Raw genomic sequence first — 60,948 nt, 5'->3', positions numbered from 1 at the left:
GAGTTCAACTTTTTAAACATTAAATATTAATTATTTGAATTCGTGCTTCATGACCTCATGGTTAAACTTTTGTTGTCGTTATTTTTAACAAAAACTTTAATTATGGTTGCTAATAACTAAATAATACAACGTGTCTTTTATTCAGTTTTTCGTTAACCTCGTGGTTGGGTTTTTTTTTGTAAGTGGTTAAAGTTTGATTTTATGTCAATTTCAAAAACCTAGTAAACACTTCTTTCATCAGGTGGTTTTTATTTTTAAAATACATGTAATTTTGGACAGTTTTAATCTGAAAAATGAAAATTAAGAAAAAAAAACCCAAATTTTTTGGTTCCCTTTAATAAAACAATAATGTATCATAAACTATTATAATACAAACATCAACATATTGCATGGAATTATACAAGTTTCAAAAACCTCAGTAAGGTATACACATATTTTATAGCCAAATTTAATCATGTTTTTGATTCCTTTCCCAGTATTAATTAATGACAAGCTGAATCCAAAGTACCGGTATATTCCAAAATAAAGCTATAGCTGAACAATAAAGCATTTATTCCATATTATTTTTGCAAATCATATCATAATCATACTTAGATGGTACTGATCATTTTTTTCATCATGAAAAAGTCTTCTTAAATTAGTTTTATCTGTACATGTACCAGTATTTACACATGGATAAAATTTTGTTTAAAAATTAGAGAGAATGTTCAGTGCATATAGCAATGTACGTCTTTATGAAATATAGTACAGACCAAAAGATAAACCTCCCAAAACATCACATGATTTATCTGCTGAATGATTTTTCTCTGTAGAATGTTACTTTATGGAGTATGTAGTCTCATGATCATCAATGTACACCATTCTTTTTTTTTTCAATGACCAACTTCCTGTTTACCCATGATGCATTACTTTCTTTCTCCCATAAGTCTCAGAAGATGGAGGAACAGGTTGAGGATATCCAGATAGAGGTTGACAGAGGCCACAATGTATTCCTCGGGAGACAGTTTGTGCATCATCATGCTTGTATCAAAGACGATGAAGAGCGAGAACAGGAGAGCACCCCCAGCTGCAATCATTCTGTCCATCAGGACAGTGGGGAAGAAAATCTGTTGAAATAGAATTTATTTATTTAATGGGGAAAAAAAAGTATATTTATTAAGTGCAACGTCCCTCTAAGAAAGACAACTCTTTGCATTCAGAATAAAATGAAAAAAAAAACCCAAAAGAAATGGGAAAAAAATATTGTAAAACAGATTATTTTTAATGCTGTGAATTTTTTACGAATTTGTAGGCAATTTAACTGTTTTAGACCTATATGTTAAGGTGCAGTGCTCATACATGTTAACTCTACTGATTTTCGTGGAATGTTTTGATTCAATTCCAGAAAAGACCACTCTAAGAAAAGCAAAGCTAGCTACAAAATCCTACACCAATGAACACAAATAAATCTTTCTTTGCATGTGTTAATAGTGTTATTGTTTCATTTATTGCATTCCTTCATATTCCTTATTGTAGCCATCAGCTTCACATGAAAATTGAAACCACCTCGCGCCGCGCGCAATGCTACCGCTTTTGAGTTCAAAGTCTACCTATTTTTCATTACTGGAGGTTAACATGTATGGCAGTGCTCCTCTAAGAAAGATAACTCTTTACAAAATAAAATGTTGTTAATGTTTCGGGGGAAGAATATAATAACTGATGTCATATGGTAAAGTAACAGATATTTTAAAGGTGTAACACCCCTCCAAGAAAAATAACTCTCCTAATTAAATAATAATATACAATTATCATAATCTGAAGGTAAACTGTCATAAAAAATTTGAAACAATTTTATCTGAATAAGGCCTCAATCAGCTTGATTTAATAGGTCCTTTTAGTTGATACTTATTATTGCCACCATGATTTTATTATCATGTGAATGTTTTAGATTTAAATGTTAAACTGCATTGAAAAATTGTATTTCTTTTTTCAAAAATCAACATAAAAGCCATTTTAAAGAAAAATTATATACTGATTTCAAACTAACCTGAAGAAAACTAGCCACCAACAGCACACACAGGCAGGCAAACAGTCTACAAATAAAACATACCAAATCAGTATTTCACAACAGTTATACTATACAAATATTGACTGGGGTTGAGGGCAACATTGATTATATTAGCCCCCGAGGGACGAAATATTGCCCGACGCGAAGCGGAGGCCAATATTTTCATCCCAAGGGGGCTAATATAATCAATGTTGCCCGAAAACACAGTCAACATTTGTTTTGTTATATGACGAAACAAACCAAAATTTAAGAAATTAATTGAAAACAGATCGCCGTAATTTTCTCAGCTCAACAAAGAATTCACGAATTCAATTTTGTGCAAAGTTCATTTCCAAAATATCCTCAGCATCAAACAGCCACTGGTGATATTCCGCCGACCGTAAGAATTAACATACAGATGTTCTACCTGATTTTACTTCACAGTAATTCGCAAATCCTTATATCCGTTATGATAGCAAATCGTCGCATTGCGTGTCCGTTTTTTACTTGCCTTGACTGACTGTCTATTATGACGTCACCTTGTTTTGTAGTCGCGAAGAGTAATTCGCGTCATCGTTTACGAATCAACAAATCAGAGGCGATTATTTGAAATAGAGGGAATGTTCTCTAGATATTATTCCTAGCCGGTCAGTATCAAAAAAATATTGACCGGTCAATATTTTTCGGACGAGCTAATATTACAATTATTGCCTATTCGTCTAAATAGAGATATATAGTGAGAAAATACCACTGAATATAACAAATGAACATATATGATTGTACATCCTGAGCATTTTTATACATCTTTTATGTAGTACAATTACTTATCCTGCAGTTCCCCAAATAGTCTTTTTTGTCCTGCAGTACTTACCCTGCCCCCCCCCCCCAATGGTGCTGAAATCTTTTTTGTCCTGCAGTACTTACCCTGCCCCCCAGGAGCTGAAGTCTTTCTTGCTCTGCAGAGTGTACATGGTCAGACTGACAGCCACCACCAGGGTCATCAGGAACGCCTCCAACACACTGTGTACCTTGTAGAAGGTCACTGTCAGGACACAGAAAATACAATATAGGTCAACAAGTCAAAATTATTCACGGATATCAACTACTCTAGCAGCTTCAGAGCAAAAACGATGATTGAGTCTCTAACGCTTGTGTAGGAAGTAAGTTTCAATCAACACAGAATTTCTTATTTTCAAGTTTAACTTTGCCCTGATGCTGCTGAGTTACAAAAGGTCATAAATACATGGAATATTACAACTGAGAAATACAAAAAAATTAATACTGCGTACCAACAGTTCCAACACAGTAGGCCTCAAACATTGTCTGCAATGGGAAAATGTAATTAGTTTTTATCAATTGATACACAGTATGATCTAAAATTCATTGTATTCCACAACAGCATTAAAGTCTTTAAAGAAAATTGACTAATAAAGCATCACTACAGTGCAATGCAAACTAATTTGAAGTATTTAATCAGTCCATAAAACATTAATTTGACTTTGCATGACAAGGTTTTCAGTTTTTTACTCCATCATATTGTAGTCCCTGAGAACTACGGAGAAAGATGGTCGTTACTCACAAAGAGACCGAGCAGGATGTAGTTGGTGGGGGTCTGGTTTTTGTAGATCATCAGGGCGATGACCAACCCAATGCTTCCTACCATAGCAACCAACAGCATCCAGTGACTGATGATAAAAAAGTAACAAATCCATAACATACATTACAGTGTTAACATTCATTTGATCAAGGGAATTAGATCATCAAAATGATCATTTTTAGAGTTTTATAGCATAAAATGGTGATATTTTATAAGAAAACAATAACTAGAGTCATGATGGTTCTACTTTTACATTTGTTTATGATCCACAATTGATTTTACAAATACCGCTCTTACTTTCATATTTGCAACATTTACTTTCACATTAGCCACACTTACTTCTACCTTAGTAACACTTTCAAATCAGTCAGATATACTCTCTACATTAGTCCCACTTACAGTAGCCACACATACTTTAACATTAGTTACATGTACATTAAGTTTAAGATTAGCCATTGTGATACATACTCTCTACATTAGCCACACTTACTTAAACATTAGCCACTCTTACTTAAACATTACCCACACTTACTTAAACATTAGTCACACTTACTTAAACATTAGCCACTCTTACTTTAACATTAGCCACACTTAGTTTAACATTAGCCACACTTACTTTAAACATTAGTCACAGTTACTTTTAAATTAACATTAGCCACACTTACTTTCACATTAGCCACACATACTATCTACATTAGCCACACTTACTTTAACATTAGTCACACTTTTTTCAACATTAGCCACACTTACTTTAACATTAGCCACACTTACTTTAACATTAGCCACACTTACTTTAACATTAGCCACACTTACTTTTGCTGTACATAGTTGGTGACTGTCTCACTGGACATGAACAGGAAGCCAGTGATGGTGGTCAGCAATAACTGGACAGACAAGATCCCGTACACCTTCCTCAGGAAGCCTTTAAAATGTACAAATTTTCTTTAACTGGACAAAGTAACTGAATTTAAAAATTCTGAATTTTCAAGGGGAATGGGGTAGATCCTATCCACTTTGGCATATTATTCCTTTACTAGGCAAAGCTTATTTTTAGAAGAAAATGGCAGCAAGTTTTCCAATTGCCAGCTAGCTGACCCCCTGACTTTCCCCCTCGGGATTTACACCTGGGTGTAATGTATATGTGTATTTACTGCTTCACTTACCCAATCTGATGTATACATGGGCTGTGGCCACATTACTTCCATACATGAAATCATCAACAATGGACTCCTTCCCAAAACTATCTTTACTTGTCGCCTTGGTCGCCATCTTTCTACAAGTATAAACAATGAACTTACTATACATGTATGTATATCAAAAATGTAATTGTACACGCTTGACTAGACTCAACCTACACTCTTTGTCAGCTAAAGCCTACAGTCGCATACCACATTTAAGTCGGCTGATATAACTTTTGATAGTACAGAATCAAGACTACACAACAGCATACATTTTCCTGCATTTCCTGTTTTCTATGATCTTCAAAAATAAAATCTATGTCTCTTTATACAATTATCAACATTTGAAAGGACATGAATCCATGACAAGTCAACATCTAGTAAAGTTTTCATAAAACCCAGAATTTAATTCTTACTCTTCTGTCTTAACCTTGTCCGCCATAAATCTATATCAGTGTACATGTATATGTAGTTTAGTGTATTGACTATTATAATCAAGGAATCTCCAGAAACAAGGCACTGATAAGAAAATAGACAAAGCTGTTACCTGTTAGAGGTGTGTGACAGTGACAGTCATTCATTCATACACACATGTATTATTAATATCATATACATTTATTGGGAATCATCGACTCAGCTACATGCTGGGGTTGGGGGATAATCGGAAGGGGGGAACAGGTGTGTTCTGGAATCCCCTCCCCTAAAAATTTCAAACTTATGATTTCACATATTTGATTGACCTTACTTTAAAAAGCCCCCCCCCCCCCCCCACCAACAAACACAATATATATCCCTTGGACTGCCATTGTTATATTTCCTGATTGACACAGGAAAGAAACCACATGCATACAATGAATGCAGTTGAAATCTACATGGCAAGCTAAGTACATGTACACTATATTTTATTGCACTAGATCATATATCAAATATTTAGCAACAGTTGTTCACTGTTTCTCAGCTGTTATTCTGATCATGCGCATTGTTTTCAGACTGCAAATTTTTCAAAATCACTACCAACCTATGATTGTAATTTTCTGTAAAATATCGAAATCAAATATGTGCCCAAGAATTAAAAGTATATAAGCATGCAGACATTTCTCTTTTTATCTATTGTTAGCCTTTCACACAGCTCCATCTGCTTACAAAATGTACATGAAATTTTTTCCCACAGCCAAAATAAAATTAAAGAGAAATCATGATAATGTAACATCTGATGCTCTCAATACATTCTAAAAAGCAGACAAATAAGTGTACATGTGTATTTAAAATAGCTCGTCCTAGTACATGTAGTAGTTCCCATTTCCTGATTATAATCATTCAGTTTTAAAATTTATACTCAGGTGTGAGGTTCATAAAGTTCCTTTGGTTTCTTTTTGCGAGTGTTTTCTATGCATTGTCATCTTTATAAAATCATTCTATTCTGTTAAGTTCAAATGATTAAAGCTGAGCATATCATAGGACTATATATCATAACCCTTTCAGCATGTTCAACACACCTAAATCTCATGGCTGACTTGAAGTATAACATTTTTGTGGTATTAAATTTTGTGCATCAATTCCTTGTTCTATGTGCTTTTTCTGTTTCTGCAAAATAATACACTGACCTGTATATTTGATGGTACTTTTCTCCTTGCTTTGAAAAAATGTGTGTGAGGGTCAGACCGGTTCGAATACCGGCACCAGATAGCTCAGTGTGTAGAGCACCTGACCAGAGATTCAGGGGGCCCGGGTTCGAATACCCAGTCTGGACCATCATTATTTCTCCCATCCCGTTACATTTGGTGCCGTTACCAACCCCTGGAACTGACAGATTAACTCCTGCCAGGGGAAGAGCTTGGGGCGATCTTCGAGAACGAAGATCACCCTTGGGTTCAAATTCCAGTCTGGACCGTCATTATCTCTCCCATCCCGTTACATATGTAAAACTTAATAATTTCTGAATCATTGGATTGAGTAACAAAGATTTAAAAATATGTAAATCCACAGAGGAGAAACCTTTACAGTGAATACTTGGAAATGTTATTTAATAAGAGGTCCTTGACTTTTATAGGACTTATATGCAATTGGATAGCAGCAATGAATTTTGAAAGAGAGAAATATGGCAAACAATGCCATTTAATAGACATGTTCAGCTTAAAATATCCTACTGACATCACACATTTTCATCAGACAAATGTAAATTTTGTATTTTTCTGATAGTCTGATCAACATTCTAAGCTTGTGGTTCATGGCACATCTAGGTTGTGGAATGTTTCAGTATTTATTTACTATATATGGCCAGAATTCACAGGGCCTCAAGTTTTTGGACATGCTATTGTTAAAATGTTTCACATGTCTTGGTGCCCAAGTCTGAATATAACATGACTTGTAAAATATATTGCTGGTGATATAAAAATTATGGTGAATGGTAAGATTAAAATTAGACGGGTAACTAGAATTACCGAAATACCCGTGATTTACCGAAATGCCCTTCAAAAACACCGAAATGCCTCATTTGAGCACAAATAATTAACATCATAGTTTAAATCTAAGTGTTTAAATGTATTTCCCAAATTTTCAGTTTGATAATGTAATTATTTTGACATAAATAGCGATTTTAACATGTGTAGACATTGGGTTAAGAACGATAACTCTTGCATGAATTGCTTTTCATTCGAATAGATGTGTGCAATTTTATTCCTAAGAATTAAAAATAACAGTTTATCAGCTTTTATTTTTAAATATCATATAATAACAATCAAAAATCCATATAGAGTGGAAGCAACTATAAAAATAGCCATTATTTTAAAGACGTAATTTCTATCAAAATTGCTCCTTTCTCTTGCACACATATATAACACAAGTTCAAGTATTATAATAAATATACATTTATTCCAAAAATTAACTTTATTTACAATAACTATCTATATAAAATACTAGACATACACTCTTTATGGCGTAATAATGGGCATTTTGGTGTTTTTGAAGGGTATTTCGGTGTTTTCACCGGGTATTAATTCTATGTACCGAAATTAGACATACAACTGGGGAATTAGTTTAATTTATTACAGATGCATGTAGATGTAAGTCACAATCGATCAGATATTTGAATACATTCTATTTGAATACGAAGAAAAATCTATTTGGAATTATCATTTTTCCAATTCCAACAACATGGTAGTATTCTTATTTTATTGACAACTTCGTTTTTCTTTTTGTTAGCCATAGCTGTCACGTCACTTTCCAAAAAGATCTGCGCAGTACATAATTGAAACAAACGCTTATTTAGACGATCCATTTCGAGAAAACTATGATATTACCGAGCGCAGCGAGAGGCGGGCGAAGCCCGCCTCGCGAAGCGAGGATTAATGGTAACACGTATATATATATAAGAAAATCAGTGAAAAATGAAAGTTGAATCAGGGGTACTAAGGCCAAAAAAAATTTCTTCCAGCCCTGGGCGCCGCCATATTGGCAGCCATTTTGTTTGTAAAAAGTTAGTTCGATCATTGATTGACTGGTACTTATCGATGTCTATTGTCCCTAAACTCGATGAAAATTTTTCAGTGTTTCAATAAAAGCTAATTTGAGTTAAAAGAAATAAAAGAGGACACCAGATAAGTTTCAATAGTGCTTCAATCAAGAAACACGACTAGTTCTATGTATGTCTTATCAAATTATCAGATGGAAAATAAAAACATTAAAATCAAGGAACTGATCTTTTAGATACTGAATAAAGTATTCAATTTTATTACCGCGGCATTTATATGAATTAAATTGATAAACAATGAAAGAAGAAATTTAAAAAAGTTCGGAATAACGTAATTCTCTTCGGCTATTTCCGAAGACAAAACGTGAACGTTTTACGTCTGAAATATGACGTCATAATGTAGACTCAGCACGCGACGTTTAGTTAAACTTTGGCTAATCATTTGAGTAGGCAACCAGGTGGATCCTACTGTGTGCGTTTCAAATAAATTTTGTTCTACAAAAATCAAACTGCATTGTGTTAAATCTGCGCTCGGTCCAACGGTCACACCGTTTACATATTATCATTAACAACAAAGACCCATAATACTTGGCACTATTACAACACAAAGTCATAGACTTACTCAGTTACTGTTTGTTGGAAGGAAAAAAATCCGGTGGAAATTACTTGGTTTCTATTTCTGGAGTGCCGAACAACTCCTATAGGCGGAAATTAAAACACCCAATATAGTGCGTAAAACATTCGTCAAACACATAATTTTCTTTGCAGTTTTCAATATTTTCATTTAACATATACAAAGGGTATTTTTAAAAATTAATTTTAGTATTACAGAGATAAATAGTTTAGGAAATGTATTTTATGAACATATCCGCGCAGTAATTTGATGTATTTCGATCCCGATGAATAAGGAGTCTTGGTAAAATGGGTAGGCAAACCCGGGCCGGGGCAGAATAAAAGCCGGGGCAGATCAAGATTTTTCAATTTACATCGTCAATAATTTACCAATCTCATTGAAATTTTCGAGTGTGCTGAAATTGACGTTATTCGACGGTGACATTAATGTGTTATGAAATGTTGTTACGAATACATGTATGAACAGTATTACATAAAATTTGTTCATTGTAAGTTTGAGATGTTTTTTCATATATTATAAATGCAGTTTCTTTTTTCTGCTAGTATATTTTCCAGACTTTTAAATGATATTCAATTGATAAGTAGGCATATAGTCAAATGGCACCATGCCTACTTTTTAAAAATCTAGCTAGTTGGCTGAACAATCTTTGGGGTCATCTGAGTCAAAACAGCCGTAAAGAGGGGTTTGTATCAGATTCATTTAATATCTACATGTAATTAAAATTAGATATTTCGCATCCATTTGCTTTTTAGGTAGTTATCCTAAATTTAATGTCAATTTTAATTGTGCTCTTTACAATATATTGGCATCATCATCATGCATGAATATTCTCCAAACTTGTACACTTCTAATTGTGCAAAATTTTACAACAATCAAAATATCCTCTCAAATACTAACAAACACAATTAAATAGAAATCATTTTATTTTTTTAAAAATGATCTTATATATCATATACACAAGCATGAACATCTATAGTTTTATCACTCCTGAAATACTGGAGTACTCTGTTGGTATACCAAAAGATGATAGTCATGCAAAGAAATTGAAAATTAATTCTGTTTAATTAAACAAATATGGCAACTGAAAATAAAATATATTAAAAAAACAAAAATTAAGCTTTGAACAAAAAACAATTAATGGGTTTTAAATAAGTTTTTAAGGTAAATATTGTGAGAATATCAACAGAGAGGAATCTTATGATATTATACAATGTTCCAAAGCATCTCAATTTTTCAGAAACAATCCAATCTTAAATTTACATAAGAATGTTTAGAAGACAATGAATGTGGTATTTAATTTAGAATTGATTCTTTAATTTTTTTTCCCTTACATACTGAAGATACAATATCAAAACAAAACAATAGGCCAGTTCAAAGCTGTTATAAAACAGGAAAAAAACACAGGACATTAAAGCCACAATGGATTATGACGATACAACAGGATGTGTTTTTCCAAATCATTCAAAATAAATTTCATTGGTGTAATAATCTGATCGAGTAGGAAACCAGTCTTTAATCTAATCATTGCGTCTTTCGCGTTCTCCACGGAGTTTCAACAAGCGCAGGAAGAGTGCGACCATGTCCATGTAGAGGATTGCGGGGGCGATAATGTATTCCTCTGGGGTCAAGCGCTCCATGATCAGTCCTGTGTCGTAGATGATATACATGCAGTAGAGCACTGCAAAGCCAACCGAAATCATGCGGCTCATTCCAGACATGGGAAAGAATATCTAATAAAAGAAAATAATAACCAAAAGGGTAAACTCAAAACATTTCTTGATAATGTGTTTGTTAAGGACAATGACATTTGATTGATGAAGTGAGACTTGACATTTCTTTTACTACATAAAATTTTCAGACAAGCAGAAAATGACGTACTAAAATAAAATTTCCATAAATATGATTAACAATTGTACTTGATTTCTTGGAATGAAATAAAAAAAAATTTAATTTTCAATATATACACTGAATCATATCGTACAAAAACTAAATGACTTGGATTAAAAGTAATATCCCTAACAAATAATGGTAATGAAAGACCCTATATAATTAATAATGAAAAACTCTATATAATGTACATTTATGTTAAGATACTAGCATATTACCTGAAGGAATAGGAAAGAGAACAAAATACTCATGAGGGAGAAGATCCTGTAACAAAAGCAGTATCAACAATGTTATTAACTATCGATACAATCATAATGATATCAATTGATAACAACATGAATTGAGATGAGGTGTTTATTACCGGATATCGATGAAAATCTGCTTAAATATGTTATTCTGACAAAAGATGGAAACGCTCCATATTTAATACAATTTTTAATTTATAAGACCAAATTATACATTAATAAACGATTTTTCGCTTTTGATTCTTGTTTCAAGATGTCTACTGACCCTGCATTGAATCGGTCGAAGTCCATCTTGGACTGGAAGGTGTAGGCGGTGAGGCAGACAGTGACGACCATGGTCAAGAGGAAGGCTTCGATAATACTCTCCACCCTGTAATAAGTCACTGAAAAAAAACAACAACACACAGTTTATTGACAGACCATTGCTGAACAGCATTGGTATAAAAAGCTTTGTCCCCTTCTGTCAGGAAAATTGTTTCTTTATCCCCCTGGAGACATTACTATTTTTTTTACCATGAACAAACAGAAAAATACTAACAAAATGATCCTGATTTTTCTATAAAAACAATTAGTACAAGATTTCAGGAAACAATTTGATACATATACTTAATTTTTTAAAAAAAGATGGTTGATTTAATAATTTAACATTAATCATGTTAATTGTGCATGTAAAATAAGGGAATACTAAGCGTTGCCATTGTGAATAAATAGTTTATTTGGTTCCAATTTCAACAGATAAAGAAAATATTTTAATCTATTAGCCATACACAGCAAGTGCTTTAATTGAGGAAGTTATTCTCCTATATTGAATCTAACTTCAGTGCCAGATATGAGGTCTATATTTTGAACTTTGTTCAATGCTTTTGAACTGTGAGGAAGAACCACACTACTTATTTAAAATGTCTAATAAACTGATCCCAATTTTTTTGGGGCCTCTAACTGAATGAAATGGAGCATAATTTAACAGGGTTGAATTGAGTTTCAAACTCACCTACTGTTCCTACCAAGCTGGCCTCAACCGCTGTCTACAAATGGAGAAATTTCAAATTTTGTTACAATAACCAATGATACATCCATAAATAAATTCAACTTTCTTCACACATTTAATATTTTGAAGAGACATACATGCATAATCAGAAGACAACATCAATATTATACCAATCAACAATAATGCTATGAATAATCAATGGTTTAATACTCAGATAATGGTAGTCGGTACATGACATTGTATTTTTATTCAATTAATTGCATACATTTTTGTACCATAAATCTGTTATCTTCACAAAAATTCAACATTTAAGCCAACATCTCTCGTTATCCAATGTAAATTTTTAAAACAAGAAAACTTACGAATCCTGCCAAGAGCATGTAGTTGGTGGGGTAGTCGTTCTTGTAGGTCTGGAGAGCGACACAGAGTCCAAGACTCCCGAGGATCCCTGCAAACACCAACCAATGGCTGAAAAGGAAGAGGGTGGATTAAATAGTTTTAAATCTCATTGCAGTTTTTTTAAATAGCAACAAACTGCATTTATCCATCAATCATGTTTCCAGTCTTTTAATTTAATTTTACGCTGCATTAATTGGGAATATTTTCTAACAACAAAATATCAAAAGAGCATGTGCAATAAAAAACTTAAGCTGTCAAAATGGACTAAACATGCAACCCCCTTCTCTTTGTGTGTTTATATTATTGATCCTGAGTTTGGTTAAAATCTTGGGTTAACATAATTTTAATGCCTTCTGAGTTCATATATCTTCCAAACCTTGTTTTTTTGAGAGTGTAATAGACAAAAATATAATTTGCATTTGCATTTCACTACCAACAAATGTAAACATTTTCAAAAGCTTTGTTGATTCATAATTTGTATAAAATTGAACAACTACTGACTTGGTCTGTACAATATATGTGATGACTGAGCTCCATTTGAATACTGAGGCGGTGAGAAAAGTGAAGAGAAGTTGAACAGACAGGATTCCATACACCTTTCTCAGAAAATCTGTAAAATGCAAAAAGAAAAGTTTAACATTTTAATTATGTGCAAAATAAAAGTTCCATGTTTAAATCATGTTCATATTTGAGACTTCGCTGTATTGTTAATCTTTACTGTGTGTCCTTAAAAGGAAATAATATTGCAAATTCTTAGATTGTGGTGAAGAGAGGACATTTTACCCAATCTTTTATCAATGCGGGCTCTGGCTACACTGTAGCTGTGCTTCACTTCATTCCCAAACATGTTCAGGAAACTATCCATGGTTTTTTCAAGTCTACAAAACAAAACAAAGAATACTTTTATGTGATAAGTGTTTAACATCTTTCCATAAAATGTCCCTGGTTTGCATGGTCTGGTCATATTCTCTTGTGAGAAATAGACAGGCATAGCCGAATGAAAGCTATGTCTTTCCACTTTTCAAAAGAGAATACATGTAAGTCTGATATCAGTGCACATATTTTAGCTGCAAATTGCATGTATATTCAAACATTTATTCTAAACTCCAACATGGAAACATAATGTATTTCCAAACCGGTATACTTCCAAGAACTTGTCACGGTTAAATGCCCAACATCCTGAACGAATATGATCTGATAAGATTGATAGAGATAACTCGGCCATTCAATTAGTTTCATACCCTTAGCTTCATCTAAAATCATTGCAGCTGACATGTTTAAAAGTGACAGTTACTCTTCGTCGTAAGCCTTACTTTTTAGTTGACGTTCCTTCCTTTCGTTTTACTTATCTAACTGCGTACCTGTGACAATTGACAGATTTTCTGGAAAATACGTAACCAAATTGCACTTCCAAAATATAAATGCGCAATAATATAGTGCTGGTCTCTTATTTTAATGAGAGAAGGTCATTTGGTTTATTTTTTTAAGATATAATTTTTTGTTATAAATTAGACATTTCATGTGTATTTTGCATAGACGTTTATCTTTTAAGCATCAAAATCATTATGTTAATAAATCGACACAGCGTAATGATATAGGAATATTCAGTAAATTTTGAATTACGAGCCCGATGTAAAAGTATAGAAAACCTGACGTGGCATTCGTGAAATTAACTGTTGGTATTGCAGCAGTGTTTATTGTTCATTGTACACACGTACACATTAATAATGAGTAATCAAATTTAAATCAATGTAAAGTTCAAGACTTCGAGTGGTTTATACATGTACAGTCATAAATTATAGAATGTAGATATTACGGTACGTTATTCTGCATGGCCATAAACATACTGTATATTCATAGGCGCTCCCCAATCCAAATCACGAACATGGAAAACTACTTGTATTGAAATTTTAGTTTGTGTAATACAGGGATAACTTTTTAAATTTTATAGTATAGGACTGAAATTTTTTATTTCGCATGAATATATATGAGGAGCGCATGTATATATGCATGATTTATAGCTTACACATTTTTTTATTTGAAAAAGAAATTATATACGTCCAATTGCTGTATGCATTATTATTAAAAAAAATAGTTTGTTTCAAAACATTGGTTGCTTTGCTTCTTAAAAGTTCACTCCACAACCAAAGAAAAAACATCATGATAAGGTGCAGCAAATTAAAAAAGTTTACTAACTACTGTTCCTTTTTTCAAAATCCAGATCACTTCAAATTGTTTCTACTTTTAAAAACTGAATTTCACTTCAAAAGTTACATCTGAACATTACCACTATTACATGCACAAAAATTCTACATGTACTGTACATTACAAAGTATTTGTATTGTAAGTAGCTTTGCGTGCACATGTACATTAACTTTTGATATAAATATGGGTAGTAATTAACGGGGTTTTTTTTTCAGCAATAACAGCTGCCACTCTGCATAAATTTCACAACGCCAATATCGATATGATAAAACCACAATTATTTCATTGTTTTTATGTCTTTCTTACTGTCAAAACATATTCAACATCTTTAATAAAGTACATATATTATATATTCCACTTCTTCCCCATGCATATTTGTTTTCCCAGAAACGACTCCCCTACGTGCGTTACCATTGCACTAGGACAGAAAGGTTTTTTTAAAATCTAGGATTTAATTGCTGCAATTACACGGTTGATCATTTATTTCACAATTTTAACTGCATGCCTGAAATAGTCCGATGCAGGTCGTATAGATTTTGCAAACTTAATATGCATATTTTGACCACCCGCGATGGATTGCATGCCGTGAATGTATAAGTTTTGGAGTGTTTGTATCGTGATTAGATTACTAGTTTGTACAGGTAGTGTAATAAATACCAACAAAATTTTTTTTCACATACTTTTCTTCCGTCTCCGAAATCAGTGGAGAAAACCATATCCCCCGTTGGAGGCGAACCCCCCCCCCCTTTTTTTTACGACTCCAACGCGTTGGGCGCTGAATACGGCGTGCATGGGATATATTCACAAAAAATCGTACGTTTAATCGTATAGAAGTTAAAGTTTCTTTTTAATTTTTCAATGTTTTTAATTCTACAATGAACGTTGAGTCTAAATATAGACAATATACTTTTTTCAATCAGAGAAGCAAATTTAACTTTAGTCTTTATTTGTTCTGGCCGGTTGGCTGAAAAGAAAAACTTTAATAAATGTATTTTTTTTTTTTTTACAAAGTTAACATCAATTTTCTAAATTTTATTTATTAATTGTCTTGCAAAAAACACGATAATAAAAGGAAGAAAAAATGGTTCATTGCCTTTTTAAAAGGAGATTTCTGTTACCTTGCTAATATGCATATATTTGACCTACAATTTAAATATTACTCTGGATTAATTTTACAATTTTGTTGCCAGCACTGTACATGTTATAGTTGTATCTCTCCCCTAATTGTCAGCTTGGCGCATAAAATATTTCATGATATAAATTCAGGTTTCTCTGAGAGAGAGAGAGAGAGAGAGAGAGAGAGAGAGAGAGAGAGAGAGAGAGAGAGAGAGATAACCCAATTCATCGCATAGCCATCTGCTTCGAATCCTCCGAACTTTAATTAAATCAGCATAATTGGTTTTTTTCTTTTATTAAAACAAATATCATATTAAAGAAACATGTACACCATATATTCAATATATTCATTCAAAAATAATTTCTTAGTTAGTAAACATATTATTATTAGATCTAAATTTCTTCGCATATTTCAAAATATCATTTTGTAAACAAAGATTACATTTTAGTTTTTGTATAAGGTTTCTTTCTGACATGATTTCATTATCAAATCTACATTTCATTTCATATTTGTAAATTGTTAAACATACAAAAGATATAAGATTGTTCATCATAACTGTATGAACATCATTATCTTTATAAAAACCTAGGACTATAGTTTTCCATGTTATTGTGAGACGCAAAAAAGTCTCTACTCGTTTCCATATTTTGTTTACCATTTTACAACTAAACAACAAATTAATGTTGTACATATCTTCGACTGATTTACATACATCACATAGTGGAAATACATTCTCATTCCACTTGCTTACTGCTAAATTAATGTTTACAATACAATGTAGTAACTTATAGTTAAACTCTGCAATATTATTTTCACACATTTGTTTAATTTTAGAGTAACAAATTTTTTCCCAGTTGAAATCTATTGTTTCAAGATCAAAAAGGTTTTCCCACATAGATTCATACAATGGGTACAAAAATTTTGTATTTACTAGTATAGAATAACAAAAATTGCTTTTCAAACAATGAATAGACAACTGTACATTGTTTTTAAACAAAAAATAATAATTGAAATTATTTTTTACATGTTTTGCATGTGAAAAGTTAAATAGTTTTATACCTTCCTTCACTGCTTGTTTAAGCATTACATATTCACACTGAATGTTATTTCTCTTTCTCAATAAATTCATATTAATGACATAAGATAAGAAATATATCATAGTGGTTAAAAAATGATTTGAATAATTGTTACATTAAAAGTTTAAAATCGAAGATTTCTAAACTTATCTATAACAAAAATCGAAGATTTCTAAACTTATCTATAACAAAAATCGAAGATTTCTAAACTTATCTATAACAAAGATTGTTATAGATAAGTTTAGAAATCTTCGATTTTAAACTTTTAATGTAACAGTTATCGATTTAAATTTACAAGCTGCTATGAGAACTTAACTTTAATTTTTTCTCTCAAATTAACTATGCAATTTAGTTTGTAACAAAAAAAAGGAAATAACCAAACAAACAAACGGAGATGCTTTCATGTGACAAAAATGTTAATCCTCTTGACACTAGTCATTGATATCTTCTTTACTTAATCTCCAGGCAAATTAAATAATTGTTGGACAACAAGAATAGAATTCCAGGGTCCCCCGCCGGTCAAGCAGTATACTAGTATCGAGTCTATCGACCAAGGCTGATTTAGGAACTTGACCAAGGTATTAGTGGTATAAACATTTGGTATAAATTTAATGAAAATCCGTCAAAATTTGTAGGCATGAGAGCGCTTACAAGGTCAATTTTTGGATAAAACGGAGTCATTATTGTGGTCAAAGTCCCATAACGCCAACAAAAAGTATCGACCAATGCTGATTTTCGAACTTGACCAAAGTATTAGTGGTATAAACATTTGGTATAAATTTAATGAAAATCCGTCAAAATTTGTAGGCATGAGAGCGCTTACAAGGTCAATTTTTGGATAAAACGGAGTCATTATTGTGGTCAAAGTCCCATAACGCCAACAAAAAGTATCGACTAATGCTGATTTTCGAACTTGACCAAGGTATTAGTGGTATAAACATTTGGTATAAATTTAATGAAAATCCGTCAAAATTTGTAGGCATGAGAGTGCTTACACGGTCAATTTTTGGATAAAACGGAGTCATTATTGCGGTCAAAGTCCCATAACTCCAACAAAAAGTATCAACCAATGCTGATTTTCGAACTTGACCAAGGTAATAGTGGTATAAACATTTGGTATAAATTTAATGAAAATCCGTCAAAATTTGTAGGCATGAGAGTGCTTACAAAAAAGTGTGACGGACGGACGCACGGACGCACAGACCCACGGACCCACGGACGGATGGACGCCCGGCATTTCTATATCCCCGCTCCGCGTTGCGGCGGGGGACAATAAAAGTGTGAAATTATCGTAACAGCTATATGTGTGAATGTTTACTTTTCTATCATTTCATTGCCATCTCTTTGTCATCGAAAAAAAAGGCAATGTCTGTCAAAAAATAGGTGTAAGAGTACTAGGAGAGAATGGTTTAAGATCTGGAGGAGAACGGTTGGGCTTACTGTGCTGGAACCCCGCACGTTAGCATAGAGTGTGTGATATCGGATTAGCTGTACTGGATTTCCGCACGTAAGTGTCGATTTTGTGTACAGAATTATATCGGACTGTCCGTGCTGGAATCTCCGCACGTTATTAAGTTGTTCTCTTGGAACTCTGAGATTCGGTTTTCATTGGAATACCATGTACCGTTTATTCATCAACTTAAATACAACTTGTTGAACTTTTGTTTCGTTTTGGAGTTTTTATTCAACGTAAACTTGAGCGAGTGCACGAATTGAGCTTTCCCCTGAATTCACCATATGGATTTTAAGAACTTTTAGATTACAGTTTAATTACAATACAAATCATATACAAGATACGTTCGTGAAAGTTAGGTAGTATTTTTAGTAGAAAGCCGATTGGCATGCTACCGGGCTAACCGCAACTTCACAGAAAATTCGCGATAGGAACTGTACATTTAAAATTCATTGGTGAAAATAATATCACCGTGTGAAATGTACCTCTTGGACATGACACCTTTTCTCTTGTCACTCACGTTGAGTGACTTTGATCTGGACACTCTAAATTGACACTCAGTTTATCTAAAAAATAATCCGTTAATTGAAGTATTCATTCTTTATTTGCACAAGACATACATCTTATGGCATAGGTTATTACATATAATTAATAGCAATATTGAAATAATGGCATGGTACATGTACCTGTACATGTAAAGTACATTGACAATGTATATAAAATAAAATTTTACTAACAGGCGAAAAAAAACAGAGAATTTTTCTTAATTATCATGAATATTGAAAGCTAGATGGAGATACTTTCCCAAATTACACAGTTCTTTAAAATTTTGAACACTTAATAATTGTATAAATTTGTATACAGAAGGTTTTTTTTCAATCAGCTGACATTTCAAAACAAAATGGAATTCATCTTCAATATCTGAACAAAATTTACATAATTAAGCGTCTTTCTTTTGGTACATTAGTGTGTCGTCCACTTTCAATTGCAAGTCTATGAGATGACAATCTAATTCTTGTAATTTGTTTCTTATATGTAGAAGGTATTGATTTTGTTGAATAATATTGTAATGAAAACTGGTCAATAATATGCTTGTAAAAACAAGCATTCTGAGAGTATTGCATAAGAAATTGTGAAAACAATGCACTGTTATGCAGAATACCGAACCCGAACATTAAAGAATTGGAATATAAAAAATTAATTTTCTCGAAAATACGTCAACCAGACGCTACAAAAGTGTAAACTTGATCTGTAGTTTGACATTTTGAAGCTGTTCAGCAAATTTACTATTATTTCTCAAACGCATTAAGAAAAAAAGGGTGAAAAACTGAAGTGGGACAGACAGACGGACGGACTGACGGACGCAGAAGAAAGCTAGCTATAGTCCCTCCGGTGAAAACCGGTAGGGGACTAATAAAGGTCTAAATGATAGGATATGACAAAAGAATGGGGATAATTTATCTGCTGAATAGATTGTACGTGTGTAATACAATGGTAATTAAAGCAATTAATTGTCGTCCCAGGGAACTTGTTGTGACCTCACAATTTCCACAAATCGGTAGGGGACGTGTATTGCTTATGCAATACTCTCAGAATGCTTGTTTAAGAAGGCAATCGATAGAAATCAAAATCGATAAATAGTTCAGAATTTAAAAACATCAAAGACATAAATTTTTTTTTACCAAAATATCAATTTTTATAATAGTTTGTCTCAATAAGTCTGAGTTATTTTTTGTTTCTTAGTGTTTCTTTTCTAATATGTTTTACGGTGCGACCGTTGGGGCGAGCGCAGAAAAAAACTACACATCTAGCTCTCATCAGTGTTAAACAGCAACCCATGGACTTGGCCCAACAAGGATACTTTGGCTTTTTAAAAATACAATCTGTGTTATTTCTCATTCTGTTCCTTGTTGTTATCTGTACGTGTTTTAATTAGTTTCCTCTGACACATCAATTCTGTTTTTTAAATTTATAAATCTGTGTACGCTATATCTGTGTTTTAGACATGTACCCTCCCATTTTTTTAGTGTGTGATATTCAATTTTATTTAAAGGTTTAGCAACATATGCAGCTAACAAATATATGTAGATATTTTAACTGTTTATTTTTTTTCTTTTTTGTTTTATTTATTTATTACAAAATGACATGGCTGCACGAAGTTCTAATAATAATCAAGCTTTTTTTTAAATACATTTTTGTCACCTAACGTATGCATATGGAACTCGCATGTATATTTAGTAAGCAAAAAAAAAATCAGAACAAAACTAATCAGCCGAAGAGTTGCCGTTAACATTGAGTACTTACTCAGTCTGACTAAAGCCAGCCCCTACTAATTCACTTCGTTGTAGGAGTGAATTAGTAGGGGCTGGCTTTAGTCAGACTGAGTACTTACTATACAAGTTGCACCCAGCACAGATGCTTGATCCACCTCTAAATGTATTGTGCGAGATCACTCTGACGTCATACTTAGCTCATGGGTCAGTCAATAAAGTAAGTTTTTTGGCTTTATTGATAAAAATTCGAACTCCTGTGGACGTATATACTAACGTTAGTATATACGTCCTAAATTGATTCAAGCCACCTTAATAATTTAAACCTATCCCCTTCTTATCTTCGGAACACCCTTGTACTTCTCCTACATAGAGAGTTAATTAACCTGGTCTGTCACTTGAAACGCAGACGACATTTGCCGATTTGGCAGAGGAAGAACTGGAAATTCAGCTAGGTACAGGCTAATTTGTTCTCTCTCCCAATATATTCCATTTAACAGTTTTAACGCATAAATTTGCTTTTTTGTTGGTTTATATGTAGTAAAGTAATAAATCTAGTAAATAATGCCGGGGAGGGGGGGGGGGCGGCTTTCGAAATACACCTCATTTGTCATTCTGTGCATTATCTCAACATGTCACGTGATTTTAAACAGGTAGCTACAGGACACCGGTACCAGGAAGAATAAACATGTGAAATGTCGCCATTTTGTACTCGGCAGGTTTGTTATAATTCGTATCATGTATTGACTTTACATTTCTTTGTAGACCTTTATTCAATATTGACATTCATGTCACTGATTAAATTCTATTGTTTTTCTTTGAAATGGTGTATAAAACTATTTTAATCACAAAAATCACATGATATTTTAGGTCACCTGAAACAGTGGGTGATCTGTTGTTATCTAGTTTTTGTCCGTCGTCGTGAGTCAACCATACATGTAGATACATTTGTGTACGAGGTTAAATAGCCCCATGGTAAAACATATTTTGAGGGCAAAATCTCGAGGCCAATGAGATTGCCCAAATGTCTACTGGTGTGGGACCAATTCTCGCCGAGGACCATTTCTTGCTAGAGCTTTGTTACGTCATTTTATTTCACAGAAAATTATATACAAAAAATGACGTATCAATGCACTGGCAAGAAATTATCCTTGGCGAGAATTTATTGCACGCCAGTTTGAATTTAATAAACTGCTAAGAAAAGATAGTGTGCAAATCATAAATAAATAAATGATAATTAAGTAACATGAGTAATAACCTTGGTAGACCGTAGCTGCCCGGAACCTTTAAAAGTTCATATACTACAGTGGCGTCGGAACCAATTTGAAAGGAGGGCTAGACTAATCCTCAGATATCTTGATTGGGGGGGGGGGGGGGGGGGAGAGGGGGGGAGTATACCTATAGAACCCCAAAAAATTCTTACCTACCAAAATTTTTTTTCCCCAAATCTTGAAATTCCTAATCCATAGGGAGGGGGGCTAGTATACCTATGGCTCCAACATCTCAAAATTTCCGTCTTCTCAAGGTAAATTTTGGAACAATTTTCTTATTTTCTTTCCTGTGAGAAAAATAGGGGGGGGGGGGGGGGCTGGGGGCTGAACCCTCTATGATGCAATGTGCCTAATTGTTATAGGTTTAACATTGCAAAAAAAGTGGGGGGCTAACCCAACATATCCTCTTCACTCAGCTCATTCTGCGTTAATATAAAATGGTTGAATTACCATTAATAATTTATAAGATGGTTACAATATACTTGGGTGACCGTTAGACCGAATGGGCATATTGTAAATTTTTTGAAAAATTAAAACAGATTTAACTACAAGTAGGTTTCATGTAATAATATATAAAAACTTTTTCAAAGAAAAAAAATATAAAAAAACATTATATTTATGCATACTAAGTTTGTTGGGCATTTTTTTTCAGAATATATGACAAAAGTGCCATGACCATGGACCCTGAGTACAGCCTTCAGGATGTGTTACGGTGTCATCTCTGTGAGACCCCAGCCCCCCCTATGTACTGTGCCATTTGTGACAAATATCTGTGTAAAGCCTGTGAGAAGGACCATCTCTCTGATCTATCCAAAAAACACAAAGTGCTGCCATTTAAAAAGAGGAAATATCTTCCAAAGTGTCAAAAACATTCCTCAAAAATATGTGAACATTACTGTGAGCAATGTGGCATTCCTATTTGTGCAACATGTTCTTTCTCTGAAGAACACAGCGGCCATCAATTTATTGATATAATTAAAGTTATGGACAACAAGAAAGAAATCATTCAAAAAAATTTACAGGAACTAGAAAAAACCATTTATCTTAAATATCAAGAGATTGCATCCATTATCACAGACCAGATAACTGCTCTGAATAAAAACTCCCAGAAATTAACAACAGAAATCGACAAACATGGAGAAGACTTGCACAGAGAAATAAACACCATTATCAGAAACATGAAATCTAACATGGAGGAAATGGACACCAAACACCTGGCTGTCTTAGACAAACAGGAAGATGAAATTATACACACCATTTCTGAAATCACACAGACCATTGCTGAACTGAAGACGTTACTGGACTCCAATGATGTCAGCCGTGTCTCTGCCTACAAATCCAGGAATGATGAATTCAGAAGATTGCCTCCTAAACTCACAGTGTCCTTACCAAGTTTTACCCCTCAGAAGATCAACAAAGAACAGCTTTATCAACAGTTTGGTTCTCTGTCAGCGTCATCTATCAAAACAGAAGAACATGGCTACACCATGGAATCTCCCGGTGCTGAGTCCTCTCCCCTGGACAGACCGCTCATTGATGTACCACGGATCATCACACAGATAAACACCGAGTATAGAGGATTATTTAATTCATTATACAGTGTGTCCTGTCTGAGTGATGAGGAGATGTGGACGTGTGGTCGTGACAAAATCATGAGACTGTACAACCTCCGTGGGGAACTAGTGAAGTCAGTCAAAACCAAGTCAGGGAACTGGCCATGGGACATAGCAGTGACAAGGAGTGGGGATCTAGTTTATGCTGATTACATTGATAGAACTGTGAACATAGTGAAGAATAAAAAGATAAAGACAGTGATCAGACTACGGGGGTGGGTACCTTGTCGTGTCTGTAGTACCTCCTCTGGTGACCTCCTGGTTGTCATGGACATTGATGATGATAAACAAACAAAAGTTGTGTGTTACTCTGGCTCCACAGAGAAACAAAGTATTCAGTACGACGACAAAGGACAACCTCTCTATTCATCTGGTGGCATTAAACACATCAGTGAGAACAGAAACCTAGATATCTGTGTGTCAGACTTTGACGCCCATGCAGTAGTGGTGGTCAATCAGGCCGGGAAACTCCGGTTTACCTACCGTCCTCCCTCTTTTACCAAGGGACCATTCTATCCATACGGCATCACAACAGACAGCCAGGGTCAGATCCTGACAGCAGCCAGTAACAACCACCGTATCCACATCCTGGATCAGGACGGACAGTTCCTCCGCTACATTGGCAACTGTCATTTACAGTTTCCATGGGGTTTATGTGTGGACACCAGAGACAACCTCTTTGTGGCTGAGTCAACAGGTAAAGTGAAAAAAATACAATACATGTAACATGTGCTATATATTTTACTACTGTGGTACTTTAATGTGTCTATAGATTACATACATTGGTGTAAATAAAACTTTGTATATCATGATAAAAATATTTCATGAATTTTTTTTTTTAAATTATCAAGTACATGCATAACATAACACACTGCTTAGTTTTATATAATTGCAGCTCATTTATACATTAGAGTGGATGTATACATATGTATTTGTTACATTGTCAATGGAGTATATATACAAGTGTTGTTTGTCAACAAACTGACTATGTGTGAAACATGTAAACAATTATACACAATACCGATTATGAAGTAGTGAATTTTTGAATGCATTTGGTATCAACAAATTGATTGTTCATGGTTTTTACTTTTAATTTATATGTGCATGGACTTTATGAATTAAAATGTGTTTATTTTAAAGGATTTATATAAACATGTAAAACATTGTAATACTATGTATGGAGACCTGTCATTTTATTAGATGAATATTTTGAATACAATAAATGATTCACAAATAAACTGTATGATGGCTTGTGTTGATTCTAATAGTATATGTGTGGATTCATGAATATATGGTCTAGGATTATAAAGTAGTGATGAACTTGTTTATAAAAAGTCAAACATTCTAAAGGTTTTTTTTTTCTTCAACTGGTATAAATTTTGAAAAACCATAAACATATTCATCTTGACTTTAATCTCAGACTACCTCATGATCAGGAGATATTTTATGCTTGAAAACAATATTTGAATAGTTCAGATATAAAAGTTGCGAGATAAAAATATTTTTTAATAAAATTGTATTTTCCGAACAATGTAAACATGGTGATATTTAAGATTTTAGATAAAATTAGAATATACCGAGAGATGTGTTTATTATATGAATTCAAAAAATGAAATAAATGGTGCATAAACACAGTTGTGTGTGATTATGTTTTACTCCATGTCACAGAAACATGAAGTATGATCTTAGACTTGGGGTCTATTTAAAACATAAAGATTTGAAATGTTTGATATATTGAGGCATTTTTATAAGCCCTTTTTTTTTTAATGTGATTTCAATAAAATCACTAATTGCAACTCAAGGCTAAGATAGCCTTGCCATGATCATAATCTGGCCAAAGATATCTTTAAAATAGAGGTACATTTTGAAGAGATGAAACACTGAGAATGCAATTTCTAATGTAAATTCATTTCTGATTGAATTTTACAATTGAGTAAACGTAATTTGGGGGCTACCCTAAAATGATTCGGTCATTTGAGTCACTCGGAAGACCTATTGTATTGGTCGTCGTGCGACACCTGTCAACTGTTTACAATTTTACATTCCTCTCAAAATACTGAGCCAGTCTTTGTGTTGACTATGCAATGGATTATTTCTTTATCAATCAAAATCTAAGCTTCCATGAGATTGTGAACTCCATGGAGACCCTAGACTTCGAAGTTAAGTTGTAGTTACCATGGTAATCTTCAATGTATGAAGAAATAGCGGTTTTTCTGAATCTTTTAAATCGCGTTTCTTAAACTGTAGAAGTGGAAAATGAACGGGAAGAAGATATTCTTTTAAAAGTTTGATTCTTAAAAGGCCAAACAGAATTCCAGAGTTCATTAAAAATGGAGTTTTTTCTTCTGCCGAACCAACACAAGGTATCTGTTGATATAATATAACCTTTTTAACTGTCAAACTGGCGTCGGAAGCAAATTGAAAGTGGGGGGGGGGGGCTAGACTAATCCTCAGAAATAATGAGAAAAAAACTATTTCCCATAATCATGGAAATCTTAATTATATAATATATATATTATATTATATATAATATAATAATAATATATTATTATAATAATATTATATTAGGGGGAGGAGTATACCTATACTTCCTAAAAAAAATTTTATCTACTAATTTTTTCCCCCAAATCATGAAATTCCTAATCCGTGAGAGGGGGGTGTGAGAGGGGGGGGGGGGGGGGGGGGCTAGTATGCCTCTGAATCCAACTTCTCAATCTTTCAAGGTAAATTTAGGAACAATAATCTTTCCTCCGAGAAAAGTGGGGGGGGGGGGGGGGGCTGAACCCTCTATCATGCTATATGCCTAATGGTTAGGTCTAACTTGGCCAAAAAAAGTGGGGGGGGGCTATATAAGCCCCCCCCCTAGCCCCCCGGTTCCGAAGCCTATGTGTCAGAGAGAGAGAGAGAGAGAGAGAGAGAGAGAGAGAGAGAGAGAGAGAGGCGAGAGAGAGAGAGAGATAACCCAATTCATTGCATAGCCATCTGCTTCGAATTCTCCGAACTTTATTTAAATCAGCATTGTTTTTTTCTTTTATTAAAACAACTATCATATCAAAGAAACATGTACACCATATATTCAATATATTCATTCACAAATAATTTCTCAAGTTTAATATAGTAAACATACTATAATTAGATCTAAATTTCTTCGCATATTTCAAAATATCATTTTGTAAACAAAGATTACAAACATATAAAAGATATAAGATTGTTCAACATAACTGTATATATGAATATTATTCTCTTCATAAAAACCTGTGATCGAGACGCTAAAAAGTCCCTACTCGTTTCCATATTTTGTTTACCATTTTACAACTGAACAACAAATGTTGTACATATCTTCGAATGATTTACATACATCACATAGTGGAGATACATTCTCATTCCACTTGCTTACTGCCAAATTAATGTTTACAATACAATGTAGTAACTTATACTTAAATTCTGCAATATTATTTTCACACATTTGTTTAATTTTAGAGTAACAAATTTTTTCCCAGTTGAAATCTATTGTTTCAAGATCAAAAAGGTTTTCCCACATAGATTCATACAATGGATACAAAAATTTTGTATTTACTTGTATAGAATAACAAAAGTTGCTTTTAAAACAATGAATAGACAACTGTACATTGTTTTTAAACAAAAAATAATAATTGAAATTATTTTTTACATGTTTTGCATGTGAAAAGTTAAATAGTTTTATACCTTCCTTCACTGCTTGTTTAAGCATTACATATTCACACTGAATGTTATTTCTCTTTCTCAACAAACTCATATTAATGACATAAGATAAGAAATATATCATAGTGGTTAAAAAATGATTTGAATAATTGTTACATTAAAAGTTTAAAATCGAAGATTTCTAAACTTATCTATAACAAAAATCGAAGATTTCTAAACTTATCTATAACAAAGATTGTTATAGATAAGTTTAGAAATCTTCGATTTTAAATTTTTAATGTAACAGGTTATCGATTTAAAATTTACAAGCTGCTATGAGAACTTAACTTTAATTTTTTCTCTCAAATTAACTATGCAATTTAGTTTGTAACAAAAAAAGGAAATAACCAAACAAACAAACGGAGATGCTTTCATGTGACAAAAATGTTAATCCTCTTGACACTAGTCATTGATATCTTCTTTACTTAATCTCCAGGCAAATTAAATAATTGTTGGACAATAAAAGTGTGAAATTATCGTAACAGCTATATGTGTGAATGTTTACTTTTCTATCATTTCATTACCATCTCCTTGTCATCGAAAAAAAGGCAATGTCTGTCAAAAAATAGGTGTAAGAGTAATAGGAGAGAATGGTTTAAGATCTGGAGGAGAACGGTTGGGCTAACTAGCTGTGCTGGAACCCCGCACGTTAGCATAGAGTGTGTGATATCGGATTAGCTGTGCTGGATTTCCGCACGTTAGTGTCGATTTTGTGTACAGAATTATATCGGACTGTCCGTGCTGGAATCTCCGCACGTTATTAAGTTGTTCTCTTGGAACTCTGAGATTCGTTTTTCATTGGAATACCATGTACCGTTTATTCATCAACTTAAATACAACTTGTTGAACTTTTGTTTCGTTTTGGAGTTTTTATTCAGCGTAACCTTGAGCGAGTGCACGAATTGAGCTTTCCCCTGAATTCACCATATGGATTTTAAGAACTTTTAGATTACAATTGAAATGTACAATACAAATCACAGGCACGTAGCATCGGGGGGGGGGGGGGGGGGGGGCTTGCCCCCACTTTTTATCGCCGGAACAAATTTTTTCAAATTAACATATAAAAAAATGAATTATAATGGAGTTGCCCCCCCCCCCACTTTTTTGGAAGTTAGTAAAAAATTGATATGAAAATAAGGAAATGAAAAGTCAAATTGAAGTAACCCCCCCCCCCCCCCACGGATTAGGAATTTCATGATGTGGAGGAAAAAAATTTTTTGGTAGGGAAGATTAGTTGACTCTACCCCCCCCCCCTCCCCCCCACGGATTAGGATTTTGAAGATTTTTGGAAACCTTTTTTTTTTTTTTTTTTTTTTTGCTTGTCAAGATTTTTTGGATGGGTCTGCCCCCCCCCCCCCCCACTTTCAAAAACGATGCTACGTGCCTGAATCATATACAAGATACGTTCGTGAAAGTTAGGTAGTACTTTTAGTAGAAAGCCGATTGGCACGCTACCGGGCTAACCGCAACTTCACAGAAAATTCTCGATAGGAACTGTACATTTAAAATTCATTGGTGAAAATAATATCACCGTGTGAAATGTACCCCTTGGACATGACACCTTTTCCCTTGTCACTCACGTTGAGTGACTTTGATCTGGACACTCTAAATTGACACTCAGTTTATCTAAATAATCCGGCGTTAATTGAAGCTAGTATTCATTCTTTATTTGCACAAGACATACAATTACATATAATTAATAGCAATATTGAAATAATGGCATATGGTACATGTACATGTAAAGTACATTGACAATGTATATAAAATAAAATTTTACTAACAGGCGAAAAAACCCAGAGAATTTTTTTTAATTATCATGAATATTGAAAGCTAGACATTTCAAAACAAAATGGAATTCATCTTCAATATCTGAACTAAATTTACATATAAGCGTCTTTCTTTTGGTACATTAGTGTGTCGATCGTCCACTTTCAATTGCAAGTCTATGAGATGACAATCTAATTCTTGTAATTTGTTTCTTATATGTAGAAGGTATTGATTTTGTTAAATAATAATGTAATGAAAACTGGTCAATAATACTAGTATGCTTGTAAAAACAAGCATTCTGAGAGTATTGCATAACAATGCACTGTTATGCAGAATACCGAACCCGAACATTAAAGAATTGGAATATAAAAAAATTTCTCGAAAATATGTCAACCAGACGCTACAAAAGTGTAAACTTGATCCGTAGTTTGACATTTTGAAGCTGTTCAGCAAATTTCATATTATTCCTCAAACGCATTAAGAAAAAAAGTGTGAAAAACTGAAGTGGGACAGACGGATAGACGGACGGACTGACGGACGCAGAAGAAAGCTAGCTATAGTCCCCTCCGGTGAAAACCGGTAGGGGACTAATAATGGTCTATTAAATGATAGGATGTGACAAAAGACTGGGGATAATTTATCTGCTGAATAGATTGTACGTGTGTAATACAATGGTAATTAATTGTTGTCCCAGGGAACTTGTTGTGACCTCACAATTTCCACAAACCGGTAGGGGACGTGTATTGCTTATGCAATACTTTCAGAATGCTTGTTTAAGAAGGCAATCGATAGAAATCAAAATCGATAAATAGTTCAAAATTTAAAAACATCAAAGACATAATTTTTTTTTACCAAAATATCAATTTTTAAAATAGTTTGTCTCAATAAGTCTGAGTTATTTTTTGTTTCTTAGTGTTTCTTTTCTAATATGTTTTACGGTGCGACCGTTGGGGCGAGCGCAGAAATAACTACACATCTCTCATCATTGTTAAACTGCAACCCATAGACTTGGCCCAACCAGGAATCTTTGGCTTTAAATACAATCTGTGTTATCTGTACGTGTTTTAATTATTTTCCTCTGACACATCAATTCTGTTTTTTTAATTTTTTAAATCTGTGTACGCTATATCTGTGTTTTAGACATGTACCCTCCCATTTTTTTAGTGTGTGATATTCAATATTATTTAAAAGTTTGGCAACATATGCAGCTAACAAATAAATGTAGATATTTTAACTGTTTATTTTTTTTCTTTTTTGTTTTATTTATTTATTACAAAATGACATGGCTGCACGTAGTTCTAATCAAGCTTTTTTTAAATACATTTTTGTCACCTACCTAACGTATGCTTATGGAACTCGCATGTATATTTAGTAAGCAAAAAAAAAAAAAATCAGAACAAAACTAATCAGCCGAAGAGTTGCCGTTAACATTGAGTACTTACTATACAAGTTACACACAGCACAGATGCTTGATCCACCTCTAAATGTATTGTGCGAGATCACTCTGACGTCATACTTAGCTCATGGGTCAGTCAATAAAGTAAGTTTTTTGGCTTTATTGATAAAAATTCGAACTCCTGTGGACGTATATACTAACGTTAGTATATACGTCCTAAATTGATTCAAGCCACCTTAATAATTTAAACCTATCCCCTTCTTATCTTCGGAACACCCTTGTATTTCTCCTACATAGAGAGTTAATTAACCTATCAAGTGGTCTGTCACTTGAAACGCAGACGACATTTGCCGATTTGGCAGAGGAAGAACTGGAAATTCAGCTAGGTACAGGCTAATTTGTTCTCTCTCCCAATATATTCCATTTAACGCATAAATTTGCTTTTTTGTTGGTTTATATGTAGTAAAGTAATAAATCTAGTAAATAATGCCGGGGGAGGGGGGGGGGGGGCGGCTTTCGAAATACACCTCATTTGTCATTCTGTGCATTATCTAAACATGTCACGTGATTTTAAACAGGTAGCTACAGGACACCGGTACCAGGAAGAATAAACATGTGAAATGTCGCCATTTTGTACTCGGCAGGTTTGTTATAATTCGTATCATGTATTGACTTTACATTTCTTTGTAGACCTATATTCAATATTGACATTCATGTCACTGATTAAATTCTATTGTTTTTCTTTGAAATGGTGTATAAAACTATTTTAATCACAAAAATCACATGATATTTTAGGTCACCTGAAACAGTGGGTGATCTGTTGTTATCTAGTTTTTGTCCGTCGTCGTGAGTCAACCACATGGAGATACATTTGTCTGTTTGTGTACGAGGTTAAATAGCCCCATGGTAAAACGTATTTTGAGGGCAAGATCTCGAGGCCAATGAGATTGCCCAAAAGTCCACTGGTGTGGGACCAATTCTCGCCGAGGACCATTTCTTGCCAGAGCTTTGTTACGTCATTTTATTTCACAGAAAATTATATACAAAAAATGACGTATCAATGCACTGGCAAGAAATTATCCTTGGCGAGAATTTATTGCACGCCAGTTTGAATTTAATAAACTGCTAAGAAAAGATAGTGTGCAAATCATAAACAAATAAATGATAATTAAGTAACATGAGTAATAACCTTGGTAGACCGTAGCTGCCCGGAACCTTTAAAAGTTCATATACTACAGTGACGTCGGAACCAATTTGAAAGGGGGGCTAGACTAATCCTCAGATATCTTGATTTGGGGGGGGGGGGAGTATACCTATAGAACTTCTCTCTAAAGATTCATACCTTCAGTACTTTTTTCATGAATTGACATATATAGTCTTTATGATTAGATTTACTATGCAAGAAAAACAATTTATCTTTAACAGGTATGTTTATGAAACAATGCCAAGTGTTCATTATATTCTTAATATGTTCAAAATTTATTACATGTATTGATAAAACAATGTAAATCAAAGCTGAGCACCCCCTCCTTCTGAATCCTGTTATTATAAACATAAAACGCTTCAGATATAGATACCAGATAAAACCACTTTTCCAATCCTTATATAAACCTGCTAGTTTGTTAAGCCACATATCCTCTTCACCCAGCTCATTCTGCTTTATCATAAAATGGTTGAATTGCCATTAATAATTTATCAGATGGTTACAATATACTTGGGTGACCGTTAGACCGAATGGGCATATTGTAAATGTTTTGAAAAATTAAAACAGATTTAACTACAAGTAGGTTTCATGTAATAATATATAAAAACTTTTTCAAAGAAACAAAAATACAAAAAAAACATTATATTTATGCATACTAAGTTTGTTGGGCTTTTTTTTCCAGAATATATGACAAAAGTGCCATGACCATGGACCCTGAGTACAGCCTCCAGGATGTGTTACGGTGTCATCTCTGTGAGACCCCGGGCCCCCCTATGTACTGTGTCATTTGTAACAAATATCTGTGTAAAGCTTGTGAGAAGGACCATCTCTCTGATCTATCCAAAAAACACAAAGTGCTACCATTTAAAAAGAGGAAATATACTCCAAAGTGTCAAAAACATCCCTCAAAAATATGTGAACATTACTGTGAGCAATGTCACCTTCCTATTTGTGCAACATGTGCTTCCTCTGAAGAACACATTGACCATCAATTTATTGATATAATTAAAGTTATGGACAACAAGAAAGAAATCATTCAAAAAAATTTACAGGAACTAGAAAAAACCATTTATCTTAAATATCAAGAGATTGCATCCATTATCACAGACCAGAAAGCTGCTCTGAATGAAAACTCCCAGAAATTAACAACAGAAATCGACAAACATGGAGAAGACTTGCACAGAGAAATAAACACCATTATCAGAAACATGAAATCTAACATGGAGGAAATGGACACCGAACACCTGGCTGTCTTAGACAAACAGGAAGATGAAATTAAACACACCATTTCTGAAATCACACAGACCATTACTGAACTGAAGACGTTACTGGACTCCAATGATGTCAGCCGTGTCTCTGCCTACAAATCCAGGAATGATGAATTCAGAAGATTGCCTCCTAAACTCACAGTGTCCTTATCAAGTTTTACCCCTCAGAAGATTAACAAAGAACAGCTTTATCAACAGGTTGGTTCTCTGTCAGCGTCATCTATCAAAACAGAAGAACATGGCTACACCATGGAATCTCCCGGTGCTGAGTCCTCTCCCTCGGACAGACCGCTCATTGATGTACCACGGATCATCACACAGATAGACACCAAGTGTAGAGGATTGCTCGGTGTGTCCTGTCTGAGTGACGAGGAGATGTGGACGTGTGGTGAGGACAACATCATGAGACTGTACAACCTCCGTGGGGAACTAGTGAAGTCAGTCGAAACCAAGTCAGGGAACGGTCCAGAGGACATAGCAGTGACAAGGAGTGGGGATCTAGTTTATACTGATGGCAGAAATAGATCTGTGAACATAGTGAAGAATACACAGATACAGACAGTGATCAGACTACGGGGGTGGATACCTTGGGGTGTCTGTAGTACCTCCTCTGGTGACCTCCTGGTTGTCATGGAGAGTGAGGATAATAAACAATCAAAAGTTGTGTGTTACTCTGGCTCCACAGAGAAACAAAGTATTCAGTACAACGACAAAGGAAAACCTCTCTATTCATCTGGTGGATTAATTAACACTAAATACATCAGTGAGAACAGGAACCTAGATATCTGTGTGTCAGACCGTGGAGCCCGTGCAGTAGTGGTGGTCAATCAGGCCGGGAAACTCCGGTTTACCTACACTGGTCGTCCCTCTACTACCTGGGGATCATTCTATCCATACGGCATCACAACAGACAGCCAGGGTCGGATCCTGACAGCAGACACTAACAACCAGCGTATCCACATCCTGGATCAGGACGGACAGTTCCTCCGCTACATTGACAACTGTGATTTACAATATCCATGGGGTTTATGTGTGGACACCAGAGACAACCTCTTTGTGGCTGAGTACCACACAGGTAAAGTGAAGAAAATACAATACATGTAACATGTGCTATATATTTTACTACTGTGGTACTTTAATGTGTCTATAGATTACATACACTGGTGTAAATAAACCTTTGTATATCATGATAAAAATATTTCATTAAATTTTTTTATTTAATTATCAAGTACATGCATAACATAACAGACTGCTTAGTTTTATATGATTGCAGCTCATTTATACATTAGAGTGGATGTATACATATGTATGTGTTACATTAATTGTCAGTTGAGTATATATACAAGTGTTGTTTGTCAACAAACTGACTATGTGTGAAACATGTAAACAATTATGTACACAATACCGATTATGAAGTAGTGAATTTTTGAATGCATTTGGTGTCAACAAATTGATTGTTCATGGTTTTTACTTTTAATTTATATGTGCATGGACTTTATGAATTAAAATGTGTTTATTTTAAAGGATTTATATAAACATGTAAAAAATTGTAAACTACTATGTATGGAGACCTGTCATTTTATTAGATGAATATTTTGAATACAATAAATGATTCATAAATAAACTGTATGATGGCTTGTGTTGATTCTAATAGTATATGTGTGGATTCATGAATATATGGTCTAAGATTATAAAGTAGTGATGAACTTGTTTATAAAAAGTCAAACTTTCTAAAGGTTTTTTTTCTTCAACTGGTATAAATTTTGAAAAACCATAAACATATTCATCTTGACTTTAATCTCGGACTACCTCATGATCAGGAGATATTTTATGCTTGAAAACAATATTTGAATAGCACTGGCGTCGGAAGCAAATTGAAAGTGGGGGGGGGGGGGGGCTAGACTAATCCTCAGAAATATTGAGAAAAAAAGTAATTCCCAAAATCATGGAAATCCTAATCCGTTGGGGGGGGGGGGGGGGGGGAGGAACTATACCTATACTTCCACAAGAAAAAAAACTTATTCCTGGGGGGGCTAGTATGCTTCTGAATCCAACTTCTCAATCTTTCAAGGTAAATTAAGGAACTGTACAATAATCTTTCCTGCGAGAAAAAGTGGGGGGGGGGGGGGGTCTGAACCCTCTATCATGCTATGATTCTAATGGTTAGGTATAACTTTGCAAAAAAAAGGGGGGGGGGGGGCTAAGCCCCCCCTAGCCCCCCCCCCCCCCCCCCCCCCCCGGTTCCGACGCCTATGAATAGTTCAGATAAAAGTTGTGAGATAAAAATATTTTTTAATAAAATTGTATTTTCCGAACAATGTAAACATGGTGATATTTAAGATTTTAGATAAAATTAGAATATACCGAGAGATGTGTTTATTATATGAATTCAAAAAATGAAATAAATGATGCATAAACAGACTTGTGTGTGGTTATGTTTTACTCCATGTCACAGAAACATGAGGTATAATCTTAGACTTGGGTCCAATTAAAACATAAAGATTTGAAATGTTTTATATATTGAGGCATTTTTATAAGCCCTTCTCAAGGTAGCTAAGATAGCCTTGATCATAATCTGGCCAAAGATATCTGTAAAATAGAGGTACATTTTGAAGAGATGAAACATTTGGAATGCTATTTCTAATGTAAATTCATTTCTGATTGAATTTTACGATTGAGAAAAAGTAATTTGGGGCCTACACTAAAATGTTTAGGTCATTTTGAGTCGCTCGGATGACCTATTGTATTGGTTGTCGTGTGACAACTGTCAACTGTTTACATTTTACATTCCTCTCAAAATACTGAGCCAGTCTTTGTATTGACTCATAATGCATGGATTATTTCTTTATCAATCAAAATCTAAGCTTCCATGAGATCATGAACTCCATGGAGACCCCAGACTTCGAAGTTAAGTTGTACATGTAGTTACCATGGTAATCTTCAATATATGAAGAAATAGCGGTTTTTCTGTGTACTTTTTAAATCGCGTTTCTTAAACTGTATAAGTGGAAAATGAACGAGAAGAAGATATTCTTTTAAAAGTGTGATTCTTAAAAGGCAAAACAGAATTCCAGGGTTGATTAAAAATGGAGTTTTTTCTTCCGCCGAACCAACACAAGGTATGATCTGCTGATATAATAACCTTTTTAACTGTCTCAGAGAGAGAGAGAGAGAGAGAGAGAGAGAGAGAGAGAGAGAGAGATAACCCAATTCATTGCATAGCCATCTGCTTCGAATTCTCCGAACTTTATTTAAATCAGCATTGTTTTTTTTTCTTTTATTAAAACAACTATCAAATTAAAGAAACATGTACACCATATATTCATTTATTCAATATCTTCATTCACAAATAATTTCCTAAGTTTAATATAGTAAACATACTATAATTAGATCTAAATTTCTTCGCATATTTCAAAATATCATTTTGTAAACAAAGATTACAAACATACAAAAGATATAAGATTGTTCAACATAACTGTATGAATAATATATTATTCTCTTTATAAAAACCTAGGACTATAGTTTCCATGTTATTGTGAGACGCAAAAAAGTCCCTACTCGTTTCCATATTTTGTTTACCATTTTACAACTAAACAACAAATTATTTAATGTTGTACATATCTTTGACTGATTTACATACATCACATAGTGGAAATACAATCTCATTCCACTTGCTTACTGCTAAATTAATGTTTACAATACAATGTTGTAACTTATACTTAAATTCTGCAATATTATTTTCACACATTTAATTGTTTGATTTTAGAGTAACAATTTTTTTCCCAGTTGAAATCTATTGTTTCAAGATCAAAATGGTTTTCCCACATAGATTCATACAATGGGTACAAAAATTTTGTTTTTACTAGTATTAATAACAAAAATTGCTTTTCAAAGAATGAATAGACAACTGTACATTGTTTTTAAACAAAAAATAATAATTGTAATTATTTTTTAGATGTTTTGCATTTGTAAAGTTAAATAGTTTTATACATTCCTTCATTGCTTGTTTAAGCATTACATATATATTCACACAGAATGTTATTTTTCTTTCTCAATAAATTCATAAGATAAGAAATATATCATAGTGATTAAAAAATAATTTGAATAATGAATAAACAGAACTATCACTACAACCAAAATATAAAACTGTTTTAAATTGTATCCTTATTTATTTATTTAAAATTAAATGTTTCAAAAAATAGTCCCAGTCAATTTATTGTTAACCTTAAAAAATTACAACAGATTTTTTTTTATCATAACATTGTAAAAGTAACGTAGTTGTAGCACATATTTTAAAAAGTCTAAAACAATATCACAAAGATAAAGTTCAACAGAAAAAAAAAATGAAAACGTACACATGTTCAGGTGATTTAAGAAATGAATTCATCAAGTTAATAAAGATTTTACTCAAATTTTGAAGAGAGTTCAGTATTCTTTTGAACAATTTTGAATCATGGAAATAATGAAATTATAGAAAGGAAAGAAGGGAAATGTTTTGAAATTGATGCATGGACGAAGAGTAAGTCCTATAGTATGTGCCATCCAAAAATGAAGACAAAAAATGTCGTTCCGATGCCGGGAATCGAACCCGGGCCGCCTGGGTGAAAACCAGGAATCCTAACCACTAGACCACATCGGATCGTTATATAAGACACGTTATACTATCTACAGTAGAAATAAATGAAATAATTAAAAGGTTATGCTAGGTTATTTATAGATTGATCATGTGATGTGTACAATACACACACCAACATGGCGGTGACCGATGGGAATTGGGAGTTTGATAAATTCGACGATGGTTCGACAAGTAAGAAATATATTTCCGAGAAATAAGAAATTTTATAAATGTGCATTAACGCTAACGTATTTGCAACATAATTTTGCCTTAGCGTTACTCGAACTTCTTAGCATTGCTTGGTGCAGTGCATCCTCCCACTTTCCTTGTACCGTTGTATCATGTATTGTTTGATATTTTTAGATTACATCAGACCATATTTACCCCCCCCCCCCCCCCCCCCCTTCCCTTAAACGAAAAATAAAAAAGGGAAAAAATGCTCTCTTGAATTTAGTAAACAAGCATGGTACTTTTTTATTACCAGTGTATACCATTAAAATAACATTTCTGTTGACAGAAATTGTGGGTGAGCTTCAACTCAAGAAGTATGGGATGTTTATGGAGGATTACGCCACACAGCTGAGAGAGATCGAGGATGCCCTGGACGACTCTATAGGGGATTCCTGGGACTTCACACTGGACCCTATTGCACTTCAGGTTATTTAAGATTATTGATATACTTCAGTCATCAAATAGTTGTATCCAAAAATCTTCCCATAATTAAAATCAAATGGGTGGATGAACTGTTCCTATTTCTTCTTGTCATGACGTGATAATCCACCTTAACCCCCCCCCCCCCCCAAAAAAAACTACCATAATGGCCAAAAAGTCAATTCATTACATGAGTGTTTACTATTTTTTCAGCTCCTGCCCTATGAACAGACCAGTCTGCTTCAGCTGATCAAGACAGACAACAAAATCTTCAACAAGATCATCACAGTGCTGGCGTCTCTGTGCTCAGAAATGAAGGCCCTCCGACACGAGGCGGAGAGCAAATTCTTCAACGCTCTCATCTTCTACGGAGAAGGAGGTGAGTTACTGAATCGTGGGACTTCAGGAAGACTTAGAAGAGGAATAGCTGATATTAATTGTCTTTTCTTTTAGGCTAGGAGTGTTTATGAATAAAAAGGATTGACTATTATGTGTAGGTCTTGAATAAGAGTGAAGGTTTATAAATCCTTCATTATAGGGTATGCATAAGGAAGGTTGCTAATTTATATATCCTTCAATAAGGGGCTACAGTTTACTTGTTATAAAATCCATTAAAATAAAGATCTAATTTTGTTTGAAAGCTATTTTTTAAAAATTCAGCAATCCATAATTTCTGAATATTTTCTGAAACCAATTTCAACAGAACCAGAGAAAGGTTTAGCTGAGGGAGAAGCGCAAGTGCAGATAGGTCGCATGATGCCTTTGATTCAGGTAACTATTCAATTTAATTAAAGAGAGGTTTACCTTGATTCAGTCCAGTAATGGATCTCATCTAATCTTTGTAGCTGATTGTCACAAATTATATGGGTGTTTACCTGCTGTGATATATCAAACAATTGAAATCCTTTTTTTGTTTTGTATAGGAGCTGTCCTGCTTTGTGAACAGAACTAATGAAGTGGTGAAGAATGTCATCCAACAGTTTGCCTGTCTGTTCTCTGTTGTCAGGTAAATCAGTAGTCATGTAGTCCATCAGTAGTCAGGTAAGTCAGGTAGTTAGAAGTCAAGTAAGTCAGTCTTCAGGTAAGTCAGTAGTCAGGTATTCAATAGTGAAGTAAGTCAGTCTTCAGGTAAGTCAGTAGTTAGGTAGTTAGAAGTCAAGTAAGTCAGTCTTCAGGTAAGGCAGTAGTCAGGTATTTAGAAGTCAAGTAAGTCAGTCTTCAGGTAAGTCAGTAGTCAGGTATTCAATAGTGAAGTAAGTCAGTCTTCAGGTAAGTCAGAAGTCAGGTAAGTCAGTAGTCAGGTAGTCAGTCTTCAGGTAAGTCAGTGGTCAGGTAAGTCAGTAGTCAGGTAGTCAGTAGTCAGGTATTCAATAATCAAGTTGTCAGATAAGACAGTAGTCAGTTAAGTCAGTAGTAAAGTTTTCAGTAGTCCGGTAAGTCAGTAGTCATGTATTGAGTAGTCAGTAAAGTCAGCATTAAATTAGTCAGGCAAGTCAATATTAAAGTATGGTACATGTAAGTCAGTAGTCAACAGTCGGGTAAGTCAGAAGTTAGTAGTCAGTATTCTATAGTTGAAGTTATTCAGTGGTATAGCTGCATTGAGTCTTAAGCATAACCTCTGTTTATGTATATTTATCTTCATGAACCAATTAATACATTCTGTTTGGAAAGGAAAATGAATAGAATTAATACAGTGACTGTAGCTAGTGAAAATAAAATGCCGCAAATAAGTCGTGGATTAGCCATTAGTTGATAGAATTGGATTCATGTAATACTTGTTTCACATCAATTGATTTATTTTGTAGAAACGGTCCCAAGCTGTTGGATGTGAGTGATGTCCACTTTCAGGTGGTCTATGAACATTTGGGGGATCTACTGGGGGTGCTGATTACCTTGGATGAAATCATTGAAAACCAGGGGACACTCAAAGACCACTGGATTCTGTACAAAAGGTAGGTAACAAAAACAGTCATAAAAATCAATGACTTGGAACGAGAGAAAGTGGAGAGAGAGAAAAGAGGACAACTAGAGTTGTAGACAGAAAAATCATGGACTAAGAGAGAGAGAGAGGCAGAGAGAGAGAGAGAGACAGAGAAGAGAGAAGATAGCTTGAGAAGAGTGAGAGAAAAAAATGAGAAGAGTCAAGAAAAATTTGGTGATCAGAATTGGTTAAATAATGTCTACCATAATGTTTGTAGGATGTTGAAGTCGGTGCACCATGATCCAGGAAAGTTTGGAATCGCAGCCGAGAAGATTCGTCCTTTCGAGAAGTTGATTATGAAGTTGGAGGGACAGTTGTTAGATGGCAGAATTTTTCAGGTAAATGGCTGTTATTTGGAATATCTGTAATGACCTAAAAGATTTCTGTGAGTGATTTGTATTATAAATTGAACAGAAATACTTCAGTTGTCCGAGTTTTATAAATCAAAGAGCTAAACTAACATACATTGTATGTAATTTTGACTCTAATTAATTTGGAATCATTTAAATTCTTGGGGGCCAATTTTCATGGATTGATTAATTCTTACAAGTTTGTGGGGACATAATATCGTGTATTCTCTTTTACCAACATAAGAAAATATGATTTTATGAATTGAGACTCCACATAAACTAAATGAATGATTCCACAGTACTGATAATTATCTTACTTGGGTTTTAACAGGACTGTGTGGAACAACCGTTTGACACCCCCACTGTGTACGTGTCCAAAAACCCTAATCTTGCCGAGGAGTTTGCTGTAAGCGTCAAGGAGTACCTTATGGAGTTGGAGGCTCGAATCGGTAGGACATTCTGTTACACAGTGAATGAAATTGTCTAAAGTCTTGCATTTGTGACACAGTAGAATCTGGCTCTGGGGTAATGGTCACTAGGTCAGTAACCTGCTCAGTAATTAGTTCAGTACTCTGGGTTTATTTGGTGGTCCAAAAAGCTAGCACTTTTCACTGTCTTTTTCCTGAAAGAGGATAATAGGGTTTATACTGTATGTATTGTCTGGTAATTTTCACGATGATCTAATTTTCACTTTTTTCACAATCTTTTTTAAATCGCATATAATTGAATATGCAAAGAATTATATCCTGTATCATTTTTAAATTGCAAAAAATGACTGACGCAAATTAAAAATGTAACAGAATTTCCCCATTTCCGCAAATTTTGTGACAAGCGAAAAAAAACCCGGATATACAGTACATGTAATTCAAATTCTGACAAGCTGAGTAATACCAGAGCATCTGTTATTTTACAGGTGAGCCCAACGAGATGGACCAGCGGTACAAGTTTGTGGGCCTGTGTGGACTCTACATCCTTCACTTCCAGATCTTCAGGGTCATTGACAAGAAGGTCTTCAAAAGTGCCTGGGATATGCATAAAAAAGTACAGTATACAAAATATGTTTATCTTGTCTTACTTTATAGAAATATAAAGCCTAAGGAAAGGTACTTGTGTTTTGTAGAATTAACATTATTGCATATTGCAAAAATGTTTTAATTTTAACGCACATGGTCAGGAAAAATTACACTATACTCATCTGATATCTTGACCATCTAGATTTTCACTATGTACCAAATCTTAAAAACATATTGGGTCACACTTTTGATTGTAATAGCAATCCCAAATAAAAGACATGTTTTGTACAAGAGCTCTTAAACTTGCTCAAGAGAAAATTAAAAAAAAAACCCAAGGAGCTTGCAATTGTAGATGAAGTTTAGTTTTTTTTCAGTTGATAAAAAGAAATATCTGTCAAGAGTAGTTCTCGGAATTGCTGCTATCTTTTTGAAAGTTTGTAATTGACTGTTGTTACATAATCACATGAACCTTATAGATTCCGGCTGTCCACCTAATCGGAAACATCGTGTGGTTTCCCACGGAGTTCCTGCTGAGTAAGATGCCCCAGGTGGACAAGCTTCTTGACAGAAAAGCCAAGGACTCGGTGACCTCTACCAGAACATCATGGCTGGCCCAGCGGCAGCAGTTGCTGACGAAGTGAGTGTATGAGAGAGAGAAATGGGGGTGGGGTTGGGGCGTAGAGAAAGAGAGAAGGAAAGAGAGAGAGAAAGGTAGAGAGAGAGAGAACAAAATAAGTTGCTAGAGGCCAGATTAGAGGGAATGCATAGCTATTGAGAGAGGGAAGAGAGACAAGCGACAGAGTTAGAGAAAGAAATAGTGAGAGGAGAGAAAAAGCTTGGGTCAAAACTTTTGAGCTTTATTTTTCTGCTAGAACTAATTAGTGTTGAAGATAAAAATCCTTATATCAGTGAAAAAAAAAAACTTATTAATAAAATTTAATGCATATGTAATACTAGTCTTCTTAATAAATGGCACAGCGAGGCGGCCCCTAACCCTCATATTATATGCAGTGACTGTCCAGTCAAAGTTGAGATAAAGCTTAGAATATACAATTATGTTTTCTTTTATTGATAAGTATATGTTTGCTTTTATGTTTCCATAACAAAATGTGTTGTTCTGCTGATGTCCTATATCATTTTTTTTGCTGAAACTTATTTTTTTTTTTATCTGAATTGCCTCCTTAGGTCAAGGTGGGTATCAACTGTTTAGTTTCTTTGTATGAGTGTTGACTATCTAATCTATATATTCTAGTGTTGACTAACTAATCTACATGTTCTTGTCTATCTAGTCTATAGATTTGATGTATTGTCTATCCAATCAATCTAAAGATCTGTAGAGATGACTAGCTGTCTATCAAAAACTATAGATTTGTATGTAGTCTGTCTAATCTGTAGAATGATATATCATTTTGACTTTTTAATCTGACCAGTTTTTGGGCATAAAGAGAAATCTATCAAATATAAAGATTTTATGTCATTTGTCTAAGCATTAAATCTAAACCGCTGACCATTTTTTATCTGTCTAATCGTTAGACATTTTTAGTGACACCTAATAAATCTAGAGATTTGTATGATCTGCATAGTTGGCTATCTGAAATGTACCTGTAATTGTCTAATCTATAGACTTGTAGTGCTGCAGCATAGAGTACTGTATAGAGGAAAATAATTGCCCCGTCGTTTTTTTGCCCTTTTTGCCCTCTTTGTCAGAGGGCGAATTTAATTGCCCTCTTTGTCAGAGGGCGAATTTAAGATTGGGCAAATTTCAACTTCTCAAATTATCTCTCTAAACACAACTCTGTCTGGGCCTATTCAAGATTGGATGAAACTGTTTGCAAGTGTACAAGGGCAAAAATAACTCAGGGCGAAAATAACCCTGTATACAGTATATATAGTCTAGTGATATTTAGGCTTATAGAGCTGCAGTATATTACCACAATGTAGTACTGGGGAATTATTATTATTCTTGGGGGTCAATATTCGTGGGTGAGCCAAAATTTTCTTGGTTCGTGGGGACTTAATTTCGTTGATAGTGTTATCAGGATAATTTCAATAAAATATTAAACAAATGATTGTGTATAGGTTTATGGGCATGTAAATTCGTGGGCAAGGGTTACCCACGAAAGCCAAGGACATTGGTCTCCCACGAACAATGATGATTCCACGGTATACCATGTGATCTCTGATTATGGAGATCCTGTAACTTTGTTGGCTGCGGGTCATTCTCTCTGCATTTTGTGGGTTGTATGTTGTGCTCTTGTTTCACTGTTTGGTTTGAGTTTTCAAATATTCTGTGTTCTTGAAAAAAATAAAATTGATATTTTAAAAATAAATCTTTACAGTGATAAGCTCATTAACCAATAGACTATGAATTAATATTCATAATTTGCATTACTAAGTACTTATTAATAAAATTATATATTGAAGTGCACATTTAAATGCTACAAATGTTCCAAATTCCATTTTAATGGAATTTTGATTACCAGCTCTGGTAACTATGATAAAAACCCCCCAGATTATTCATGTAATAGATGTACTTTTAAGATTTAAAATGTTGATATCAATTTACCCATGTAATATGACTGACTTTCTCTGTATAAAGTATTATATAACAAATACTATGTGGTTTTAGCCCTCTCACAGCCTTTTAAAAACATGTATTAGCCAATAAATGATAATATATAATTTATTTTCAATTTTCCTAAAAGCTTTCCTACTACTGTATATAAAATTTCAAATATTTGATAACTATTTTTGGACAGAGATGTCCAGAATTTCCACACGACTGTAATGGCATGGATGGTAGAAATGGAGTCAGCCATGACCAAAGCAAACTTAATGGAGGACCTCAACAACAGATGTGTGCTATTCATACAGGTGAGTAAAAATCTAAAAAATCCTCCTTACAGGTAGGTATAATAAAAAAAAACCCCACCAAATGGGGACAACTTTATTTGAGACTGAAATCAAAGGAATTATTGCAAATCTGGTTTGAAGCGATAAAGCGATGCATTGATTGACAACACTATTTGATTGAACAATGAAACAGGTCGAATCACAGGTTACAGTTGATAAAAGAAGCATTTTAATTTGCCAATTTGGTGTTGTGTTCACAGCATAAATACATGATGACTCTTCAAATCCTTATAATTCTCTGTATATTACCGATGTTACTGGCATCTTCAAATGTCTGTATTCATGAAGCTGTCCATATCAATTATTTTTCAATAATTATTTTGATAAGCTCCTGACTAAATAATGTGGAATCCGTTAAATTCATGGGAGCCGATTTTTCATGGATTGTGGGGATTTTGCCTCTTTATGGGGATGTAATTTTGTGGATGTGTCAGTTTTCAGTTTCAGTAAGAAAACGTACTCTTTCAAAGTATGTTTTTGTGGAGGATGTAAATTCATGGAAGTGGGCTATCCACGAATACCACAAAAATTGAGCCAGCACAAATTTTAATGATTCCATAGTATTCATCTTGGGATGAGTAGAGATTTTACACAGTGATACAGTCTCTAACAGTATATTCAATTTGTTTATATTTTTCAGGGAGTTCTACACGCTTACAACATCAGCCACCTGGTGAGGACCACCATGAACCTCCATGTCGCCATGTCTAAACCAATGACCAAGTCCTGCCTACTCTCCCTGTGTCGCCTCATCGAGCTCCTCAAGGTACTGTTATATTCTGTGCTTCATTGTTATGTTGATAAACATATTCAAACTTTTATTTGACCATCATGAAATTCATTCATGAACTGTGCTTCATATAAAGTCCAATTTATTTTTTTTTTTAGAAAGAATTTGTAAGCTTCCTGGCTTAAATTTTAAACATTTATGAGCACGTTGTGGACAATTTATGCTTTATGAACCACAAAGTGAATCATAAAAAAATATGAATACAGTCAAACTCTGTTATCTCAAACTAGATGTGACTGTTTTAAAAACTTCGAGATATCAGACTATTTGAGATATCGATGGTAAATTTAGAATTCTTAAAAACTAAGTGGTTGGGATTTACAACTCAGTTCGACATATCCATTTTATTCGAGATATCAGTGTTTGAGAAATGGAAGTCCAACTGTAAATGACTGGCTAATTCTAATCTTTACACTGCAGGCCATAGAGCACACGTTCCACAGGAGGACCATGTTGATCGCGGAGTCTGTCAACCACATCACACAACACCTCAGCTTTATCTGTCTGAACAGCATCGCTGTAGCCAAGGTACTTTTATTCAAATCCTTTACATAGGGTCTTATCAAATTTAACAATGTGTCAATTTGTCTTAGCCAAGGTATTATTGAACACTCTTTTAATTATGATATAATTATGTATCTGTATTTGAAATATACACATCTACAATGTATTATGTCAGTCAAACCATTGTTTATGATATTTAAAATTATTCATGACTTCTTGTTTGTACAACAAATTCAGATTATTTATTTTATATGTACAAGTAGTTTGAAAATATTGATGACTGCTGTATACAGGGAAATATTCACCCCTGTTTTATTTTCGCCCCTTTCTCCCTTGTTGTCAGTGGGCGAATTAAAGACTGCGAAAATTCCAAGGTCTTAAATTATCTCTCTTTAAACAAACCTATGTCTGGGCGAATTCAAGACAGGGAAAAATCCTTTGCAGGTGAAGAGGGGCGAAAATAACATGGGGCAAAAATAACCCTGTGTATAGAGTATCTATTACTAATACAGTAAATTATGAGTGATGATTTATAGAAAAGAATCATGTCGGACAAAATACTAAGACTAATACAGTAAATTATGAGTGATGATTTATAGAAAAGAATCACGTCAGACAAGCGCTACAGTGAGAGGAGGCTGGATGTGTTGTCTGCCCTTGTCCTCGCTGAAACTGCCCTCAATGGACCAGGTACACAAATCGTAGTTTCTTTATTAATGAAATGGTGTTGTGAAAGTAAATAGATATATAAGTGAAAGCAGACTGTGGTGTTTTAAGAAGCCGAGGTCAAATTCTAGATATGTTTCAAATTATTAGTATGCCATTTGTGTCTTAATAAAGGATGTATTGTTAACATTCAAATGCATTTGCTGCAGGTACCAAGGAGAGATTTCTGATAACACAGTTGGCTCTAGCACTGGGTACCAAAATGGTAAGGAAAGCATCAGATCTATGCTTTAATGCACTCATATTTTAATGATATAGACTTTCCAATTGGTAGAATAATCCAGCTTGAAAATCCCTTACCATATAAATTTATTTACCAATCCTTACTTGAAGTTTGAGATGAGAGGTTTATACCTGAAAGCATAATATTTGTACATGCAGTACCAGTAACTGAATACAGTTACGTATAAATTATACCCCTTTATCAAAATATTGTCGTTTTGTAGAAAACCTTCAAAGATGACGAGCTACAGAACCTGGCAGCGACAATGAAGAAGATGGAGGTCATCTGTGATCTCCGGGAGAAGTAAGGGATCATATGTATTATTTTAGATATAATAAATGTAGTAACGTGTATCTGATGCATTAGTTGACAGGAAAAAAATCTTCCCTATGATTGTGTGAATAATCATACAGTACTGTACAATTCTTTTATTTTGTACGCTATGATAAAATCTTTGAAATAATATAAATACTTCATGTATTACATGTACTAGATATCAATTTAAAAGTGCATAAACTATCCAGTACCCAGTATCATGTTTTATGGTGTTAAAATGCACAGTGTATGTTTTACTAGTCATTCTCATTTACTAGTCATGCTTTCAAATTGATGCATCACCAATTAAATGCAAGAACACAATACATTATGAAAATGAGATCTTTGACCTATTAAAAAAGTGTAGAATAGGCTCAGTACTGCCACACTCCATGTAGAACTAGCTAGTGGGTTAATTTTTTTGCCGAGTTGGTAGGGAGTTGGTTTTTAAACTGATGGGTCCAGGGTTTGAGCCTAATTGTGGACACTAATCAGATTGGACCATCATATAACTTGAGATTCATTGTGTTGTTTTCTTACCCCCAGGGTGCGCCAGGCCTGTGACTGCTCCTTCTTCTACTGGCACCGAGTGATCCTCCCCAACTACCTGACCGACATGTTTGAGAATGTCACTGACCCCCACAGGATACACGTAAGTTTAAATTATATATTTATAATAAGGAACTAGAAATAGATTATCTATAAATAGATTAAAACTAGACTGTATTAATTTTGTGAAATAGAGTACCTATTACATGTAGTATATTGTTGTGTTACAGTACATGTTTGGAGCTCTTAGGGACTGTGTTCCAAGAATGGCCGCTGTGCGTCACATGGCGACACCCAAAGAATTGACTGACGCATATGACAGAGAAATATATGGCTACTTCAAAGAGGTATGCTAGGAAGTTTTTTGCTGCATTTTCATCCACGCAGTAATTCATTTTTCCTAACAGTAATTCATTTGACTCTTTTTTTATTCAGAACCTGTTGAGTCCCCTGTGTCAGGCCATTGAGACGGACCTCCGACTACAGATCCACACTCACCTCCAGCTCGACGACAGGAATCCGTTCAAGGTGGGCATGAGGGATCTCTCCCACCTGCTTAGAGTTCGACCAATCAGATTGTTCGACAGACTGATCAACATCAAAGGTAAATACATATCAAAGTATTTTTGATTGGTGAAAATTTCTGACCACCTTTTTAGCCCTGTCCATAAATAGGAGGAATTCAATTGTCATTCTAAAAGTTAATTGTTAAAAAAACATAATTGAAATTTGTTTATATTGATTGAAATTTAATTAAGAAAGAAAAGGAACTTACTTAAAGTGTAAAATTCAAAGGTAATGAGTGTAAAATGGATTTTTACTATCTTTTATAACACTTTTGTTGGATGGATTTTTCAATGTTATTATTATTCAAACAACATAAGAGATTTTGATGTTGGTATGCCTTTTGTTTGAAGCCTACGTGGAGCATTACCTGAACAAGACGTTCTACAACCTGACCACTGTGGCTCTACACGACTGGAAGACGTACGGCGAGATGAAGAACATGGCACAACAGAAGTACTGTCTGAGTCTACTCGAGTCCCACCTACCTAGTCAGACACTTGAACAGGTAAGAACTAGTCACATCTACCTAGTCGACACTAGAACAGGTGCATGCTTGTTTACATTAGGTTGAATATCAAATTGAAAAAAATGCTGTTGTTTTGGCTCCATTTAGAAGTTATTACTTGGACCAATTGTACATCACTTGATACCCATTTTATTTTTTACATGAAATTCATGCAGTTTAAAATTCACAAGAAATTTTTCTAATGAAGTTTTTAGCAGATAAAGAATTGCTAAGAAATAATGCATGATCCACAATTTTCTCTGTCAGGGCCTTGATGTTTTGGAGATTATGAGGAACATCCACGTGTTTGTCTCCAGATACATGTACAATCTAAACAACCAGGTAAATCTACTGGATTTTTCTAATCCGACAACTCTGCAATCCAACATCTCTGTAATCCAACAACATCTTAATCCAAAAACTTTCTAATTTGACAACTCTGTAATCCAACAACTGTACTGTTTCATCCAACAGTTGTATAATGTGACTGGTATTTTTGAAATCCAACATTTTTGAAATACATCCTTATCCAACTGTCATCATGTGCAAATGTTGTCAAAAACGGATAATTCATTCTGTTTCTAGTATGTTCCAATATTTGTCGGATTTTGGGTAATACATTGTGTATCTATCAATATTTCGACCATAATTACATTTGATAACGTCTTTACATTACATTTCAGATTTTTGTGGAACGATCCAGCAACAACAAGCACCTCAACACAATCAACATCCGACACATCGCCAACTCCATCCGGACTCACGGCACGGGCATCATGAACACCACGGTAGGCTCGCCGTATTACAACCAGACGTGGAGGTCATTTATCTGTGTTTATTTCTCATCTAACTGACACCTGCTAGATTATAAGTCATTGCCTTTATCCTAAATTGCAGGTGAATTTCACTTACCAATTTCTGCGGAAGAAGTTCTATATTTTCTCACAGTTTCTCTATGATGAACATATCAAGTCCAAGTTAATCAAGGCAAGTTTTGAATTTTTCTTGCATTCTGTATAATGTGTTTTATGACATTTGTTTTACAAATTTTTTTGACTGAAGTACCGTAATTGTATTCTATGTTTTTATTGATATTTCTTGATATCAATTTTTGTAGATTTTGTCACATTTGTTTTAATAGACAAAAGGTTCCAATTATAAAACACCTTTAATTGTACTTTGATTTATATGTCTACTAGGTATATTTATATAATATTGATTCACTACAGCATAGCTGAATTCCTAGAAAACGAAATTCATTTTCAAATTGTTTCATCTTTTCTTCAGGATTGGAAATTCTTCAGAGAAAATCATATGCAGACTGATCAAAAGGTAGGTTTGCTTATTGTGGGATATTTATGCCCCCCTTATATTGGCATATTGCTTTGCTGCTGTCTGTCGGTCGGTCGGTCCACTAACAGTTTCCGCTCATTTTCTTCGCAGAGGATGAACATATTGAAATGAAATTTGGTATACAGGTTTATCATAGTAATATCTAGGTCAAGTTCGATATTGGGTATGATCGAGCAATTTTCGACAGAGTTATGGCCCTTGGACATAGAAAAATTCCAGTTATTTGCAGTTTCCGCTCATTTTCTTCGCAGAGGATGAACATATTGGAATGAAATGTGGTATACAGGTTTATCATTATATTATCTAGGTCAAGTTTGATATTAGGTATGATAGAGCAATTTTCGACAGAGTTATGGCCCTTGGACAAAGAAAAATTCCAGTTATTTGCAGTTTCCACTCATTTTCTTCGCAAAGGATGAACATATTGAAATGAAATTTGGTGTACAGGTTTATTATGATAATATCTAGGTCAAGTTCGATATTGGGTATGATAGAGCAATTTTCGACAGAGTTGTACCCCTTGGACTTAAAAAAATTCCAGTTATTTGCAGTTTACATTTATTGCCTTTGTGGATGTTTCCAAGGGAGGGGGGCATAAGTGTTTTACAAACTTCTCTTGTTTCTGTTATGGAGTCTTAGAATAAGTGATGGTAACTAAGGACCAAGTTACAATGTCATGCAATGTAATTAAAAGTAGAATCTAAACATTTCAAGTCAGATGATAATACCTGCAAACAATTGAAATTCATGTTAACAAAAAACTTTATCTTTTCCTTTTCAGTATCCTGTGGAAAGAGCAGACAAATTCAACAAAAACATCAAGAACCTGGGTCTCACTCCAGATGGAGATAGTTATCTGGATCAGTTCCGGACTCTCATCTCACAGATAGGTAAGGAATCACCTGGATTGGTTCTAAAATGTCATAGTATACTGAAGAAGTGTAATCTGGATCAGGAACTGTTGTAAGATGTATCTAAGAATTTATCTGGATCAAATTTTCTCCAGAGATATATGAGAAATAGATAGGTAAGAAGACAGTGTACAGTAATCTCAACATAGAGGTTTCAGGTATATATACTTGGTAATATGTGTTTTGATGTAATGTCAAATAAATCTTGACAGAAAATGATGTTAATATAAAGCCTTTCAAGTATATTATTTTATAAACATTTCAATAATCAGATCATCAAGTAAAATTTGGATTTGAATATTTCTGACAAATCTCAGTATGAAAGGAACCCAATATGACTTTTATGATAATTTGAAATACATTGGGAATATTTTTAATAGTGTGTGTATTGTTTTCAATCATGCTTTATTTCAGGGAATGCAATGGGATACATCCGTATGATCCGGTCTGGAGGTCTCCACTGTTGTAGCAATGCTATCCGGTTCATTCCCGACATTGAGGACATTGTGAGCTTCGAGGAGCTGTGTAAAGAGGAGAACTTGTCCTCAGAATGTCAGGCTGCCGCCAAGTGAGTGTAGTGTACTCTCTATTTATGTGTATGAGTAAAAGTGGTTATTTTCATGTAGGGGAAATTTACACTAGTTACGTGGCATGCTTAAAACTGCTTAAAATACCCCTGTGCATATGGTAAAAAAATGAAAACTTAAGTGTGGTAAATCATGCATCTGTGTATTTAATACCCACATATATTGTTAAACTATAGAAATTGTGTACCTGACACCCAGCATAAATAACCCCTTTAACAGTAAGTGTGTGTTGTGTTCCATCTCTGCATGAGTATATAAGTGTGTTTTAGATCTAGTACATGACTCTATAGGGGATGAATAATAGCACTATACCCTTAATCATCTTATCTTAAGGAAGACAATCATTATTAAAAACAACGTCTTTAAAATATTTGAGCGAAAATTGTCAACCATGATTTTAAATCCCTATCAAGTCTGTTCCACTGTGTTTTACATTTATGTCTCCTTCTAGACAAGGGTACACAGTCTAGATATAGATAATGTTATGTGGAAGTACACGTAAAAACACATTTACTTTCAGTGTTTAATGTTTTATTTTGATGACTTGATTCTTGTGGAACAGTAATGGCACACCCTGCACATATTTTCAGAAACCTTGACAATGTGGTTGGAAATCTGGCTAGAAACTTTGCAGAGGGCACAGAGTATTTCAAAGTTAGTAAATGTTATTTGCTATTTGATTCATATGCTCTCTCAATAAAATATACGTTATATTGTGTTCATATTGTATCTTCAGGAAAACACCTTTTTATCAAGATGTATGAAACCATTTCTATGTTACAGATGCTGGTTGATGTCTTTGCCCCAGAATTCAGAAATCCCAAAAACATGCACCTGAGGAACTTCTTTGTAATTCTTCCTCCACTGGTAAGAGAGTGAATACCAAGGGAAACAACTCTTTTTAAATATACCAGCTAGTTCATCTTTATGACAAATTTTGTTCTTTTTAGACTGTAAATTACATTGAACATTCCATAAGCTGTAAAGAGAAAATGAGCCGACGAAACAAAGTGGGAGCAGCCTTCACTGATGATGGCTTTGCTATGGGTGAGGATAAAGTCAGTCATGCATAGAACCTTGTATACATATACAGACTATATTTTACATATTAATTAGATATCTTAGTTTACAAACAAATGCATATTTACTTGTAGGAGTGGCCTACATTTTGAAGCTGTTAGACCAGTATCATGAGTTTGACTCTCTTCACTGGTTCCAGTCAGTCAAAGACAAATACAGGGCAGAAAAGGTTGGTCAAAGGGAGATGACTCTGTTTTATGGATTTATTAATTTTTTTCGTTTTTTGACTATATGAATGTTACAAAACTGTATATTTACAATTTTTTTTACCAAATATCATTATATATTCTCCTTTATGTTTAAGTAAGATTTTTTTGCTATATTCATATATGGTGTTCATTTTTTACTCAATGTAATTTTAGTGATACATTATACTTTAATATCCCAGTAGATATAATTTTTAATTACATGTACCGGGTATAATACATTATGGTTAGATTATGACACTACATGTACCATCAGCTAGAACAAGTTCAAACTTTTCTTGTCTTTTTTAGGAGAAGCAGAGACAGGCTATGGCCAACAGGGCGGATGAGAAATCCCAACAGACCATGACCCTGACAGTGAAGAGGCTAGACCAATACCAGCAGGTGGGCGCAGTTATCTCCCTTCTATTTCCCAATTACTACGGGCATAGTAGTTATCTCCCTTCTTCCAGTTACAACAGACCTAATAATTATCTCCCTTCTCCATGTTGCAACAGGCATAGTAGCTACTTCCCTTCTATTTCCCCAGTTACCACAGGCATAGTAAATTGACTTGGAGTCTATATTTTCAAATACTTGTTCACATTCATTCTTTATGTAATTTATTTTCTGTTTGTGCATGTGTTAGGCAATGTTATTGCAGTTATTTGAACTGTATTAAAAAAGAGCTACCTGGTGTGAAGGAATTAGCTCTCGTTTATCTTTATTTTGAAATTACCAGAGTTGTTTATGGGGTCATATTTTAAGGGGTCACTTGTACATGTATTAATATTGAATCAAGATTAATGTTTTTTATATTCGTTGAGATGCAGATTCCAAGATGTGGGGTACCCACCGAAATTTCATCATAATTTTGAAAAAAAATGCTATCTTGATGATGAAATAAGAACACACTTTCATTTCTAGGAATATGACCTGCTCAACTATTCCCTCAGCAGTGCCAGGATTTTCTTCCGTGCTGATAAAACTGCCGCAGAAGAGAACGAGGAGAAAAAAGGTACCAAATTGTTTTACACATATTATTATTTCTTATTACAGTAAAACACACTTATTGCCAAGTGCCAAGCTTAAGAAAAACACTTAAATTTTGCTTTAAAGTAATTAAGAAAAAATTATCTTATTTTGTTACAATACTACATCTGATGACGAGGAGAATGAATTTGAATTCACCCTACTCATAATTCATAAGTATATTACCTATGTACGTTTTACTGCCTAATGCCCAGATTCTGATGATGATAATTGAAGCAGATTTGGCCTAATCCTATACACATACACACAGTTCCAAAACTGCATACATAAATCATTGAAAAAGTTTTGTGCATACATTCGCTATACTTCTCAACTTTAAAATTTGATGGCTTTTCATAAGCTGATGGAGAGCCGAGTACCAGTTCAGACCCTGCTCAGGCCACCAGTCAAACTACAACAACTCCAGCAGGTATGTAGAAAATAAACTGTGGCATTGTTTGTTATGAAGTGAATTGAATTGTATTTAAGGACAAGAGTTATTTTTGTGTTCATGCAGAACAAGTTCTCATTAACAATGCTTTAAGTTGTTCGATTTCATTTTACAGTAATTAAGGTTGTTTGGGACATTTGATGTATGATAATGTGGATTAAATTATATTATAATTTGAAAATTTTACAATATTTACCGGGTAACTTAAAAATAGCTTGAATGTAAAAATATTTGGAAAGGTAAAAAAAGTAAACCCCCCAGCAGGATTAGAACTCATGACTTACAGAATCGTAGTAAACCCTCTAACACACTGCCCTACGCTGTTAGGTGACAGTATTGAGTAAGAAACTACTTATATAATTACACTAGTCTTCATTTTATTGTTTATTTCGATAAACCATACGTCACAACATGGAGGTGTCCCATACCACCTTCATACGATATTATTCATTACTTGTACAATAAGCAATGCACTTTGTGTCAGACAATGTTTCTAATGTATTGTTTTGTTGGATATAAAGCAACATAAAAGGATAGGAAGGTAGGACTATGCATGGCATTATGTATGGATGCTACATGATGTAGTTATAATTAAAGTAGATGCATGTACTGAGGTTAACTGAGGTCCTTCTTTAGAAATTAGATTTGTCCTCACAATAACAGAGATTTAGTCTTGCATGCATATGAATATATCACTCTAATTTTGCTTAGTATTATTATTTAGTTTTGATACTTTTCTTTTCTATCTTTGCTTGTGATGTATAACTTCTGCTAAACACTAAATGAACATGTGTATGTGTATAACTTGTTATGGATGTAATGTTCCTCTTCTTGTTAACTGTTGCATCTAACATTTTATTTCAAACACTGGTGTAATGATTCTTTATCTCTGAAGTTTAGAGCCTTTTTTTTCTTTTTTTAAAAAAATAATATCCACTTTAAAGTTTGTATTTCATTGTCATAGATTCACACATTAGGTTCACACAGAATACACATCTATAGCTTGCTTTGATTATTGCATTTACATGTTTTATAAAGATTGTTTTAAATCTCCTTAGTTTATTTGTATGTCTTTGATGCTAGAGATACTGTAATACTACTGTTATTATCTATACTGATTTTACCTACATATGCAGAGCATACTACCTATCGACTCTTTACATAAAATAGGCTATTAGATACATGTATCAATTTACTTCGTAAGCTTATATCAGTTTGAATTTCTTTATCTTATTTTATGTCTATATTTTCCTTGGTTTGAATGTTAAAAAGGAAAATCAAATGCCCCCCCCCCCCCCTCCACCAAAAAAAAGTTACATTAACTATAAACCAAATCAGTTACAATCTGTTCTAATAGGTTAGACCTTATTTTAAAAATTAAAAAAAGGAATCTATTTATATGTAAGTTCCATAAAGTGGAACTATCCAAAGTTTATTTCTGGATATTAATGCATTGTTTCATCAGTCTGCTGTATCAGTGTTCTTAATTTAATAATTTTGTTTATTTTTCAGATTCCAGTGCCCCACCTCCTCCAGTTGCCCCGGCGGCCCCTGCTGCCCCACCCCCTCCGGCCCCAGCCCCACCCCCACCACCAGGTGGCGCTCCCCCTCCCCCTCCTCCTCCTCCTCCTCCTCCACCTCCACCCCCGCCTCCGCCCCCGCCTCCTCCAATGTGAGCAACTTTGGGATGGACTCAGTACTCCAAAACCCAGTGTCCACATACAATATAGTAAAAGGACCTATGTGCAATTTTGTAAAATCAGATATAGGACATAAACAATACATGTATATATTTTTTGAAGAACTCTATAGGAAAAATGAATTACAAATTGTGAAGTATACTTTTATGAGAATACTGATTTGGACATGATTAGAATTTATTGTTGATTCACATTATGGCTTTGCTTTAAGTTTGAAATTGTGCTATATTGATGCTATTTTTGTGGCTATGAAAGCTTATAAGTGCCAAACAGAGATTATGAACAATATTGATGTATCTAATATAAAATAAAATATGCAATCTTATCTTGTATTTATTTTGTTTTGTCTGATAAATGGCAATGCATTAGAAAACTCTACATGAACTTTACATGTATATTATAAGAAATATCAGCAATACTTTTGTGCATGAATTGGTTTAATTTAAAAATATATACCGGTAATTTGCTGTCTTGAGTGCAATGATGATTAATCAGAAAAATAATAAACTGTTAATATCGTTGACCATCGGCCTAAATTTTTATCAACGATATCTTAGTAACTATTCATCGGAGATGCTTGAAATTTTAAACATTATTTGTTTTGGCATATCATATGATAAGATTTATTTTTAACCGGGTTTTCCAACGGAAAAATCCGGTTATTAAAATGGTGAAAATGGCGGGCGGGCGGGCGGCTGCCAAAAGGGTACCCTCATTGTACGGATAACTCCTCCTACAGTTTTCAAGATAGGAAGTTGTTCTTTTGCAGGTCAATTGTACATAGATCAGAGGTGTGCATATTGCTAGAATTTTGATTTCTGATAATTTATGAAAAAATACCAGCTTTTGAACTTAGTCATTTTTTGGCAAAATATTGCATATAGGGTACCATCACTGTACGGATAAATCCTCCTACAGTTCTCAAGATAGGAAGTTGTTCTTTTGCAGGTCAATTGTACATATATCAGAGGTATGCATATTGCTAGGATTTTGATTTCTGATAATTTATGGAAAAAAATACCAGCTTTTGAACTTAGTCATTTTTTGGCAAAATATTGCATATAGGGTACCCTCATTGTACCCTCATTGTACGGATAACTTTCAAGATAAGAAGTTGTTCTTATGCAAATCAGTTGTACTTGTATTAGAGGTGTTCATATTGCTAGGATTTTGATTTCCGATCATTTATGGAAAAAAATACCAGCTTTTGAACTTGGTCATTTTTTGGCAAAATGTTGCATATAGGGTACTCCATTTCACTGGATACAGGTTGACATGGATTATGGATACAGTTCACATAAATGAAAACCCGGTTTTTGCTATCACATTGACAACTTTTCATTTGTTGTACTAATCGAACGGCAACTTCCTGTTAAATTACGACTTTTGTTTATTTTGGCCTAATTTTTAAAGCGCTAAGCATAGCTGCAGCGCTTTTTTGTCGCCAGATTTCTAAACCTCTTCCACTTTCGTTTTCGCGTTTCCTATATACCGCCACCTACTGGCGGGAGCTGGAGAGGTCGTACCCTGGAGATGACGTACTCTTGAAATATCATAACTTTGCAGTAGGGAGAACTTATTTAAATTGAAGTTATCCTGCATGCAGATGCATTTGTTCTACAAGTATTAAATTAACAATAAGTTTCATTTAAATGTCATTATTATATATCAGATACGGGTGCTCCAAAAGCCATATCAGGATGATTTATTTCGAGAAAAAAATGGATTTTATATGCATTAAGTTGTGTTTTAGGTGTTTATTAATAATTGAAATAATTCTACAACATCAGTAGGTTTTGAGTGTTTTAGATGTAATATGTTACAGTTATGAACACCATGTTTTATATAAAAATGCAGAATTTTATTATACAAAATTTTTTGATTAACACCTTTTCCACGATAATTTGTGCTGCTTTTTATTAATTAACATTACTAATACTTTAGGCTTCGTTTTCAGTATGCAATATTTCAGGAATATTTTTCTATCAATTTGCATTGATATGTAATATAATTTTCCAAAACCAATGATATGATTATTGTTTATAAAAAAAAATATAACTGTCGAGTTACTAGTACTTGAAATACTACTGTAAATATATGTAATAATCTTTATAAAGTAATACCAGCTAACCTCGTTTAATTTGCAAATATGATTTTATTAATGATCTAATTTATGTGCAGTATGGACAAATTACGCAGTAATAAGAACACTTAGTAACAGTAAAAATTGAAAGTGATTTATGAAATTCAACATTGCTATGAATTAAATATACATGTAACTATTAGATATTTAAATAAATTCGCGTATTATGTGATAACTGTACCCAGCCGCATTATATGAGTATATATGAAATGAAACCTTGCCGAATTAATATTGCTTGATAACGTCGAAAAAAAAACTATAAGTTTTCTATCTGAGTTTTTCTAAAAAGAACCCGTACCCTATTACATGGCTACGAGTTCTCTTTAATACTGTAACGTGCAAGGGGGTCACTGCCTGTGATCCCCGCGGGCCCGTACCCGAGATAGAATCGGATAGCCCTGATTGCTGCCAATATTTACAAGTGCAGACTTTAATCACCGCTCCTGCACATATATAGGGACTAAACGTTACGCAGGCAGGGATGACCACACACCTACGCAACTGAACAGGTACCAACGTTAACACAAGCAGGGATGACCGCACACTTGCGCCAACAACGCAACCTAACGCAAACAGGGAGTGCCGCACACTTGCGCTAGAAAGGCCAGAACACCAGCAGGGATGACCACACACTAGTGCTCCGCCGCAACCACCACCAATACAAGCAGGGATAACCGCACACTTGTATTAACGCGATACAAAGCAGGGATGACCGCACACTCTGTATCGTAGGTTAAATCACACGAAGATTAGAAAGAGCAGGGATGTCCGCACACTCAATCTAGCCGTACCTGTTCAAGTTTAACCCCAAACAGTCGTTTTTTGTAACGCATTTGACACTGTCCCTATATATGTGCCGGCCTAGAATAATTCATAGTATCTAAAAATTAGAAATTAAAAATAAACAAATTAATCCAACCTAATCCAAAAAATACTTATACATTACAACTTACTTATGTTGAATATTTATTATTGTATAAAAATAATCATCATAATAATTGGTTATTATTGGAAGCATTAATTAAATCATCAAAAATCAATAAATCAAGGGCAATAACTCAATACAGTAATACATGTACAAAAAGACTAATGAAAAATAGCTGCCTGCTTCATTACCCCCACCTCAGAATTTTGCGTCCTCGCAAAACTAAAAACTAAAACTATGACCCCTTCTTCACAAAAAGGTGAAGTTGCATCCAAAATGAAAATAACCCTAAAATAAAATTATAAAAAAAAACTAGATTCGATCTCGTTGCGAGCAACGAGTAGGTCTTCCGTTCGATTTTTGAATAGATTAGATCAAACTTATCAATTCAAAGATAAAAACGTAGATCTGAGCGAAAAATAGTAAAAAAAAAATTGCGGCACTCGAGGCTTGAACCCGGGTCGCCTGGGCCATGTCCACGACTCTATCGACTGAGCTACTCGGACTCTCGCTTCAGAACTGTGACGCTTAATTTCTCGAGAATGCCTTGATCGATTTTCAAACAAATTACATATTCTGAATTAGTAAAAGGGTCACTATCAGGTGTAAAAATTTCAAAAAGAAATAATAAAAACTAAAAAAGTCGAAAAATTCAATTTTTCAAATTTCCTTCTGGTGACGACCGGAAGTGACGGCGGACATTCTCTTGACCGAGGTGCACCAGAAAAACGGTAGATCTATCATCTCTGAAAATTTCAGCCCTATATCTTTACTCGTTTTTGAGAAACGTCGCAGACAAAATTGACTTTAAAAAATCGTTTATTGACGATAATTTCCGACCGGAAGTGAATTTTGAAAAAATGTCACGGGGTACAAACTTCAGATAACGAGACATCATCAGTAAAAATTTAAAGGAAATCGGTTGAGCCATTCCTGAGAAATCGCCTGCACAAAATGTGTAAGGAAAAAAAAGAATAATAATAACTAGAGCAAAGCTCCTTGCAAAGCAACGAGTGGGTCTTCCGTTAATGTCGAAAGTAAAGCTTGAAGTTCCTGTAAGAAGCAGAGCTCTTAAAACAATAACAAGAGTAACTAAAATAAAAAGATGAAAAAAATCGAATATTCCTGGTACGACTTGACAAAATACGAATGATTTTAAGTACGACTTAACAAAAACCTTTCCGATTTTAAGAACGACTGAACAAAAAAAATCCGAATGTGTTCAGGTACGACTTAACAATTATTTTTGGTACGAGTTAATTTTACTTTGAACATTATGCTATTTTTCAAACCAAGGACGCGGAATCAAAATTTCCGGAAAAATCAATTTTTAAACCCCGATATCTCTTTAATGCATCGTCCGATTTTCAAACGGATTTCAGTTTTGTATTCAGCATGACCAACTCTACAAACCTCATAAACATTTGAAATTGAAACGAAAAATTCGAAAATTCGAAAATTTTAAAATACTTCCGGTTTGGACCGGAAGTGACGGAAACTAAATTCCAGCCTTATGTCCAAATAAAAACGATCAATGCTTCAACACAGAAAATTCCAATTCTCTATCTTAAAGTGTTTTTGAAAAACGCCCTGGACAAAATCACTTTTTTTAAATTTAAAAATTGACGTAACGTAAAAACGGAAGTGACGTTGTAGTTAAAAATTTAATATCTTGAAGGGACGATGATGTTTCATAATCCCTGAAAGTTTCATGTAAATCCGTTGAAAACTTTATGAGATATTAAGCTTTAAAAAAGTCAGAAAAATAAAGAAAAAGAATAATAATAATAATAATAACTAGAGCAAAGCTCGTTGCAAAGCAACGAGTGGGTCTTCCGTTAATGTCGGAAGTAAAGCTGGAAGTTCCTGTAAGAAGCAGATCTCTTAAACCAACAACAAGAGTAACTAAAATTTAAAAAAATGAAAAAAATCGAATTATTCCTGGTACGACTTAACCAAAATCCGAGAATCTGAGTACGTATTAACAAAAACCTTTTCGATTTTAAGAACGACTTAACAAAAAAAATCCGAATGTGTTCAAGTACGACTTTACAATTATTTTTGGTACGAGTTAACTTTACTTTGAACATTACGCT

The 60,948-nt window shown here is 34.1% G+C and overlaps 4 protein-coding genes and 1 non-coding gene across 9 annotated transcripts; 2 read left to right on the top strand and 3 right to left on the bottom strand.

Moving 5' to 3' along the window:
• Nucleotides 1-318: 318 nt before the first annotated feature.
• Nucleotides 319-9,037, bottom strand: LOC128160019 (protein lifeguard 4-like). 3 transcript variants are annotated; one of them, XM_052823263.1, is made up of 8 exons: nt 8,901-9,037; nt 4,787-4,896; nt 4,437-4,545; nt 3,606-3,711; nt 3,316-3,349; nt 2,951-3,068; nt 2,027-2,072; nt 319-1,106 (listed from the first exon to the last, which is right to left on the bottom strand). In XM_052823263.1, exons 2-8 carry the CDS (start codon nt 4,890-4,892, stop codon nt 906-908), a joined length of 720 nt encoding a protein of 239 aa, XP_052679223.1. In that variant the 5' UTR covers nt 4,893-4,896; nt 8,901-9,037; the 3' UTR covers nt 319-905. The 3 variants fall into 3 exon arrangements, with proteins under 3 accessions (XP_052679223.1, XP_052679222.1, XP_052679221.1); XM_052823262.1 differs by having other exon boundaries at nt 8,893-9,010; XM_052823261.1 differs by lacking the exon at nt 8,901-9,037 and adding an exon at nt 5,218-5,258.
• Nucleotides 9,038-9,809: 772 nt separating this feature from the next.
• On the bottom strand, nt 9,810-13,882 carry LOC128160020 (protein lifeguard 4-like). Its single transcript, XM_052823264.1, has 8 exons — nt 13,737-13,882; nt 13,207-13,301; nt 12,925-13,033; nt 12,387-12,492; nt 12,028-12,061; nt 11,302-11,419; nt 11,010-11,055; nt 9,810-10,634 (listed from the first exon to the last, which is right to left on the bottom strand). The coding sequence occupies exons 2-8, from the start codon at nt 13,286-13,288 to the stop codon at nt 10,422-10,424; spliced, it is 708 nt and encodes a 235-aa protein (XP_052679224.1). The 5' UTR covers nt 13,289-13,301; nt 13,737-13,882; the 3' UTR covers nt 9,810-10,421.
• Nucleotides 13,883-21,122: 7,240 nt separating this feature from the next.
• On the top strand, nt 21,123-33,948 carry LOC128161054 (uncharacterized). Its single transcript, XM_052824304.1, has 5 exons — nt 21,123-21,263; nt 22,468-24,150; nt 30,775-30,778; nt 30,894-30,955; nt 32,198-33,948. Exons 2-5 carry the CDS (start codon nt 22,487-22,489, stop codon nt 33,885-33,887), a joined length of 3,420 nt encoding a protein of 1,139 aa, XP_052680264.1. The 5' UTR covers nt 21,123-21,263; nt 22,468-22,486; the 3' UTR covers nt 33,888-33,948.
• Nucleotides 33,949-37,350: 3,402 nt separating this feature from the next.
• On the bottom strand, nt 37,351-37,422 carry Trnae-uuc (transfer RNA glutamic acid (anticodon UUC)). The gene has a single exon. It is a non-coding gene; the product is annotated as a tRNA-Glu (tRNA).
• Nucleotides 37,423-37,522: 100 nt separating this feature from the next.
• LOC128159936 (WASH complex subunit 4-like) lies at nt 37,523-56,109 on the top strand. 3 transcript variants are annotated; one of them, XM_052823163.1, is made up of 35 exons: nt 37,523-37,590; nt 37,916-38,055; nt 38,263-38,428; nt 38,753-38,820; nt 38,973-39,055; nt 39,855-40,001; nt 40,248-40,368; nt 40,712-40,829; nt 41,294-41,421; nt 41,870-42,030; nt 44,153-44,267; nt 44,947-45,072; nt 45,517-45,624; nt 46,200-46,290; nt 46,476-46,531; nt 46,773-46,852; nt 47,411-47,516; nt 47,644-47,760; nt 47,849-48,017; nt 48,331-48,485; nt 48,753-48,827; nt 49,169-49,273; nt 49,383-49,472; nt 49,773-49,817; nt 50,620-50,728; nt 51,164-51,317; nt 51,927-51,990; nt 52,120-52,203; nt 52,287-52,383; nt 52,491-52,585; nt 52,914-53,006; nt 53,529-53,619; nt 53,995-54,063; nt 54,606-54,625; nt 55,597-55,655. In XM_052823163.1, the coding sequence occupies exons 1-34, from the start codon at nt 37,536-37,538 to the stop codon at nt 54,611-54,613; spliced, it is 3,489 nt and encodes a 1,162-aa protein (XP_052679123.1). In that variant the 5' UTR covers nt 37,523-37,535; the 3' UTR covers nt 54,614-54,625; nt 55,597-55,655. The 3 variants fall into 3 exon arrangements, with proteins under 3 accessions (XP_052679123.1, XP_052679121.1, XP_052679122.1); XM_052823161.1 differs by lacking the exon at nt 54,606-54,625 and having other exon boundaries at nt 55,597-56,109; XM_052823162.1 differs by lacking the exons at nt 49,383-49,472; nt 54,606-54,625 and having other exon boundaries at nt 55,597-56,109.
• Nucleotides 56,110-60,948: the final 4,839 nt, after the last annotated feature.

This window comes from Crassostrea angulata, chromosome 8 (genome assembly GCF_025612915.1).
Source record: "Crassostrea angulata isolate pt1a10 chromosome 8, ASM2561291v2, whole genome shotgun sequence".
In the NCBI taxonomy this organism is placed as follows: domain Eukaryota; kingdom Metazoa; phylum Mollusca; class Bivalvia; order Ostreida; family Ostreidae; genus Magallana; species Magallana angulata.
The sequence above is the reverse complement of the archived record's forward strand: the minus strand, read 5'-3'. Positions and strand labels throughout refer to the sequence as shown.

Excerpts from the sequence above, each read along its gene's own strand:
- LOC128160019 (XM_052823261.1), bottom strand. The coding sequence starts at position 5,243 with ATGGCGGACAAGGTTAAGACAGAAGA. Across the intron at positions 3,069-3,315 it reads CTACTGTGTTGGAACTGTTG|TGACCTTCTACAAGGTACAC; the intron begins GTACGCAGTATT and ends GTGTCCTGACAG. Across the intron at positions 1,107-2,026 it reads TGGTGGCTAGTTTTCTTCAG|ATTTTCTTCCCCACTGTCCT; the intron begins GTTAGTTTGAAA and ends CTATTTCAACAG.
- LOC128160020 (XM_052823264.1), bottom strand. The coding sequence starts at position 13,288 with ATGGATAGTTTCCTGAACATGTTTGGGAATGAAGTGAAGCACAGCTAC. Across the intron at positions 12,062-12,386 it reads ACATGCTCTTGGCAGGATTC|ACAGCGGTTGAGGCCAGCTT; the intron begins GTAAGTTTTCTT and ends CTCCATTTGTAG. Across the intron at positions 11,056-11,301 it reads TTCGACCGATTCAATGCAGG|GATCTTCTCCCTCATGAGTA; the intron begins GTCAGTAGACAT and ends CTTTTGTTACAG.
- LOC128161054 (XM_052824304.1), top strand. The coding sequence starts at position 22,487 with ATGACCATGGACCCTGAGTACAGCCTTCAGGATGTGTTACGGTGTCAT. Across the intron at positions 30,956-32,197 it reads CGCCATTTTGTACTCGGCAG|AATATATGACAAAAGTGCCA; the intron begins GTTTGTTATAAT and ends TTTTTTTTCCAG.
- LOC128159936 (XM_052823161.1), top strand. The coding sequence starts at position 37,536 with ATGGCGGTGACCGATGGGAATTGGGAGTTTGATAAATTCGACGATGGT. Across the intron at positions 45,073-45,516 it reads GCCTCATCGAGCTCCTCAAG|GCCATAGAGCACACGTTCCA; the intron begins GTACTGTTATAT and ends TTTACACTGCAG. Across the intron at positions 51,991-52,119 it reads AGGGCACAGAGTATTTCAAA|ATGCTGGTTGATGTCTTTGC; the intron begins GTTAGTAAATGT and ends TCTATGTTACAG.